We start from the raw sequence: 72,089 nt of genomic DNA, 5'->3' as shown, positions 1-72,089 counted from the left end.
TTGAGGTCCTAATTGGATAGACAGGGGTCGTTGCTAGGAAATTGAAATCGAATCAGTTCCGGTATTCCTGGTGCGCATATTAAATATATTCTTACATGCCAGATATGCCTTCAAACTGATCTTTTTGCTTCCACTGACACCCCAACAACATCTAAATCAGTTGGGGACCAATCAACTTAATACTACCTTTGCCGGATTGCAACTCACGTACTTAGCCTATGGATCCCAATTAGTACCCCGAAATTGGTGCCACCCCCACCATATGAATGGAGATGTTGCGCCCTTACATAATAAGAACACTTGTACTAACTCTAATAATGTGGTTCTTGGTAATGGTGACACACTGTAGATTGCCCAACTCAGTGTTCTCTGATAGATACATATATTAATATAAACTTGGAATATTAAGTTAGAGGTGATTAGGTGAATGTACCCATTACACAGCTCAGCTGAATTTTTCATCTATAAACGGTAAACATGTTAACTCATGTTTTGACCAGCTCTGTTTGAACTTGCTCGTATAAACAGAGTATCCTAAGTCCTAACTATCAATTTGCATTGGTTTAAGATTAGTCAGAAGTATCTCAACTCCAATCATTCAAATGAGACCACAACTGAATTTTCCAATAGTGTAGGAAAATGTAAAATCCCTGGCACCATGCCACCATCTGTGCCTGCACTTCACAGAGACTAAGCAGGTAGTGCCACTATCTGACCAACTGTGCTCCCTTAAAGTAAACATTTATGATTCCATAAGATGTCTTCTGAAGTATTCTTGATGCAGAAAAAAATGTTTGTGTTATGTTAAGGCCATGAAGAGTATCTCAAGTAATTACTGAACATAGAGAAACCATTTACACGTTGGATTCTTAATTCTATTGACTAAAGTCCATTCCCGTTTGGAATGGAATGGATATGTTGCCCATTGCTCCATGCGGTAGGGCACTATTGGTTTCAGGATCTAGCTATAGTTGCTCAGGCGTCTATGCGTCATTTTGGCCTTATGGGAAACTCGACACAACTCTCTTGATGAACTTGCTAACATAGTAACACTCACACTAAAATCAAATTCAAGGGTGCTGCTCTGTAGAGATTTCTTTTGATGTAATTTCTATTGTACGTCACCAGGTTTAACTGTAATCACGTAACTTATTAACCTGAGTATGTTCAAGTTATTAAACGACCATAGACTAACTATTAATTTAGGCAATCTTTTGATTTTGGTACTCTAACCAGCATCCAAAAGTAATTACATACATATAATATATGTGGAGTTATTTCATTTAGTCTAACAGAATCACAGTGACCTACACTTTCCTTCTTACCCAAATTTATAATAATTTGAATAAATAAATAGAATTCTAGGAGATTCAAGAGTCTAGCAATACCAACATTAGCATTACATGTAAAGAAACGGCGACAGAACTAATAATCACAACTCTAGCATGATCCAAACAAAAATAGCATACCAGCATTAACATTACATGTAAAGAAACAACGACGGAACTAATCACAACTTTAGCATAATCCAAACAAAAATAGCAAAAGAAAACTTTATCCATTTCACTTATGCTATGTTGGTGTAATCACTGCTCTAGATATTGGTCAGCAATCTATCCTTTAATTTTTCTTATTTTTTCCAATTCCATCACTATAACGACTCAAGCTTCCCGCTTCAAGTAATTACTCACCCTAATAAAAAAAAATCTATTGGGGTTTGGCATTTTTCTATATGAGACAATGGTAGCTTAACAAAATTATAATAAGCTATAAGACACCAATAAATAAGCATATATCTCAAAAGTAGAATCTCGATATTGGAAATCAGACATTGTGACTATAGGAAAGGGATGGACTCCACACTATGCTTCACTGCAAAGTGCAAACAAAGTCATACACTACACAAAGGTGCCGGCCTAAAGACTAACATAGTACAATACCCGTGCATATTGTTATCCATTTGACTAAGCAATATCATTGAGTTCAGTCAAATATTAATATCAGAAATGAACAAACGTGATAATAAGAGCAATATATAGAATAATGCTACTTTCTTATTCCTTTAAGTAATAACAGTGATATATTAATGTCTAACTCAAAACGCATCTTCATAAAACCAAATTGTGAAGTAAGTAAATAGATTCACATATAAGCCTATGATAAAATAGAATAAAGATAAATAGATGGTGCACCCTAATCATTTTAACAGCCTGAAAACCAAGTAGAATTTTTGTTGGTTAAAATAGAGCCCAATGTGTAGACAGACTTAGTTCACTAAAGCATTAATATAATAATAGCAAAGGATCTATTGATAGCCATGTGTGACCTCGGATCTTGACTTTAACAAAAAAACAAGAAATTAAGCATTAGTAGCTCCCGGTAAGACGACTGATTGTAGAGGTGGTAAAACACCCCAAACAAAATCACCCACAAATACAATGTCAACAGATTTCCAAAAGCTTGGATTGCTCTGTGATACCCTTCAACCCATTGAGACCCATTGACAAACACAGCCACCGGAAATAGATACAACAACAAAACTAAACTAATCTAACCATATAAATTCAGCCCATTCACTTCCTTAAATCCTGAATAGGGATAATTAATATATATTTACTTAATAAGGTAGTGGCATAGCATATAATTCACTGATGCAATATTTGCTCGAGTGAAAGATACCTACTCTACCTATCTCCTCATTGAATAGAATTTCACTCAGGCCTAACCGGTTTATGAAGCTACAGAAAGATCATTGAACACATGCATATAATTAACTCTATAAGCAACATACCTTTGTGAAACCAAATTTTAGATAAATGTGTCTTCTTTTTTCTTTTCTTTTTGGTATTCTTTTTTGTAACCAAACATATATGACTGCTAAACCACAAGTTAAAAGTATCAGAAAATTTCCATTCAATGTAACTATACTAAACTTTAAAAAAGACTCAAAAAAAAAGTTAAGTACCTTCATCCATCCATTTTGCTTCTCAATCGAATATTGAAATAGCTTCCTTAACCAACTACTCAAACTCAATGTGCTAAGCACTACAACATAAATCCATAGCTTCCCATGACTACTTTGCTACTCTGACTCCAAGTTCAATAGCTTGCTACATTCATGAGAATATGGATCCCCTATATCTGAAGACTTTAATTAGCTCCTTGCCTATGAATTACTAAATCTATGACAACTCATTAAAACTATCAGGAGGGTTTTCTTTAATTTTGTAAAACTTCGATAAGATACTTAATTGATAACAATATACACAATCACAAACAAACACACCATGCAACAATTGCTTCCAAGTATTATAATCAAACCAATATTTGAACACCAATATATGCCTATTATTTATTATTTCTAAAAAATAGGAGAAGAAATGAACACTTGAAGCAATTCCCTCCCATCAAATTTATTTTCCCATTTAATAAACACCGAAATACCAATATCCGAAGTTAAAAAAAATGAAATCGCAATCAATATTATCATATATAGTATAAACCTATGAACATTTCTGATCATATATAATTATTTGTTTTAAGGAATTATGATTATTTAAAAAATAAGATAAAATGAAATGGTATATTTCTACACACATGGAAGTTTAAACCCGTAATTCACAAATATACATAAGAAAGCAAAGACCATATATTGTTCCTATTATCATACTATAATACTATATAGTCCTCATACAGTTCACATTATGATTGTACCACCAACGGATATTTGAACAAAAATGCATGTTTATAACTAGCGTTTAAGAGAAACAAAAAGGAAGAGAACCAAGATCATTCACGAAATATATAAGGTTCAAACAGAAGCATATTGTTCCTGACTAAAATTAAAGTGGTTGATATGCATAATAGCAAACAATGGATAATGTAACTTCACATTCTCCTAAGAGAAGATCATTATTTGAAAAAGATCGAGGATAATGTATGGGTATTATTGTGGTAGAGAGGATCAATTTAAAAATGGTTAGAAATAGACCTATTGCAAGGAGCTCCAGTCTCAGTGTAATTTTGGTAGGTGCCTTTCCACCTTAATGGAATTGGTCCAATTCCATTAATGCTTGGTGATTCTAGCCATGCCCCTATGCATTACACATCGGTTAAAAGCAGAAAAAATGTCAAACATGATAATAGCATTGACAAAGAGACAAAATATTAAAAGATCAAAGAATAAGGCAAAAAATAGATTTCCTTGATACCAATGAGAAGCAAACCCTCATTTTTGGACTCTTATGAATACCATATATCTTCATTGTCAAAGATGACTACATATCATTCCATGCTGATCAATAAAGACATGCATACAATTATAACACAAAAAAAGCAGTCATGTTTTTTTGGAAACACAATGTGATACTCTTAAGTAGACAAAAATTAAAACTTAAATATGATTGGGTGCCTATGTTACTCAAAAGTGCCATCATATATTGAAACAACATTACACATAAAAAAAAACAGTGATCAGTCACTACCAAAAAATTTAAAACGAAAGAATAAAAAAGAAAAAGTAAATCACTAGTGTCAAGGATTCCAATGATTGTATCTTCATTGAATATCGTCTTCTTCCTTAGTGCATGAGCATGCACTTCTTCAGTCCATAAGTGCTTGAGTTATCTTTTACCCGACAAAAGAGAAAAAAAAAAGAAAAAGAATTGAGGAAGAAAACCATGTTTGTTTTAGTTCTTAACAAATTAGTTTGCCACTTATTCTAACTGATTGTAACAGGTGAACCACCTTTTTTACGTTTTTTTTTCCCCCAACTACTTATAAGTGGTTGACATTCAGTCCATAAGTGCTTGAGTTGTCTTTTACCTGACAAAAGAGAAAAAAAAAAAGAGTTGAAGAAGAAAACCATGTTTGTTTTAGTTCTTAACAAATTAGTTTGCCACTTATTCTAACTTGTAACTAGTGAACCACCTTTTTTGTGTTTCTTCTTTTTTTTTGCTTACTTATAAGTGGTTGACACTTATTTTGCTACTTATAATTACCAAAAGTGTGAGAAGAAAATCCGACCTTTCACCAAATTAGATGTAGCAAAACACATATAAGTACTAAAACACAAGCAGGCATGAAACTCAATCAATATGGAAATAACTTGGTACTAGTGTACTAATAGAAGGAAACTACCACAAAATTGCAGCTGTTTTTTAACAACTTCAAGAGAGAAGGCACGAATGATGAAACACATCATGCATCCACGCTATACTAACATAAATGAATATATAATTTTATCATATATGCATGTGAATGAAAAGAAATGGTCGTATAGACACGCACCTGCCATAGTCCAAGTTTAGTTGCAACCTTAAACTGTTTAAATCTTGTGTCCACGTAAAGCTGAGTAAGAACTTTCGCGTTTCATCCGACACACATAGTATACTAAATTAGTAATCATCTATTATACTTCAACAATCAAATGACAATGTTATGGTTTTTCATTTAATCCTTCTGACATACCATGTATCCATCTCTCCAAAATGAATTTTTTCCAAAAAAATAACTGGAAAGAAAAACTTAGTTATTGTGGAAAGGAGAAAGTCGACTCACCATGTGTCTTTGCTTGAAAGTACTTTTTCCCTTAACGTCATTCTCAATTGCCACATTGAATGGTATTGCAACTTGGTTTTAGAAACGTATTTGTTGTAGTTGAGATAAAATTGATCTTAGAATCACAAACTTCAATAGTCGAAGAGTTCTCAAGGACAGTAGTAACAAATGGCATTATTGATTGCTGCACCAACTAAATTTTCTCTACTACCCCTAATACCCAATCTTTTAATCACCATATATTCAAAGGGTTAGAGTTCAACAGAGAATCGATTCAAAGAAGAATGAAAAGAAATCCTTATTTAGAAAAATAATATAAAATAAACTTACATAAATATAGTCAAAATTGAAGATAACCTTGTCGAAGTTGAAGGTTATGAAGAAGAAAATGCTTACTTGATTGAATAGCCTACAAACAATAAAGTCAAATTGTGGGAAATTTTGTATTTGTACAATGAAGTAAGTAATCTTTTTCATTTGATGAAAGAAAGAAAAAAAATATGAAATAATGTTTTTAGTGTTGTGAAGCTAGTAAATTTATATAACCAATGCAACATGAAAAAGCTTTATTCTAATACAATTTGCCCCAACATGTTTCTACAGGCCGTCTCCCTAAAGACTTTATCACCCAATTTATACATCCATTCGAATCACAAAACATGCAATTCCCTGAAGTTAACATAACACGTTAGCTACTACATCTGACTATAACCCATCATATAATTTAACCTTCCATGATATTAGCTGCATCAGGGCCATAGCTAGTAATTCGCCGAATTATTCACGAATTATTCGCGAATTATAAGGTTTGGCGAATAAAACGAATAATTCGGCGAATTTTTGAATGATACGGTTTAATTCGCGAATTGGTTTGGTCGGGCTTATAATTGCGAATTATTCGCGAATTATTCACTTAATTATAAGGTTTGGCGAATAAAATGACATTTGTATTATTTTTCATGAATAAAATTGTAAAAATAAAAATAAAAACGTTATATATTTATATATCAAAATTTTAAATGTAAAATATATAGCCAAATTTTAAAGAAATATATTCGTATTATACCCGTTTAAAACACGTATATCGTATTTTTACCGTTAGCGTTTTATTGGACCGAATATTTAAAAGTATTATTGTTGAAAATTTCGAATCTTAGGCGAATAATTGACGTACCGAACTTTTGCCGTCTACGAATTTACTAGCTATGATCAGGGCCCATATTGATAAGGATGTCATTCATCAGTTTAGGTCAAAGGTGTATAGAGAAATACTTTAAGAAGATATGCAACCTACATAATCATCTTCTTGATCTCACATTCAACGTGTAATAGGGAAGCCTATTATTTTGTGGCAAAAACATCCAAGGTTCAGAAAGGTCGTCCAAGGAACTAACTCTAGCAGAAAAATAAATCACATTATCTACAATAATGTGGTAACTAAGTTTCCACTGCAACCATTCCCTTGACATTGGACAAATACAAATCAAGATCCAGAAACTCAAATATGAAAACATTTTAAGGTTTACAAATATCATTGAGGAAGAAAATATCTTGAAATACAACTGAATGGTGTTCAAACTCTTATCTCACCTTACAAATAAAATAACACTAACTATAGCGAGTAATAACAATTTCAAATTGTTTCTACAGGCCGACTCCCTAAAGACTTTATCATCTAATTTATACGTACAACCATTTGAATCACAAAACACACAATTCACTGAAGCTTACATATTGAGCTTTCTTACACCTTTTCAAATATCCGAGTTCAAGACAATTAGTTATTGCCTTTTTGAACTTGAATTGAACAACCCCTAGTAAATATTTAAGCACTCGATATTCATTCAGACCAAAAGAGTCTGTCACATTTTACACCCTACTATTTCCAATTTTATCTACGTTTAGCTAACTTGTAATGTCTCAAGTTTCTCAAAAAGGAAATGAACATTGACCAAAAGAAGCAACCACAATTTACACCATACGTTTCCTCTTACATTTAATATCTCCAGTACTTCGCACAATAAGTAAATGAGCAGACTTTAGAAAATAATTCAGTGAAAAGAATATTGGAAGAAATTTGATATTGGATGATTGAAAAATTGTAAATCTACTCATTCAGCATATGTGATTTGTATTAGTTAGAACTCACGATTCCATTACAACACAATATAGCCAATAACGCAAGTACACAAATGACCTTACCAATTTTCTGAGGTAAAGAGATCATATTAACTCCCACTGCCTTCAAAACCCACATCCGTCAAAAATATATAAAATTAGACCTATAACATTCATTTATGGTCCCTGTGGTAAATCTATATTCAATTCATTTTTTGCTCTATTTTCCTATCTCTCAATTCTAGAAGCTGTAGTGACCGAGACAATTAATGGTCAGCTTAGTTATCACTATAACACCGCTTACATTGGATTAACAAAATTTATAGTTTGGCAAAGAAGAGAAGGAGCTATACAAATGTAGGTACTCAGAGAAAGCGTCTAGTTGTGTCTTTCATGCTGTCACACACTTTTATAGTGAGTGAGTTATCATATAGGTCATCAAAAAGTGCCATGGCCATGGTCAGTAATCAAGTAGTAAAGATGCACAAGAAAACTGAACAAAGCCATGTGAATATTTTCATATTACCAAAGTCAATATACATAGAAAACATACTGAACAAACTAATTAGATGTACTTGAGAACTTACTAATAAACAACTAACTTCGAACACAACCACATAAGAAAAAAAAAACAATTGTTGTCATATAGAGAGACTTACCTTTAGTTTGCACAACTTGAGTTTTAGTTGACTTTGATCAGCTCCCAAATATGGGTTTTATTACCTCTTTATTAATGCATTACAGTCCCTCTTACGCTTAATGAAAAAACAACTCATAGCTTTTACTGCATTTTTCAAGTTAAAGAGTATTTTAGACCACTTATCATAAAAGTTGCGTCTTAGCACCAAAAGGAGCATTAATCACGCTTATTATGAAGACTAGTAGCTGCTATGGAAAAGTGCTAAAAAGGTCAAGTTAATCGGTCAAAGTCAACAGTCAAAGGACTCAAATTAGAAGACCAAAGATGGAGGCCCTTATCTCAAATTATGAAGACTTATCCCTAAACCAATCTTGGTTAAGAAAGCACCCATAAAGCAAAAACAAAAGCAAAAGTGAAAGGGGTGAGGTGTCTAGTTTAGAATGGATGAGGGCAAATTTGTAATTGGCAAAATGAGGGATATATAATCAAAAAGCAAAGGAGAGAGAACTCATCTATTGTATTGGGATCCAAACCATTTGGTTTGCTTTACTTTTCTAGTCTTGTTTTTCAATTTAAGTTTTACTTTATTGTTCTTTATTTTCTTATATTTCAATATTGTTATTTTATCTTATTTATTTCAATCAATCAATATTTCCTTGTTCTTCTTGTTTTAATCTTTTCTTTAATCATTTGCTTTCAATGTTTTGAGTCATTTCAATCTTCAACAACTTGCTTTTCAATGATTTCATTCACAACTAAACTAGCCAAGTCCTAAACTAAGAGTCTACTGATAGTTAGTAAATTGATTCTTAATTAACTATAGATGAATATAAACAACTAATGATCAACTACCTTATCAATATTATTCCTACTCTCAATTCATTATGCAATATAAAGAGTACGGATTTGTTATACTCTTAAACTATCAAGACTAAATAGAATCCAATTAATCAAATACAAATAAACAATGGTGAGAGCAATAATTATGGATGTGAATTTATACTATGAGATAATACTATCAATTTTAATCTTCACTACAAAAAAAAAGGTCTTAACGAGTCACTTTTAAAGTGTCTTAAAAAGTGGTTTGTGTCACTTTTTTGATTAATTTGAAAGCGTCTTATCTGCTGGCGTCACTAAAAGTTCCCAAAAGCATCTCAAAAAATACATTTTTTATGTCAGTTTTTGGTGTAAAAGTGACACAAACTTATGCTTATTTGTGTCGCTTTGGCAAAATAAACGACACTCAGATATCTTAAAAGTGACAGAAGAAGGTAATTATGTTGTGTCACTTTTTAGAAATATTTGAATGCTGCTTTGGCTTGAAAAGAGACACAAATAGTCTTCACTTGTGACGGTTTGGCTAAAACTGAGATAACAACTCTTTTTTTAAGAAAAAAAAATTAATAATGCTGAATATGGTTTATATTTGCCCTGAACCTAAAACCGCCACCTTGAATAACCTGTATGTATCATAATACCACTAAACATGCACTACAAATTTTCAGTAAAATAATGGCACCAACATCCAATAAGAACTCTTTCATTAAATTGGAATAACCGATAACCATTCACATAAAGTAACTTTCGTTTCGTTCATTAAAACAATTTACATGGTCATTCTTTAATAATACCAACCATAACAAATTCACAATAGTCATACCGAAACCAAAATCAACTAAGCCTAACTAGCTGCACTTGACAAAAGGCCTTCATATCTCTGTTTGAGTTCGTCACTGACCTATAAAATAATAAAAATCGGACTATCAATATGCAAGTGATAAGAGATACTCTAAAACAACTAATGGTATGTTTATATTTCCACACAAGTAAAAACATATATGCAGGTCACATCTCTATATGACACTGGAATACAAGTCCGATAACCATCATTAAAATTACCAATAACCATAATCCCCATTTAACAACCCCAACTTAGGAAGTGAAGTCTGAACCTAAGCAACCAAAGCGTAGTGCAGGGGGGGGGGAGCGTCTTAACCTCAAAATTCCCCATATTCAAAGCGTCTTCAGAGTGTATGCCATTCTATATTTACTTAAGTTTAATTTTAATTATTTTAACTTTTTTTTTCAAGAAATAGTGAAACTCACTTATTTTATTTTACAAACAGTTAGAGAAAAACATTAAAAACTTATTAGGTACTAAAGTGCTAGGCCATAACCCCACATAAGGCCTTTGACCACGTGAAGTAGAGAGATGGTTTTCCATTTGGGTACGTGTAACTGTGTAAGAAATAAATTGTTAGACAGAAGGCTTGGCCTACCAAACTGTGTTTTGTCAGGCCCAAGTCAAAGTTTCCAACATTTACTCTCACCTAATTGGTTATTTTCGTTGACGGAAAACGGCCTAAAAGAGAACTTAAACATAAAACATACTCACCAGTCACCATATCCTCCATGAGACCAGCATAGCCCTTTCAGCTTATTGTCATTTCCAGGAGCTTGAAATGGTACAGAATAGTGCCCTGCTTGCTGCCCCTTCCTAGACAAAAACCCAAAAATCCCATTTTAAGCATGTCAACTAGAATAAGTATTTCATGGATTATATTGAAAAGAGGTGGATCTAGGAAAATCATCTAACTTCTAGTAAATCACTCATTGTGAGACAGACATACAAAATCAATGATGAACAACATAGTTCAAAGTACAGAATGGGGCAAAATGAAGTATGAACAAATGTTTCAAATATATTTACCAAAAGACAAACAGGGTATATATACTTATTGCAGTTCAGAGAATCCAGCATCGTGCATAAAAAGAGAATCTTCCTTTGAGTCTAAGGTCATCTCCTCCTTGAAAAGCTTTGGTGGTGACAAGGCCCAATGGGTTGCCCATTCAAAGGTCGTGTGTAACAGATAGATCAATACTGCTCATTGGTATTCCAACTTTAAGGAGTTTGAAGAGCATACCTACAGAAAACTGCCCTTGAGACTGTCAGTTTCATAATGGCAGTTTTGAATAAAAAAATTGTCCAACCACAATCATCTTGTAAAACCAGAAAACAATATACAATTTTTCAGAGCTGTACTTTGAATATAAGTGGTAGTAGACAAATTCAAAACAGCAGTGTGGGTATTACGCTTCCGACTCTACATGTATGAGATAGGATCTGAAAATGATGCTATTGAATGTGGCATTAAGTAGCAAGTGAAAGCATTCGGCAGTGTCAAGGACCTCTTAATGACTTAAAAAAGTATACAAAAAGAGTGAGAAAAGAAGAAGGTATTAACAGTTTTGAGTTAGAAGAGAGAGGGAGAGATATTAGGGGAATAATGCAAAGATACTGTACAAAAGTAACTAGTAACCTATAGCTTCTGCTTCCTGCAACAGAGCATCCAGTAATCCCCAATACCGAACTGATGAGTGCTTACTCTTTTGTCATACTTTTCGGGCCACCACCTCGATGCCAACCAAACTTTAGTTAGTGAACTTGTCAATATAACGAGAGTAAGATATAGTTATTTTGAAGTAGAATAGCACAAACTTATGCACGCTTCCTTATCGTCACATGTTCTCAAAGAACTATAACCAACGTCGACTCCTATAGATACCACATATATACACGTAAGTTCATTATTATAATTTGTAGAAAACTAATGAACTAATCATTTCTTCTAACTTACGGCTAAAGAACTCGATAAGAACTTGTGTTTTGATTACTAAAACACGCGTAACTAACTACACGTGTAACTAGCTTACAAGGTTTCTATGGTTTCAGGTGATATTTCTTTATAAACTACTATTACAGGCCACACTACAGGACACTAACACGCTGTTACAGTACACTATCAGGCTACTACAGGATACTGCAAGGTTGCTACAGGGCATTGACAGGCCAATGCAGGCCATGGCCATCATCAAGCCACTAAAATTCAGCACATAAAACTCACAATATGCAACTATGCAACCTGTACTTCAGCACGCATAATGCATCTAATGATTAGGTCTATAGCTTAAAAAACCGGGCATCCGTGGGGAAAAGTCCATTTTCTTGTAGTATATAGAATCAAGAGCACAAGGTGTACAAAATAGAATACCTAATTGGACATAGCTGCATTTCACGTAAGACGTAATTAAGTTGAAAATCCATCCACCCTTGTTCAAACTCAACTACATAGAAGAGAAGGAAAGATCAAAAAGTTAGTGTACCAATGATTTTGCCACATTTCAATAACTAACGCATTTAAAGCTTTAAATGACTTTCCCATATCAACTTAAACTACAAAAAAAAAGATCAGAAGCCAAAACTGAATACAAAAGAGCACCTAATATAAAAAAACTATAAGAAAATGGAATATAAAAAAAAAAAAAAAGATCACTTAAACTATAAAAAAAACTCAAATCTAACCGTGGCTGAAATATAAGAAAATGGAAAATGCCTCGAAGTGTATGAATGACATAAGTTATATGATCAAAACAAATCTAAATTCATAGATAGTGTCAACCTGAATCAAAATATGACTAAATGGCATAAACAACAAGAAGAGAAGTTGAGAGATCTAGAATGGAAAGACCAAACACCCCACCCCCAAACAAACTTTTGAAAACATGGTCAGAAAATTTGTTTAAACACATGGGTCTTTTAAAATTAGATTCCTGAGACTTGCTAGATTACTATTTTTATGGTTTAATATATATATATAAGGTTTAATATAAAGAAAAACAATAAAGCAATAAAAACATAATTCACACTATAAAGAAACATGACTCAAAAACCGAGAAAACATGCAAGAGTGGAAAGCGTGATTTACGTTAACCGTGGACTTAGGATCCGGTACTTACAGCCACACACTCCAAAGGGAGGGCCCAGTTACCTGAATGGTGCACTCACCAATATATGGAAATGAAAGGAAGTACACCAAACAATAAAAGGAGTCATTTATAGTCAGATACTCGAGACTTTTATCTATATATATATATATATATATATATATATATATATATATATATATATATATATATATATGCAGTTTACCATATATCAACAACCAAAATAGTTGTGGATCTGTCCATAAATAATAATCACAGAAAACACACCCAAACACAATCAAGCACCATGATTTCCCATGACGTGGCCTAGCGGAATGAGAGTGAATACTGATGGATCTAGAACCTAACCTAGCATGCAAAGTCTTCTTTTTTCTCCAACGAAAGGGTGGCCAAGTGAATGATCGTGAAAAAATGGAAGGGTGTGGAAGATATGTGGGATATGGAAAAGTTTTAGAAGGAAGAAATGGAAAAAATGAGAATGTGGGTTTAGCACAAAACTCATTGGTGGCGTAGGTTGGTATAATCACACAACTGAAAATGAAATGGTCGGATGGCTTTTCCTTGGGTAGTATGGCCGTATCCGGAGTGTTTAAATAATCATGAAGCACAGGAAAAACAAGAAGGTCAAGTGCAAACCTAAGGTTCCTTTAGAAAGGTGGAAAATGAGGAACATTGGTGATGGAAGGTGAATAAGTGACATTAGGATGTGAGGTAGGCGAATGGAGCTCAACTAGTGTTCTCAGTTCTAGATCATTAGAAGCCTTGAGATATGCAAATTCCTCAATAGGTGGGTAAGAAAAATCAGTAGGATAGAGGTTGAAAAACTCGTCTTCTGCCATGGCGTCGAGGGATGAATGGATGTTGATAAGGTGGGACTCGCGAGGTGGCAAAGAAGAGTTGCAAAAGAGTTGAAGGAAATCTTCCTCGATTTCATCTACATCTAGGGAGTCATCGTCGAAGGTGGAACTTTCGAAGGAAATAAATTGGTGCATCTGATTCTCAGGAAACGTTTGGTTGAAATAATCTTGAGCTAAGCTCTCAATCATACTAACTTCTCCATCGATAGTCGTATCTGGTAATTGTTTCATCATTTTGAAAATATTCACCTCAACAGAAAGATGGCCAAAGGGCATGAACATCGAACCATCACAATAGTTTATGAGCGCGTTGGCAGTTGCCAAGAAGGGACGCCCTAAAATGATAGGAACAAAGTCATTAATGACTTCTGTGTCTATGATAACGAAGTCTACTGGATAGTAAAAATCTTGAACTTTAATCAGCACGTTTTCAACCACACCCTTAGGATACTTAATAGAACGATCCACTAATTGCAATGTCATTTTAGTTAGTTGCATCTCTTGTAGACATATTTGTTTATATAGATAATAAGGGAGTAAGTTAACACTCGCCCCCAGGTCTAATAACACGGTCGTCGTGTGGGTATCCCCTGAGGTGCATTGTATAGTAGGACGACTAAAGTCCTTATACTTAACGATTCTATTATGTTCAGAAAGAGTTGGAAACTATTCAGTTAAAAAGGTATTTTTTAGTATATTTGTTTTCCGCCTAGTAGTGCACAACTCTTTTAGAAACTTAACATGTTGTGGTAACTTTTTAATAGCGTCAAAAAAAGGTAGGTTTATCGTTAGATTTTTAAAAACTTCCCTAATCTCATCAAAATTGGTATCCTTGTGTAACATGGCTAGTCTCTGGAGAAACGGTGGTTTCTCTCTATATTTAGCATATGGATCAATAGGAGTTGTAACCTTGGTCGCTTTCCTCTTGGGTTGTGGTTTAACTAGTACCTTTACATGGGTAAGATCTTCAGTTTCTATTTTGGCATCTAGTAAATTTTCATTTTCATTGACCACTGGTGGTGTAGCAATGGGCATAGTTACGGCGTTATCAACCACTCTGCCAGAACGGAGAGTGGTGATGACATTTAACTCACCTACGTTTAAATCTTCATTACTAGTATTACCGGTTACTTCAAAAGTTGTGTTTGGCGTTCTAGGATTAGGTATAGCTTGACCTGGAAACACACCTTTGGATTGGTTTTTCTCTTGGGTTAACTGTTGTATGGAATGATTAATGGATTGTAAAATCTGTTGGTTAGCTTGCATGTAGGCTTCGAAATGATCCGGTTGTGGAGGTGTAGTGGCCACAGGTGGTGTGACTGGAACTATCTCACGTTGATTATTAACGGGTGGGTTGTGATAGTTATTATTAATCGGTACGATACCTCTATTGTTATTATAATTATTATAATTACCTTGTCCTTGTCCTTGTCGTGGTGGAGCTTGGTTATAGGTGTTCGCTAGCCTAACATTTTGATTATTAAACCCTGGAGGTGTAACTTGTTGATTATTTCTTCGACTAAAGTTGGGATTTTGTCTCCAAGGTGCGTTAGGTTCGCTATTAATGGAACAAACATTGTCCGGCTGTGCGGATGGTTGATCATAGACTAAAGGACAATAGAAGTCGGGGTGCTCTAGACTCAAATAGAAATTACATGGAATAGAGTTGACGTTCATGACAGGAGTAGGCTTTTGTTGAATAGAAATAGCTTCTACCTTTTTAGTGAGAGATTCGATTAAAGTTTTAAGTTCTGGATCAGATTTAACCTCAAACATACTAGCAACCTTAACTATGGAAGAAGAATTAGCGGAGCGGGGGATGTCATTACCCCCCGAGTTATTTTGACGCTTAGATTGGTAGGATTAAAAATACGAACGGAAACGAATCTAAAATTAACTAAGATGGCAGCGGCGCCATTTGATAAAACGTAAAACAATAATTTTACCTACTCTTAACTAGTTATGCTATGAATAAGTAAAACTAAAGCTATTTTACTACTATATGGTCAAAGTTATCTACTCTTGTTTATCATGCAATATGTTGAGTAGAGAATTCGTTCCACTCTTAGTTTATTTAGACTTAAGTTTCACTAGTTTAATCAATTCTAACAAAACTAATGATAGTAATGGATTGTAATTATACTAATATGGTGATTGAACTAATTAAGATATTTTAACTTATACAATGGCAATTAAATACTAAGATGTGAATATGGAGAAGGAATTATGAGGATTTATTTGATTCCACTTTGATTGATTCTTAATGTGCTAGTATAGATTATTGCAATCCTAACCAATAAAGATTAAGTAATTGATCCCTAATTATTCATGGCAATCTCTACCAACTAATAATTAGCATGTGAGGAAGTTCAACCCATTCTCATAGTGAATCAACTAACCTACTATAATGAAACTCTTGAAAAGGCAATAATCCTAACTAACATATCAAGTCTTCATCAAGCTTCATCAAACCCCTCTAATTGAGGTTTAGCTAGAAGTCATTAGACTATCATTAATAAATAAATAAGAAAAAGACATAACGAAGAACAATAACTTAGATTTTATTAATCTAATGGAATAGAGTTTAAGAATTAAAACTATATTAAATACTAAATATTGAATAATTAACTAAGTTAAAACTAATGAAAGAGTTATATAAATTAAATCCTAGGTAGCTAAGAGTTATTCCTTAGTCCTTTTTATAAGAGAGGGTTAGATTTACAATTTCATGCATGGGCTTTGGAGCCATGTTTTGGGCCCTTAAATCAAGCCCAAAACCTAATTACTTAAGTCCAAAAAGGGATTCTCTATTAGAAATTACTACAACAGACTTTTCATCCACTTTCGCTCCTCTAATTGGGTCAAGGTCTATACCATTAGAAAGCCCTTTTCAAGCCAGCCGTTTTGACATATAATAGGCCCAATTCTGAGATCTGCATCCAAAGATACGGCCTGCGGAAGTTCTGTTGACTTTTCTGCTCTATTTATGCCCGCGTTAACTTTGACTTTTCAGCCTTGACCGGGGTTTAAAAAGGATATTTCTCCTTGAATCTTGGCCTTTAATCACAGAACTTCTTAGCAACCAACCTTTGCTCCTTTATCTTGCAAAAGTGACATGTTTCTTCACATATTTTACTCCAAGATCTGAAATACACAAAAACACGTAAACAATACTAACTTTTATTTATTATACACATAATTGGTCTAAATGTAATATTATTAAGGAGTTAAAAGTACAATTTTGGGCTCTTATCACATATCGGTGCACGAGAAAGCAAAAATGTCTTTATTATCAGTGATAAGTTTTACAACTTGCTCCTGGAAAGCAAGTCCTAATTCTGTGCCAACATAGATGTGTTGGGGATTGGCATCGGTGCCAATGTTGACCTGGACTCTATGAAGATCTGTGTGTGACTAAGAAGCGGGAGGGGTAGGATTCTAACCTTGTTCGGGTGGTGGAGCTGTGGTGTAGGCCGGAGCAGCGTTGCTAGTGTTCATGGGTGGTGGTGGTGGGTGAACACCGTGTGGTACAGAGTGTCTGCTGGGGGTGTTCTGGAGTCGGTGTGGTTGCAGTGTTGTGGTTGGAGCTGATCGCCTCGGAGTTCCATGATGCCATTGAGACTAGGTAAGCAAATGATCATGACTTGGTGCAAAGTAGAAGGAACATCGCTCATGTTATGGATTAGTGTCGCCCTAAAATGGCGTTATAAGAGGAAGGGATATTGAGGACACTGAAGCAAGTGTGCATTGTGACTTCGTATCTAGTTTGTGAGAGGTACGCAGATAGCAGTTGTAGGTGTTTAGGTCTATCTAAGCTAGCATAGGGTGTAATAATGGTGTTCTCCGTAATGATGGTAGATGGCTGTAATGGTGCATGTATTACGGCGGAAAAGGGCTTAAGGATAAAGTTGGCAATAATGACAGCAGTATGTGATGATGTCACGAGATAGGGTCGAGTGACAAGTCACTGGACTGCTGAATTTCCGAGTGTTCTGATATAGCGAGTGTGATGGGCGTTCGTATGTCCGGGGGTCACATTATATTGGGGGAGTCGTTGCATGTGAACACAACGTGATTGGTAGGATGTCCCTTACAATAAGTAAAAGAAATTGCAGGTGCAATGTCCTGAGTCTCCTCCTTTGTAGAGGTTTCCAATCTTCTACTCCACTGTACACTTGCAATTTCCAACATATTCTCCTTTTGTGCATGTCCGTTCTCAAATTTGAATTGCTTGGTTCTACATAATTTGTAGCAGTGTGCAAGCATAGATCCTTTTCCCTACAATAATATACTCATCTTCATTTTGGCACCAACTCGGCAACTCATCAAACCCAAAATATTATGTCCCTCTCATTATGCACATCAACGTTTAAGTTTAATATTAAAGGGCTAGCTAACCAAAAGCTTCTAGTGCCATATATATATCTTGGCTTTCACTTTTATAAATAATGTGATCAAGATATAAATTCTTACATTTTCTATTATCAATCATCTGGCTCCTAAGATAGTATGTGCATCAAAAAAGTTAAATATAAGACCTTTATTGGTTACTTCATTGTATTTCTTAAGCTTAGTCGTACTTGTGGTGAAACCAATGCACTTAATTTAGTTGATGCAATTCTCAAGTTGTCTAGGTTATGAAGAGATTGGAAAACAACCCGTCAAGGATAGTAGAGGAATTGGCTTGAAGGCCTGAGAGTCTACTTCAAATCCCGACTCTCACAGTACATGCAAAGCTACTAAAAGTGACTGGGCGGGAGCTGGGAGCAATACACCATTTTCTAGGATTGTTTAAGAAAAGCCTGGGAGGTTAGCAAGGGTCCGTGGTACATTTTTTTTTTTTTTAAAAAAATATTTAGGGGTTAGGCCGACCCACCCTAAACCTGCATTCATTTAAACTCTCTCCTACATGGTGCCATTAGCATCCTCCACCATTATTGCATGTAGTTCTTCGTGAGTGGTGGCATGTTATAGGTGATAGGATTTGTTACATGAGAAGTTACATAATCTTCTATTCCTTTCTCGAGCTTATCCTAGCAAGTAGGCCATATGCTGCTCTATTCAGTTCTCTATAAACATGAGAAATCGTGATGGTTTCAAACAGTGCCATAATCCTTTTAATCGAGTTGAGGATGTCAAGGCCCATGGGTAGCACTAACTCCAATTGATAATGTAATCTGAACTGCTCTGAGTGAGTCAAATTCCACCATGGTACATACTTACAAATAAAGTATTATTTGAGAGATAAAAAATCACTTGACCATTTTAGAAAATTGGGGGAGTGTTTTGGTCATTTTACAAATTATCATGCCACTTGGTATTGTGTGATCGCAGCTATGTAGCCATGTTTTGGTCATTCATCCGGTACCCGACAACCAACTATGAGGTGACATGTGGAAAATAAGCCAACAGCGCAACAGATCAAGTCATAAGCTCAAGTATAAGGCATCACGCCTTATACCTGCCTTATACCTGACACCGCTCTACCAACTGAAGACACCTCACCCCACCTGGACTACAACTCACGTACTAACTAACACTCTATACTTCTAACCATCTCATCCCTTCTTACCGCATCCTCCCATCCAACCAACCAACCTAAAAACCTCAACTCCATCAGCGACACGCATCACGTACAGATTATCACCCACCACCACGTATGAACCATCAACCACTACCTCTTCATAAGCAGCTCCATTACCTCACCAACTACAGTCATCATCTTTTCTACAAACTACAGCAACCATACCTCTCCACCAACTACACCGTTCAGCCATACTCTCAGTCATGACCCATCCTTTGTCATCATGACTCAAACCCTCATACAATATCTATAAAAGCCAACCCTAGAACTACGTTAGCTTGATTCCGGATCCTTCCTTCTAACTGGATATGTAGGCATCTTCCACCAAGGAGAGCAGCCATTAGCAAACACCCAAAGTCTCCTTCATTTAACTTAGATTAGCCTAGTCCTAATCTCATTTGGTGTGATATTAGAGTGAGTCCTAAATAGACACATTTTAGTATTTATAGCCTTTAGTATTTTTTTTTATGCTAAGTGGACTTACAATCATATAATTTTGATGCCAAATGAAAGTAGGATCAGGAAATTATGAATGCCAAACTACATTGACATCTTATTTTGACACCTTAATTTGGCATCCACAACCTACACAATGAACTAAGAGCTGATTTTTTTGGAACATGTTCTCCATATAATGAAGATCATCTCCACAAAATATGAGCACATTTGAACATGCCTAACCTTATCAAACATTGTGTTACAGTTTGATATTTATCTAATGGTCCACAATTTTAATTTAGTTCTTTTTTTTATAAGGCCAAATATATATCCAATTGAGATGAATTTTGGTGGAGATGCTAACCATAGCGAGGAGAGCTTATCAACCAAAAATCAGCTCTTATAGTTCAATGCATGTGTAAGTCCACTTTTAAGTTTTGGATGTCAAAATAATAAGTCAATATAGCAAAACCCATATATATATTCCGTTTCATTACCAAAATACAAGGTCTTGAGTGAACGTCTCATTTCTATTAGAGTTTAGATAAATAATGTAGTGGGATGGGAGTCAAATCCATAGGTGGCAAAAAAGAAGCGAACGAGAATATATCGATCGACTTTTAATGAGATAGTTGTTGAAGTCATATACCAGCTGGTGAAACTATTCTGGTTGCCCAGTTAAGGGCAGAAGGTGGTTAAGTCAGCTCAATCAAGTATAGTACATCATTTGGTGATCAATTTCCATGGATTAAGCTTCATAATAGTATGATTTTGTTTTACGTTATTTATGCAGCTCTCACATCGACAGAAGAGGAAAATGCAAACTAGTGCTTCTTTCAGACACAAACATCAGAACACTGATTTCATTTTAATAAGCTTTGGCCCGAGATCGACCATCATGGACTTATGTGCCAAGGACTTTTGTGCCTGGGGTGGAGTTGGAAATATTTCAATACATGTCTTCTTTTAAACAGATTATCCGTTAACGGACATGGTGTCTTGAATAGCTTATTTAGTGTCTTGAACAGCTTATATAGTGTCTTGAACAACTTTTTCATTTACGCTTATTAACATGGTCGTGGCAAGACACTAAATAAGCTGTTCAAGACACTAAATAAGTTGCGTCAAGACACTATATAACATGTTCATAAATGGATAATCCATTTAAGAGAATTCCTATATTTCAATAATAGGAATACCATAGAGGGAACGCACGACCAGGAAGGTTTTTGAAGTAAAAATATGCCACACCTCCCTCTTATGTTGTGGCTTGGTTGGGAATGAGTTGGATGGAGGGGATGATAGGACAAATGGAGTAGAACATTGACGGAGAGGATGGAGTGACATACTGGGCATAAGAGGGAGTTCTTGGTCCTATTTAGAACCATAAGCTACTGGTGTGGCTTTACAAATGGCAAATCCAAACATCATCATATTCATCATAAGCAAGGGTTGAGTCCAACTAAGAAGATCGACCAGACAGATAGGTCGGCTAACTCAAAGTGCTTTAGCTTTAACACCTGGAGAGGTTTCATAAGTTGACACTGCCGAAGAAAAATAACTCGTAGCAAATTGTGTCTCTAGCCTTACGAACCTATTTTATTGAGACTCCTTCCATTGCCCATCCATCTCACTCCATCCTTTCATCGGATGAAGAAGAATAAGAAAATTATGGGGGCTCACACAAAGGCCTAATATAGTGAATCAGGTCTTGTCACAGAGTGTTTTCTATAGCCATCATAGGCGAACAACTCCAGGGGCTTAAACGATGAGAAAGTTGTAGGCGCAAAGCATCTTGGAGTCAATGGAGTCATGGATATTAGTCCGTGATGTAGGATGAGAAGGTCCACTTTTAGGTATTTCCATTAGTATAAATTATTAATTTGATTTAGTAGTTTCTTTTATTGAGTTTAATTAGATTTAGAAGTCTAGGCTTCTTAGTTATCAAGTTTGGTCTGTCTATATAAGGAGGCCAATGTTAGTTATTTCAGGTATTCAATTATTCAATCAATTCAATTATCAGATTATCTCATAACCTATTTTCCTTCTTCTTCAAAACTCATCTTTCTCTTCAATCTTTATTTCTTGTTCGTCTAATTCCTTAATCTCATTCATTCTTTTCTTCTATCATGGATTTCTGTATCATTTCTTCTAAATCTAAACCTTTCTTCCCCATCAGTCTGGGCAACAGGTAACGAGCAAAGTCTCAAAGCAAATGGCTGGTCTGGTCGAAGTCCCCATACTATGAGCTTCGTCACCAAGGTGATCAACGAGTAAGACAGACAAGAAATACTGGTAGGCTCGAGAGTCATAAATTGCTACTCGAACATAGTAATAGGAGGTTTCAGAAGAGGAGTAAGAGGACTAGTTGTTCTTTTGAAGACATCGTTTGTGCTAGTTCTTCTTATTATTCGATCACAGTACCCTTTTAGCTATGCTAGGGCTCAAAGGCTAGCAGGGAAAGCCCAAGAGAGGACGTTTTTTATCCATAAACCACCCTGCTAGCAGGGAAAGCCTAAGTATATAATATATTGTGGGGATTGCCGAAATACTTCATACCAACCAACAAATACTTGGTATATATTATGGGGATCGCCGGAAGACTCAGTGTATTGACTATGAACTCATACAGTGAGTGGCATAAAATCATGAGAATTTGCACCTCCAACACCTCAGTAATAGAGATATAACGTAGGTCCTTAATGGGCTTTGTGATAACTTAATGGGCTTTTAATTGGTTATAGTGTAGGTCATTTTTGCATAAAGTTTGGGTGGGAGATTAATCCAGATTGACCCATTGATCCAAGGTAATATAATCCCACAAAAGAGGTTAGAAGCACCTACACCCGACTCATTCTTTCTAGAATTCAATTTAATGGCGGTGGTGAGAGACCAGCTTGGAGAACCTTAGATAATCACATAAATTTTATTCCTTCCTTTCTCATCAAAGTTTATGATTAGTAGATTGGATTTTACACAGATTTGACACCCTTAAGTTATACAAATGATTTTTCTCCTCAAAAATCGGTTTTGAGCATGGTTTGTTCTTCTAGAAACAAGATACGTTGACCTTTCCAATCATGTATGGTGTAGTGTCTAATTCTTTCTAAGCTACCACTGAATTTCTGATCTTTTGGAGTTCAAAGTTTGATCAACTTGGCAGCATATTTTGTAGGGGGGAAGCTTGTATAGGTCGATAAGGCGACTTCATGACTTTTGATCAGTTTTGTAGACGTTTTCCTTACTGTTCTTCAGGATGAATAGTTGAGGCAAGTACATCTACATACTTTTCTTTTTATTTCAAATAAATTGATAATAATGTATGGTGGTTTTGAAGTCACTCCTAAATATTGTGTTTGATTATTTTAGGGTTTTTTAGACATTGGTCCTACTATTATTACGGAATTAGACTTTGGTTCAGAAATATTGAAATATTAGGTTTCGGTCCTACTTCTATTACTTGACCGTCAGTCAACTTAGTTGACTGTGGTCATGTCGTTTGCTCTTTTGAGCATGCGTCACACGCGCTTACAAGTAGGACTAAACTCTAATATCTAACTTACAAGTAGGACTATTCTTTACTTGAGAGTTCTAATTGACCATTCAGATGGAATTTGATTCCCATATTGAGGAAAGTATTTTTCACGTTCTACAATAAATTGCCTTGAAATTGGCTGATATGTTGCATAAACCAATTCTCTCAGTGGGGAATAAATTCAAATCACCGCCTTCAGTTGCATTGTTTGCGCTATAAATATTAATATGTATGATAGATAAGAAACTAAACAACATATAACCAACATCGGACACTATAATTATTTTAGGATCTATAGGATTTTCTATTAGAGTAAAGATTTTTCTTGTTGGTTTATTTTTAATCGTGCTAGGGTTCATATTTTCACGACACAATTTTTGATCGATGAATGTTTTACAAGTGTATTTATTGAATCTCTGTAGGTATCAAGAACGTGTATCCGAGGAAAAGATTGTGCGTATAATTCCAGAAAGTAGAATTGTCATTCAATGATCAAGCTAAGTAAAAACTTAATATGTTCCATCGTTCCACCTCATATATAATGGACCAAACATGTAAAGATTATATGAACATTTATGTCATTGATTTGGATAACATGTTCCAAGATCCTACTTGAAATTAAAGATGAATATTTATTTCTTTTGTGACTACTTACTTTGTAGTGAGATGCTCACGACACCATAGTGCTTATATGCATGTGTTTTCAAAACAATTTTTCTAGTTTCCTTCTTCTATGCATGTATTTTCAAAACAATTTTTCTAGTTTCATTCTTCTATGCATGTGTTTTCTAAACAATTCTTCTAGTTTCTTTTGATTTTTGATTCTCTACGAGGCATATAATATGGAACTGGAAGAAAAACTTACAAAACTTAAATAGCATAAGGAAGAGTTGCAAAAGATTGAAACAAGAGTATTGGAAGATACACATTGTCTAAACCATCGTCCTTTCTCACTCTTAAAGATAAGTTAGTATTTGACCCAGATAATAATGTCATTGTTAGGACATAGTCCTTATTATAAGTTAGATATTATAGTTTATTCCTACTTGTAAGCACATGTGACGACTTTTCAAAAGAGTAAAATGACATGACCCATACCAACTAAGTTGACCGGTCAACCAAGTAATGTATAGGACCAAAACCTAATATTTCAGCATTTTTGGACCAAAGTCTAATTACCATAGTAATAGTAGGACTAATGTCTAAAAAACCCATTATTTTAGTATCTTGTTAGTGATTGTTGTTTTGAATTAGAAGTTTATACTCTTAATATTTGAATCGTAATAGGTTAAACGCATGGCTAAGTTAATTCTTATGTGACGATTGATTGTTGAGAGTGAGCTGTCGAGTTGTTATGTTGGATTCCGAATTGGAATAGTCTGTCTTGTTTGTGACTATTTCATCTTTTGTTATTGATGGTTGGATTATTATGGTGATGCAAATATATTTACACGATAGTAATTACCCGCTAAATATTTTGTAATATATGTCATGTCTAAGAATATGGAATATGGTTGGCTTGCTGATTTGTTTTAACTAAATGTTAGGTTCGTCTGTTATGTGAAGTGATATGAAATATAAAGTTTTTATTATACTATGCTGTGTAATTCTTTTTATTTTGATGTAAAAGATTAGTGTGTAGGTGATACTTGTTGGGCACATGGTTTTTACGCCCTTACAGATCGATTTTGTAGATATTTGATACTTGATCACATGGAGAGACGAGTTGAAACATTATTTGGTTAGAGCTTGAACTCTTTGTTTTTATTTATTTGTTCGTTATCACCCGTAGTTGACTTATTGTAATAATGGTGTCATTTTGTAAACCGGTTAATTGACTACTCTGGCACTTGTCGAGATGGTTAAGTAGCTGGTTCTCCGACTCATTATATTTTAGGCTGGTCAGCTAGGATATAGTGGGTTTGGGGCGTTACATATATATTAAAAAAAATTGTTTGTGCAACCAGAGAAGATTTGAACACAAATCACAGCCATGGCAAGTGGTATGCACCTCTCTCATGAACACTATGAAGGTTTTTCTACATGGGTCGGGCTTCTAGCTAATGTATAGCTACCAAGATGTTTAGGCATTAAATTGAAGCTACTTAGAAACTAGTATATTGCATAGCAGTGGGAGCGTGAGCCGAGAATCGGAGAACTGGAGACGAAGGGTTGGAGAGAGAGAGGGAGAAGGAATCAGAGAACTGGAGACGAAAGGTTGGAGATGGAGAGCGAGAGGGAGAGGGAGGAGGGCATGGAGAGTAGAGAGTGGAGAGGGAGAGGAAGACGAAGAGAAGCAAAATGAGGACAGACATAAACCAACCAAATCACATTTTGGCCAAATATCCCCGCCGTAACGTTCGCTCCGCTTACTTGACTACGTTCTTCAACCAGTTGCATATATAGCCTAAACCTGAAGAAGACACAATCAATCTCAATTTTAATACATCTATGACTAATGACCAAACTAGAACTGAAGGCCTCATTATTAGAGGCTAGAGATGTTCTACTTGTATATACCGGTTCAGGAGGGGCAAGGTCACTATTATATCAAGAGTTCAAAGCAATTTTTGAAGGACTACAAGGTTGTGAACTACTTCAAAAAAGAAAGATCTTGCTTGCATCTGACTCTTGAATGCAATTCAAATCTTACTGGATGCGCAAGGAATTGGTACCATGTTGGAACACTCATGCAGCCATAAAAGAGGTACTATATAGGATGTTACGTGTTGATTTCATACATGTCTACAGAGAATATAATATAGATGCTGACCTTTTTGCTAGCACTAGAGATTTACAATGCTTGTAATTATTATCCTCTCCTCAAAAAAAAAAAAAAAGATGAGGACAAATCTTGTCATCAGTACTTAAAACTTTACGAGCATCTTTACGTGAGACACTATCCTAGCATCAAACACTAGATTTTTAATAATTTGGTGTTTTTTTATCTTCAGGAGAGACACATGTTGATGAAAACACCAAAAAAACACCCAAAAAAAAAAAATACCAAATTGGCTAAAATTTGGTGTTTGCTTTGGTGTTGTATCAAATCTCTCTCGCGGTTTTGGAAAAACCATGCGGTTTTTTGAACACCGCATGGGCTAGGGCTAGAGTGTGGGCTTCAATCACGCAGTTTTGCAAAAACTGTGCGAGAGATTTGAAAATAGAAGAAAGAAGAAAGTTGATGTGCAACACATCGCGCGGTTTCTAAAAAACCGCGTGGGCTTGGGCTTGAGATTTGAAAAAAGAAGAAAGTCTATGGCGCGGTTTTGGGAAAGCTGCATGGGCTATACAGCGTGGTTTATCCAAAACCGCGTCATTTGATGTCAACTATTTGATATCCCTTCTGAAATTGGTTGGTGTTTTTTTGGTTTGGTTCAAATATTTAGAGTTTTTTTGGTTTCTCTCCTAAAAATGCTCTAAATCTAATAAATAGAGGTCCGATCTTAATCTCAAGTTTTATTAATAAATAAATTTGCACCGAAGACATTTCCAAATAAAATTGCATATTAGAAAATGGATGGGTGATGTGAAAGCTATGTGCTCGGGTCAATGGGGGTGATGTGCACAAAAATTGTGTTATAAAAAGAAGGGGAATTTTGACTTAACCCCCCACAGATGAGTAGCGGTTTGACTAAACCCCCCATTTTTAAAATCATTTGAGTTTGCCCCCACTCCAATCAATTTTTGTGTGTAATGTGACGTTAGTATTTTAGCTATTGACCATTTTACCCTTATGAAATAGATGTTGCATTACCCCCCACATTAACACGTTAAACCTAACTTTGCGAAAACCCCCCAAACGTTGCCATTATTTAATTCTTGCACTCTCTCTCTTGTATTTTACCTATTGACCATTTTGCCCTTTCTGACAAATTAAGTTTTTTTTTTTCCTTCCTTTAGTTAAAACAAATTAAGAGGTTTACTATTAGTTAGTGTAAACCCCCCAAACGTCAATATGATATTTGTATAAACCCCCCAATTATTTAGTTAACAGTAAACAAGAAGAAGAAATCTCACGATTGGGACATAGTTGTTAAGTTTCCAAAGTTCTCACAATTGGAAGGGTACTGAGCTCTCATGAACATGATGAAGAAATATTTTCATGGCTTCATACGTGGACCAGCATATGGCAGCTGCAGCATACAAAGCAAGCCCTGTTCAACGCCTCTGCAGCCAGTCAGGTTCGGTCAGGTCTTTGTGGAAATTTATGTTCAACCACGCCGAAATATCTCCGAGGATCAAGGTAGCGATCGTCATCACAGACAATAATCAAATTGGATGTTCTAGTTGCCCTTCTTTTGTTAATGTTCTATTTTGCACTTTTGAGAATTCAACGTTTCCAGCTGCTTCACTTTATCCAGCAATTGTTGTATCGTATTCGACGCATCCTTCAAGAGAAACAAACAAGGATAAAATTCTGGTGAATAAACAACAACTGAATCAAAAACATGGAAGAGAACAATATTAATTGAGGCAGTACATTTACCTAGGAAAGTTTATGCAACAAGATCTTTTGCCATTCATCAGCAAAAAGTATATAAAATAAGCTAGCTATTTGTGCACTTCATACTTGGGTTGCATTTGTATCTTTCCCCTTAAGCATCTTAAATCAGCTGCTATTTATAGCTTATATATGTGAAAATTTGCAGAAATCCTACTATTATAGAGACTTCACATTGTGGCATTAGCAATGTAGTCATCAGAAAAAGCATCTTAAGAATTAAGGGATGCAAAACGGTTGGATGAATTAAACCAGTAAGTTGATCGTACTAGTTTCTTACCTTCAACTTCCTCCTGAGATTCTCCTCGTCGTCATCACGTCGCTTCCTCTCTTCTGAAAATATATCAATCAAAGCTTCCTGTTCTTTGTTCATCTCTTCAATCTTGTTTTCAAAATCTTTGAGCTGGTAAAGTGGGAAACAGAAATCAATATCAGGATTTCAACAAATATAATTATACACATATAACCAAACAAGTAAGAGGACATGGACAGGATTGCTCACAAAGAATAGGATAGACATGAGAGACAATCTTAACATTTCTAGGTGGAAGAGACAATCTTAACATTCCAAAGTTCTCACAAAGTTCTCACAAGAGTGTTATTTCATGCTCCTGCAGCTGCCATATGCTGGTCCACGTATGAAGCCATGAAAATATTTCTTCATCATGTTCATGAGAGCTCAGTACCCTTCCAATTGTGAGAACTTTGGAAACTTAACAACTATGTCCCAATCGTGAGATTTCTTCTTCTTGTTTACTGTTAACTAAAAAATTGGGGGGTTTATGCAAATATCATATTGACGTTTGGGGGGTTTACACTAACTAATAGTAAACCTCTTAATTTGTTTTAACTAAAGGAAGAAAAAAAAAAAAAAAAAAACCCTTAATTTGTCAGAAAGGGAAAAATGGTCAATAGGTAAAATACAAGAGAGAGAGTGCAAGAATTAAATAATGGCAACGTTTGGGGGGTTTTCGCAAAGTTAGGTTTAACGTGTTAATGTGGGGGGTAATGCAACATCTATTTCATAAGGGTAAAATGGTCAATAGCTAAAATACTAACGTCTGTTACACACAAAATTGACGGAGTGGGGGGCAAACTCAAATGATTTTAAAAATGGGGGGTTTAGTCAAACCGCTACTCATCTGTGGGGGGTTAAGTCAAAATTCCCCTAAAAAGAAAGAAAAAATGGTCCCTAATAGTGGCTAACAGACTAATAGTAATAGGCACCGGGCCTTAAGATGGAGTCCATGGTCAACCATATAATATGGATCACTCACTTACCTAGCACCAACGCTTTCTACAGAAAATTCCAAACCACAAAATCTTTAAGGACAATAACATAATGATCATGTCTTCAGTGCGCAGGTCGTATGGTGCGCAGGTTATATGGGCCGTTGGATCAGTACTTTTGCCATTAAATACACACACACTCCTTAGTATGAGTGGCCGAGATATCAGGGCGTACCCTACATCTCGCGCACCATAGATTTAGCCTAACATAATAGCCAAAGAAAATTTTCTAGTATTGCATTGTCTCATTGTTATACGAGAAAAGATTGTTCTATTAAAGAGTGCAAAAGAGAGAAAGTGTTCGGACATTCACAAATCTCGGCAAGATAAACTGTCAACATTAGTCCAAAATTAGCCACACCCCATCCTCTATATAAACAAGATTTTGCCATTATTTTCATTTCAAAGTAGCAAACAGAAACACTTACTGAGCTTGTTATTGTACTTGTTTTTTGTTGATTGATTTGAAATAAGAAAAAGAAAATGGCAAAAGCAGTGGTGATTCTGCTCTTCTCGTTGACATTGGCAATGTCGATTGAATCAATATATGCCCGTTTTGGTTTCTATCAAACAAAGGATCACGAATACAATCCTGGAAAAACCGTGAAGGATAAAGCGAATAATGTCGCAAGAACCGTAATGGACGGTTCAAACGACGCTGCAAGAACTATGAACGACAATGAAAATTATGCCGAAGGATATATGAGTGATGAGTCAAACGGCGCTATAGCAACACCTAAGCGTATGGCTAAAGAAATGCATGCACCAATAAAACACGCCTACGACGATATCACTGGTGATCTCACCACGTCGTTCGGACATGTAGCTGGGTAAGAAGCTCACTGACCATGAACCAGATCGATATACTTTGCATCATTGCGTGAGTATTTACTACGTATTACTTTTAAAAGTGTTCAACTCTTTCAATGGTTCAATTTGCAGGACTTATGGCAGTCCGCATGCTGCCCCACGTCCAGCCCCCCATAAATCTCACCATGCTCCAAGGACCGAGCATGGCAAATCACACAATGCGCCTAAAGGGAACCACGCCACAGGAAGCATGGGTCAACAGGGGAGCGGCACTATAAGACCCACAGAGCGTATGGCCATAGAAGTGGCTGGACCTGTAAAGAAATTCTACAGCGATGTCACCGGTGATCTCACCACATCTTTTGGAGATATGACTGGGTAAGAACTCACAGATAACGAACAGCTTTTTTTTTTTTTTTAATTAATGTTTTCATAGTACAAATATAGGTTTAAATCTTACATTGGGTGCACTGATTTATTAAATTTTGCTGTTTTCAGGTTTTATGGCAGTCCACATTCCGCACCACAGCCAGCCCCTCATAAATCTCACCACGCTCCAAGAACTATGCACGGTAAAGCAAACAATGCGGCAAGATCAGTAAAGGATAAAGTGAACCACGCGTCAGGAAGCACAAGTCATCATGCAAACGAAGCTATAAGAACCACAAAGCATACATTCGCAGGATTCGAAGGAATGGGTGGAATGCCGCATGGTGGTATGACAGGCAATCACGCATCGTTCGCAGATATGTACAAAAAATGGCTAGAGTAAGAGCTGCTCATTGACCAAGAATCAATTTTTTTTAATCATTTTGTACTATAAATTTATTTTCTTGTATTTATTCGTTTAATTTAATTACTTTCAGGTCTCATAGAATGTCGAATGCTTTTGGCCGGGCTCGTGGGAGTTCAAACGGAGGAATTTCCCGTGGGAGTCAAGACTCCTTATCTGGGTCTGGTGGGAGTTCAAACGGAGGTAGTTCGGGTGGGAGTCAAGACGCCTTTTCTGGGTCTGGTGAGAGTTCAGGTTCTCTTTCAGGGTCTGCTGGGGGTTCAGGCTCTGTTTCTGGGTCTGCAGGTGGAAGTTCAGACGCCTTTTCTGAGTCTGGTGGAACTCCGGACGTGTTTTCTGGATCGAGTGGGAGTCCCCCCCAAGCTACAGGTCTACCTCCTCCCTGAATTTTATGGAGCAAGCAATGAAGAAGTTCTTAGCTTTGTTTCATCAATAATTTTGGCATTACTGTGATCTCTTCTTCTTCCTACTGTGAAGATGAGCTTATGGTATTCTAGGAAAATGTACATGAATGTGGATGCACTCCCTGGGAATCCAGGCGTAGTGATTGTTGTATTTCTAAGTATTGAAGCAAAAAAATTCTTGTCACGTGTTCACCAAGATCTTCCTCAAATGTAGAGCACTACATATATAAGTATATAATGTATATGTCAAAAATGCAATAATGTGGTATTGATGAGCTAATGAGAAAAAATTCGCTCCTAGCTAGGGGTGGGCAATGGGCCGGGTCGGGCTAGCCCGGCCCTAAACATTTAAAGCCCTTCAGATATTAGGACCGGGTCGGGCCGGGTCACAAGTCTAAACCTCAAGCCCTGACCCTGACCCTAGCCCTTTTTAAGGGCTTTAGGGTCGGGCTTTAGAGCCGGGCTTTAGGGTAGCCTATATATTTTTTTTTTTACTACATCGTTTTAAAACTCATTTATATTACAAAAATGTATAATAATCTACAAACTCAAAGTCCAACCAATCTAAGTAATAATCTCAGATAAGTCCAAAATTTAAAATGCACATCCACAATCTAATGAATCAAGACATCGAGAGTTCGAATTTGTTCTTCCTCAGACTCAAACCTCACCGAAATTACATTTAACATTCAAATACATGTAATAAATAATTATATTATCATTTTAAAGGAAGAAGTAATAGATATAAAGTTAAACATAATAGTTTTGGTTAATGGTCATGGAAGTTGTTAAACTATTTGTAATATCATAAATTATTTCTATAATAGATTCAAATAAATATAATATTACCTTTCTTCTAATTTAAAAGTGATTCAAGCTTTCAGATATATGGAAATGAAAATATTGGCTTTTGAACAAGTGATGGAAAAGGTTTGAGATTACAAATGTCATTTTTCCGACAAAGGGTGTTTTTGGTTTCTATGTTACAAATGTCCGCCTCAGATTTTGCTTTAATGGTGTGGAAGGAAACTTTTTAGTTTTAGACTTGGCTTGGATGTGAATAAAAATATAATTTATAAGAAATAAGTCGGAGAAAAGAAATCGGAATAATAAGTTATGGACTTTGACTGATGATCAAAGGAATAAAGTCTAATTTTTATTAAATTTAGTGCTCATTGTTTCTTCATACCGCTTAAGTTGACAAAGTTTTGTTATATAAAACAAGTTATTAAAGTACCTTGGGTGTAAGTGATAAATTACAAAGACAATGTTATTTTAATTGAAAATATTTAATAAAAGAGTTGGACAATTACAGATGTGTATTTATAGTGAAAGTATGAAACAGGGGGCGGTTAGGGCTTGGTTAGAGTCGGCCTATGTTTTAGAATCTTAAATTAGCCCCGCCTGGAAGGCATTAGGGTCGGGGCCGGCCCTACCTAAACTCGTGGAGGGCTTTAGTTGTGAGGGCTTTATATGGCTTAGGGTCGGGTCGGTCAGGGCCGGGTTAGGGTCGTTAGGGCCAAATTCCCACCCCTACTCCTAGCCACTTAAGAGTGAAAAGTCTCCTCAGCACCCATCTACCACACATCCACTATTTTTTAACTATTGATTAACTCTAGTTAATTAAGATTTAACCAAATATTTATTTTATTCTCTCTCTAAATCATTCTATTTTTATATAATAAATAATAATAATAATAATAAACCTTATATAATAAATTGAAATGTATAGTAACATTTATGAAAAAAAATGTTAAATTTTATAATAATTCTTAAAGAAACGTAAATGTACTTACAAATTGCTACTTTATTACAACCCAAAATATTGACGATAATAGGTAATACAAAATAAAATTGAGAAATTCGCACTATAATTGAATGAAGGAAAACCCGTTGAAAAATTTGCAACAAAAAATTAAGAATTAATTTGCAAATTTTTAAAATTTTAATTTTAGTTAATATATATATATATATATATATATATATATATATGAAATACAAAGAAATAAAATGTTTGTGGAGAAAAAAAAATAGAATGATTTGGAGAGGGAATAAAATAAATATTTGTTTAGATTTTAATTGACTAGAGTTAATCACTAGTACGTTAAAAGAGATGGTGGATGTGTGGTGGATAAGTGCTTAGGAGACTTTTCGCTCCTAAGCGCCTATGAGCGAATTTTTTCTCTGCGCTCATTGAAACGATCAAACCATTAGAATGGTAACTTCATATGAGATTAATTAACAAGATAAAATACAAATACAAATACAAATACAAAATGTATTTAGATAAAATCCAATACAAAATATATTTAGAAATATTGGGTTTGCTATTCAAAAAAGACTTAGTAGTGCAATTTGTAGCACGCTTGTCCTCTCCCATTGTGTAATTTCTTTATATATATCAATCAATAAAATAAATAAATATATATATATATATATAGGGATGGTTATATGAACTCCATTTTATAGTGACTCCAAAATTACTCCACTCCTAAAAGTATGTCAATTCCGTATGTCATTTAAAATATATATATTAAAAGTTACTGATCAAACACATTACCAATACAACACGCGTAAGGCACACACTGTTTTTATTCTTCTTTATAGAATTCATGCTTTAATATTTATTGATGGCAACTAGAGTTTAGAATCTTGCATTAATATTTTAAAATTCTTGGTATTAAAAATTAAGAACTATGTATATCAATATTATTTCGAGAGTAGCGCATTTTCAAATTGTAAAAATTTGGCAATTAAAATTGAGGTTACAATTCCTTTGTACTGTCAACATTTTTGAACTTATTTACAAAATGACGCCCTTCTTTTAGTCCATTTGTAAAGATATGGATGAAAGGACAACAAGAAAACTAGCTAAGTAATGTGATAGGTTCGAATGTTGGATCAAAGACTTTATTTATTTTTTTGAAATATTTAGAGGGTTAAGGCAGACCCACACCGGTTGCATTAAAGCATAGTACAAAATATCGTGATATATCGCAATATTTATCCAGATTTGCTACATAAATATCTCGACATGTTTAGAGATATATAAGACTACAAATATCGGTGATATTTCAATGATATTAGCGATATTTGGAGATATTTGGTGATAGTTTGTGTATGTAACTATTTTATTTAATATTTACTATTATATTTCTAATAAATATAAATGATATATCGTGATATATCAAGAAATATCCACGATATTGTCAATATTTTAAATATATCTACGATATTTGCATATGAAACAATGTAAAATATCTCCAAAGAAGAGGATATATCCACGGTACATATCAAAAAATTGAATATCGATAAATACCCATATCCCAATAATTATACTATGCATTGAAGCATGGACCAAAATATCGCCGATATATCCGATATATATCGGTATTTTGGTACACCGACATTGATATTTCCGACATATATCCACCGAATATAGAACCCTTTTTTCCCGATATATATCGGAATTTCAGATATAAAACTTTATATCGCCGATATAATCGATATATCCGGTATTTACGATATATGTCGGTTGACTTTTTGACCATTTTTTAATATAAATCCGATATTTCTAATATATTTCCGATATTATATTTCCAATATATCTGATATTTCCGATATTTTAAATAGTTTGAACTGATCACCAAAAAAATGGATATATCCGATATTCTGATATATCCAATATATATCGGTTTTTTAGTACACCGATATATTCATCGATATCGATATTTTAGGCCTTGCATTGAAGGACCCTAGCTAGCCCGAAGGTTTACATTGCCCGAAGGCTCCTCAACCCGAAGGCTCACCAACCATAATGGAAAATTAGCCTGAAGGCTCTCGCCGATGCACTATTTGTTAGTAGACCCAACCGTCTCTACCTTGTCCATGAAGACTCTACCAAAAATACAACAAAAATACGACATACTACACACGGGGATTAAAGAAATATTCCTTGACGACTAGACGGATGTAATTTATAAACTAGTTCAGCTCATTCCTTCTTCTTTTCTTTTTTTTTATGTAGGCCGTTGGCTTGGGCTTCTACCCCATTTCTAGGTCCTTAAATCAAAACATATATTCCTGTTTCATGACTTCAATACTTGGTTTAAAAAATTTTGTTTAGGCTACAGTCAAAATCTCATGCTATAAAATCCAAATGGGTTTCGTCCCATTGGTGGTTAAGCTATGACAAACTCTCCTCAATCACTTCTAATCTTCTATGCTCGCTGTCAATGGGCTCCGATAACCGACCCAAACCAAACTGCTAAAAAGTGGTTTCAATTTTGGTATTGGTATTGGGTTTAACATTGAGTTCCGATAAGGTATTGGTTTGGTTTCGGATTTGCCATCTACAAAACCAATATAAACCTAAACCAATAAGATGACATTTTAGTAATATATCTACTATTATGCTCGTTATATGAACTCCACTTTTACGAACTCCAAAGAAACTCTACCATGAAAAATAATGAATTAGAAGCTGATTTTTGGTGGAGATGTTCTCCTCATAATATAAATCATCCTTAGGAAAAAAAAATATCAGCACATTTGAAGATGCCTAGACATATCAAAATTTGCTTACAATGTTATAAAATTATCCAACGGTCCAAAATTTTCAAATTTCAAAACAACTTTTGACAAGCTTGTAAACATTTTTCGTTTGGGCTGATTTTTTATAGGAAGATTCTCCATTATGAGAAAACTATCTTCACCAAAAATAAGCTCTCAATTCATCTTATAAATCCACTTTTGGTGGTGGAGTTCATATATTGGGCTCGATCTACTATTATAATATAGTTTTGGAGAATGCTCAGAGGAAGCCACGTTAGCATTTTAATCATTTTCCTCCCTACTCTCCAAATATTTACTTTCTCACTTAGGGCATCTCCAATGGAGAGTTAAAAATCCACCTCCACATAGGCTCCACATAGGCGCCATTAGGATTATACACTCTATCTAATTTTCAAATATATAAAGTATATATTTACTACTTGTAGCTCTTCCAATAGTAGGTGGAGGTAAATGTGTAAAAAAAGATAACAACGGACTTAAACTGGCACAGCCTATTCAAAATAATGAAAAATGACGGGTTTGGCCGTCGCAAAGGCTTAAAACAAATAGTGGTCCACTTTCGTCATTCAAAATAACGTCCGTGCTTTGCAATACTTATAAATCATTGAGCAACGGACTTATATTAGACTATCGCAAACAAAAAAATAAAGCTTCAAACATGAGTTGAAGTGACGTACGCGTCCGAGTTTTAAAGTTAAACAAACGTGACTATAAGTGGCGTCCGAGCTTTTTTATTAACTAATAGCAGGATGGGGAATTCCCCACCCCATCTATTGACTAATAACCTATTACCTACGATATACAACCCCTATTGGAAGGAATTTTTTGGCATTTGGAGTATAAACTTTACACTTTACACGGTTTACACCCCCCATTAGAGATGCCCTTACAAGTTTACCTTTTGAATTGGACTATTTTCCATATTCTTGTAATCATCTACTCCCATAGGTTATTCATGGGAGTAGTTCTTGACATGCTTTAAATATTGTAGGATGCATAATGATGGTCTTGTAAGGTTTTGTATAACCCCAATTGAGGCTTTTGCTTAAAAACAAATGGACTATTTTGCAATTTAGACAAAGTTTATTTTGTCTTTTCACGACTTTTATTTGGTAATAAAATAAAGCCAAACATACGCCCTTATTTCATCTGTTCGGTGTGGGTACTTAGGTAATTGACAACTCAAAAAAGAAATTGAACCCTTCGTTAACAAAGAATAAGCAAGAGAAGAAGGGATTTGGGATTTGGCAAATCCCACCCCCAAAACTCTTTATTTTAAATCATCGAGCCTTCAAATACACCTCTTAACCTATTGCACTCAAAAATATAGTTTATTGAATAAAAGGGATAAGAATAGATAAAGAAGAGTTCTTCTCAGTAAGCATTGAAGTTCAAATTGGAGTTACTAATTTATTGTTCTGACTTGAGTGTAATTTAATTCCACTTTGGTTTTGATTTGTTGGGATATTGTAGGAGGTGTGGATTAATGAAGTGTTGGTATATGTTTGAAGGAGCAGGTAAGGTAAGGTCTAAACTTTCAGTAGCTAGATTCTTGGTTTTATGGCTAGCAACATATGGTGTTTAATTTTTAGTACCATGGTTTTACAAATTGGGGTTTTTTCTCCCTATCTAGCAATGTGCATAATCAATTAATCTAGCTTATTTTGTTCCTTATAGTTTGCACACAGTATGAGGAGCTATGATGTACACAATGTTCCAACATTTACAAGCCAAAGGTAATCCATAAGTTGCATTGAAAGTACTAATAATTCATTTGGTTTAAGTCAGGCGTGCACCTAAAAAAAGTCGGACAAGTAGGTATTACATAAAGCTTAAGAGCCACAGTTTTTTGTATCTGAGATAGCTGAATAATGAAGTAGTCAACCCGGCATTTTTGTTAATAGTGACGTAGTTAACTACGCACCATTAGATGTTATTATTAAATTTCTTTCTTTGGGCTGTTTAGAGCTAGAAAGGTTTATACAGTGTAAATGCCAGCAGGAACCAGATAGAAAGGTTTTTATAGTGTAACTATGCATCATGTGCAAATCCATGCATTGGTAGGATCGACTTAAGACTTGCTTTGGTTGCTAAGATATCATTACTTCTATGCTATCATTCTTGACTAATTAATCAAAATCTGCAGATAATTTGTTAGACATTGCAATTTGTTTTTTTAAATGTATAGGAATGTTATGGAATAACTTTAATTGCAATGTTATGGAAGAACTGACAGTTGAAATATATCCTAATTGTATTCTCATTTCCACAGCAATATCTCTTAACCATCCTCCCATTCGTGGGAAATTGGAGCTTCCATATAGAATGCAATGAAGAGTGATGTACCCAAGAAATAAATTTTTCGGACACAGAGATGGAGCATAGTCTAAGTGCAGAAACTTTCCCCTGACAAACTGCTTCTTGTGAATAGTTGATTGTGAACACCTTTAAACAATAAGCATTGTCTTGGCTTTTTTGATTTTTTGGTATTTATGATTCTTACAGCTCTCAATCAAGTTCTTAGGAAACGGCAATAAGGATACATCGATTACATTGTTATAGTAGCACGATAGTCTCAAATATTTTTATACAAAATCATCTACGACTTGTGTGGACCCTCATAAATGGTCTGCATGGAATTATCTAATCCTCCTATTCTGGGGCTTCATTGGACCAATTGTGGGCAGTGAGACTTCCAACTCGATGGCATGCGCAGAGTCTCTATGGACCAACTGGGCATGTCCTCTAGACATGGCACCCAGACTGGACCTTTCATATCTGCAGGCTTTAGCCCAGGTTCGTAGCCAGGGCACATAATGCTCAGCAGCACAACGTCTCTATGGACCAGCTGGGCATGTTCTCTGAACATGGCACCCAGACTGGACCCTTCAAATCTACAGGCTTAGCCTAGGTTTGTAGCCAGGGCACATCATGGCATGTGGGCCAAGCCTCACTATAAGCCCGAAATTAGCTGAAAAACAAGGCCCAACCGGATCTCACAGAATCTAGAGGTTTTGACTCTATTCAATGTACCTGAAAACTAGGGATAAGGATCTATATCTAGATATTCTCTAGGTTTTCGGGTGGTTACACATTGAAGAGTTTTTCAGGAACATAACTACATTGAAAGCTCTATACTCCGTAGACTTTCAGAGACTTGATCCCTCTGGGGTATGTAGGCAGCCACCGAACTAAAAAGTGGTTCAGTCTCAAACATCCAATCAAACCATCCCATTTACTATCATTATCATTTAATTGTGTGTGTCATTCTATGGGTTGTGATATTCATAAGGTAGATTTCTAAGAGTGTCTGGGTAGCTCTGTTTTACTTCAATTTTTGCCCCGACATCTTTTGGCACCATCTGTGGGGAAAATACCTTCACCACGTTCTTCTGTTTTTATTGAATATCACGATCAATAGCTGTTGGTAGAACCAAAAGGAATAAAAAATTGGCTAACACCAGTAAGGCTCCAGAAATTGCACAAAACCTTCCTCCTAATGCTGAAATAGCACAACACACAATTGCCCATGAGGTTCATGCTCAGCATTAGCATGCGCGTCAAATTCCCCCATAGAATCTGGACGCTCAGCATGAAGAAGAAGCTTTGGTGGAAAACCTGCGAATTACTATTCCAGCAGGGGAACAAGATGCAACTATGGATACTTGAGTCATCACACACGGAGACGGATTTGTATCTACTAGGGTAAGACCTTCGATGTTGCATCAGCGTCTGCAGCAACACCTTGGGCTTAGGTCGGGTGTTATTTCCACCAGATCTGGACCATCCATACTGCCTAGACGTTTGCAAGGCGACTTGGGCCTGAATCGAGCCCTCAGGATCTGAGCTAAAGTGCTCACCCATTTGATGAAGAAACTCTGATGTCTATGCTGCTCAGGCTGACCAGAGAAAATGATCTGCTTAGGAGAAATGAAGGCAAAAGGCCTAGGGAAGAAAACTCTCAGCAGGAATCTTCCGAACCAAGGGAAAGCAGGTCTCCTAGAAGGAGGCATCATCCAAGGAGCCACGCTTCCAGCCGCACCCAAAACCACAGAACTCCAATTGTGGAACGTTTAGGTGGAGATGACGTTGTATTAGGATGGGTTCGTAGCCCACAGCGTCACCGAAGCAGATCAGTATCAAGACGTTCCTAGTACTCCAAGGAACGATTAGTGTCAGTTTCTGAATATTCCTCTTTTGATCAAATCGATCTAGAGCGTGACATGCAACGCTCTCGCAGTCTGGTACCACAGAGAGGACAATACAAACCAGCTCGAGGTAACAGAAGATTTGATCGTAGTCCTGGAGGTTCAGATTCTTCAGAATCTGGATACAATGGTTCGAGGAACACTCACCGGAGGACTAATAGAGGTTATTAGAGAGCTGGAGATAAAATAGGTAGACAACAGTGGGCCAGAGAGCTAAACCCAAGCAGGGCTGAAGCAAATTTCAAGCGATATAGGCACGGCTCTATTGAGCCAGACTGGAGCCCTAAAAGGAGAAACCATACCCACAGAGTCGGCACGAACAATGTCAGTCTATAGGAAAATAGTGACAACTTGAATGAGCAGCGAGTCCAAGAACTCGTTAAAAATGCCATGGATTCCAAAGCTACTCGGGAAGATAAGCGACATAAACTGGCAATCAAAGGACCTGAAGAATCTCCTTTTATAGATGAAATCAAAGATTACATTTCACCTAGTTCTTTCAAACAACCTTCAGTTCCAACCTACGATAATGTAGATGGTTGTCCAGGTGAGCACTTGATGAAGTACAGCTCGTCTATGGCTCTTTTTAACAACAATGATACGTTGATGTGCATAGTGTTCCAAGCTACCCTTAGCAGAGAAGCTTTGACATGGTTTAACGAGCTCCATCCTCGTTCAATCCATACATTTCCGCAGCTCGCTGATAAATTTTCAAAACATTATCGCTACAACAGGAAGACCATCAAAGGTTCTGGAACTCTTTTCAACCTCCACACGGAGAAAGGAGAAAGCATTCGAGACCTTGTCAGAAAACTCAGGGTGCTGCTCAAGGAGGTCAACAATGTCCCAGATGACGTTGTTGCACAAGCTTTCAAAAATGCTCTTCCTTTTGTTAAGTATGGTCTGTACAACTTACTAACTCTGAAGCCTCCAGAAATGGTTCAGGATTTGCTGGTGCGAGCAGATAGGTATGCTACTGTTGAAGAAGATTTAAAATTTCTAAAACTTTAACATCACTGGGGGAGACCTCAACAAAACTCTAAGGCTAGTTAACTGTATATGTCAAAGGTGTCATTCTAGCCAATACAAGACAATTACTTTACCTTATTCCTAGGAGTCATCTGGTGACATTGAATTATCTTTAGAGGTTCAAAACAAAGTCCTTTCAAAGATGCTCGTTTCGAGGGTTAAAGTCTAATAAGCTACTTTTGTCATTGATTTCAATTGTGATCCAATAAATAAATCCATCAAAATGGGTCTACAATTCACAGTTTACTTCGTTCTAGTAGACTGCATCTCTAGCTATAACGAATTACAGGCAGAGATCTAGTCTACAATTCATAGAGTTTTCTCAGATCATCCATAACATATCGTCAGGCTGGATATCACACAGCATACCGTCGGGCTGGATTTCTCATTAGACTTCTAAATTTCCCATACAGAGGGAACATTTAAGGTTCGATCCAAATCAAAGGTCAATATCTCTTCAGCACCATATCAATTACAATATTGTTAGTCCACCGCAATTCTGGGGGCGTCAACAATGCATCAGTCGCAACAATGCAAATCAATCCATGCAAATGGAGAAGCCAATTTAAGGCCCCTAATGAAGAGATCAACCTCAGTACAATTTCATCTGGGGGCGTGCAGGGACATATCGGAACCATAATATTTTTGATATATCATTCCAGCATATCAAAACCTATGATGAGGACGTCAAAGCCTCAACACTTGCAATAATTAATTCAGGAAAGTTTGGGCTGATTGATATGGATTCTCAGCCATAGTTGAACTACTATCTGAAGTGTTTCTGAGCTTTTGAATATCCACAAGGTTTTCACTGCAACACCGAAGTTTGCAAAGCAAAGCTCAAGCTGATCTTAGTAAATCATTTTTACATGCTCAATCTTTGAACTTAAACCCAGGTTCAAGTGCTCAGCTCGCCTGGTCAAGTTAGAATCAGTGAACTACCTCCTACTTACTACTACAAAATTCAGGCTCAAATGCTTAGCGCACCTGGTTAAAATGGGATTAGTAGCTAATCCCCTCCCATTTATTTTGTAATCCAAGTTTTGCCACTCAGTGCGCTTGGTCAGATTTAATGTGGTAATCAAACTCCCCCTATAAAAATCCAGGTTCCAATGTTTAGCATGCCTGGTCAAGTAAGGAGCCTCACCTTTCTTGTTATAATCCAAGTTCAAGCGCTCAACGTGCTTGGTTGAGTTTGGTGTTCTTGTAACTCAAATTCTATAATCCAGGTGAATGGCATTGACCCTCTGGCTTGGTACAGACTTGAGCGATCCTCCTATACATCAACTGGGGCCGGTGATAAGGCAAGTGCTGCGAGTGCGACAGGCTTGAAAAATGTCCCGTACAACTAAAGTATCGGGTCCAGGTATATGGCTTTGACCACCCTCTTGCCTGGCTTCGGCTTGAAATAGAAATCTCCGAATTTCAAAAAGGCAAAGTATAAAAGCGCAATGTACCTTGGTCCGAGTAAATGGCGTTGACCCTCTGGCTCAGTCCTATTTGTGAACTGGGTAACTCCGAACTTTTAGGACTTAAAAACCCAAGTGCTTGATGCAATCTATCCCTTGGAGGCACCGCCAAGTCTGGATAGAGAACATCACTTGGTACGGTTATATGGCATTGACCCTCTAAACCGAAGATAATATGTATAGAATCAAACTCTGTGCATTAATGTCATATCTGAGCTTCACAACAAAAAAACTCATCCCAGCTACGCTTCACGCTAACTGGGATAATCTTTTCCAAAAATGTCTATGATAACACCTTCAAGGGTTCAACTATATATACTTATTTTATCTGAGCATTCTTACAAAACTGCTCAATCCGATTACGCTTCAATGAGGTTATTCTTTAGCTACAGTTCACATTGTCATACAATATATATAATCTGAGTATGACAACATGCTTAACCCGGTTGCATCATTCAACCGAGTTATTTTGTGAACAGAACCTGCTGAACCTCGATTTGTTGTCGATTCTTATTCAACACTACATGCGAATGATATCCACGTGCAGTATTGGGGGGCGGTAATATATTACTTTGTTAATATTCTTGTTGTGCATTTTATATACTACTTTGCTAATATACATGCCAATACTCCTGCACAACACGACCTATATGCTCCTTACTTAGACGATAGTCACACTCCACAATTTGTACAATATTTTGGGACTCACTAAGCCTATCAGTTAAAGTAGTCATCTCTAACTTTTTAGACACTCATCTCATCATAGGTGGCTAATCTCTCTAAGTTGTCGGGCACCCTCCAACAAAGTGGCAACTTTGTCCCGTAAGCATTGAAGCTCTAACTCTGCTTCAACGCAAGCTTCACGGAAAAGACTGGAATACTTAGCCAAGACCTCCTCAGCATACTGAAATGACAATGAAAATGGTACTTAACTAGAACAAGGGTCCCTCCTAACTCTCTTATCAGGGTGGTTATCTCCAGAATTGTCTCTCATCTTGTGGCTCCTTGAGCAACCAAAGACATGGTTAGAGCTAGCACTACAAAAGAAGTCACTTTACCTGACTGACAGTGACTATCGCCAAAGGTATTACCCGACAAACCAAAACTGCCGCACGACCGTCGGAAAATGTTCGGTTGGCATAGGTTTTCGACAGTTATGAACAGTCATACCAGGCCATCGGGGTTGATGATCTTTGCCGACGGATATTCCCACTGCTTTGGACCGACGGGTATTACTGCTGCCAAGATCCGTCGGATATGGACTGTTGTTGTTAACCTTCGGATAAGCCTACGGTCACTAGCCATCGGATAGGACAACTGTTATAGGCCATTGGATATACCAATTGTCACTATCCATCGGATAGGACCAGTGCTATAGGCCGTCGGATAGGTCCGTCGAGGTAGTTTACTACTAGACAGTTGGTATCCGTTGGGTATTAGTTTTTTGTTTAAAAAAAAAATATTGGTTGTAATAATTCTTTCAGGTATCCCAATCACACTAGATAGCTGAAGAGCTGACTGAAAAGTTGAAACTCTAGACTCAATAATCTGATATAAAGAATTTAGTGCACATATGAAGAATCTTGGGACATAATAGCGCTTGCATGTTGAAGAAGCAGACTTTTCAACCATGGGAGCGCACAAACTAAGACTGCACCCCTTGACTGAACTATAGAAATCAAGAAATCCAAGAGCTTGAGAACGTCTGATGGAGTCAAAAGGGAGATTGAATTTGCAATAACCTTTTTGTCTCGCGTGTGCAAGCAATCCAACAATAATACACGGTCATCAGCATGTAGTGCCTGCTTAAGCAACACATGAACTGAATCTGCACTTGGTGGCTTAGTGCTGGGAGAAGTCATCACTATTTCGGGAGTTTTGACTTTATCATCTTCAAGTAACTCTAAACTTGCAAGTTTCTCACCAATGGTAGGTTCATTCAAATCATCTTCAACAGGCAGTACATCCGCGTTTTCCACAGCTCTCTTTTTCTTCTTCTTATTTTTCAGCTTTCTTTCTTCGTGGATTGAAGTATCATTTGTTGCTATCAAATCCTCCAAATTATCAACACCCATCTTTCTTTGCAAGCAAGAATAATGAATAAAAAGGATGCACACCTTTTCTCCTCAACAAAACGAGCCACTGCAAGAAGCTTGAATCCAGCAATGTTCTCTATTGAAAGGTTGATAAGGGTGCCAATAACCCCAGTTAGCAGGCTAATAAGGAAAGCCAATGTCCATTTTAAGAAAATAAGGAAAGCCAATTCTTGATCGACTCCTCCAATCATGTTTGAAGAGATCATTCTCATTGATCCAGCATCAAGAAGGACATTAGAAAAAATAATCATTTGAGCATGATAGTATTACAAGAAGGAATATTAGCATTGATTTATGGAATAAGATGACCATACTCATAGTCCAAGCTTTCCATATGAGAGACCTTAGACCCAAGCATGGCTAGTGGGTTGGAGGAGAGTGTTATGTTTATCTTAAGAAGTGACTGCTGTAGAGAGTTGCTTTCTGGGTCATTTTCTTATGCTTCTTCTCCTTCCATGTAATGAGCTTTTGTTGAGTCTTTACACAGGTTTGAATCATTATCCATTTAAGTAGGAATTAAAAAACATAAACAAAACTCATTTCTCCACTGAACCAAAAAAAAAAAAAAAACATGACACCCCTCATAATCTTTACTAAACTAGCTTGCATTCTTCAACCAGTACTCCCATCCATTTCTTCTCCATGCACCTTATCTAAATTTCATTACATATCCAACACACCAGATGACGTAAACGAAATATGTCGAGTGCTAAGTGACTATCGAAACCCGCACCACGACATAGAATCAGCTCTCAACTCCTTTTCTACTAAAATCTCAACAGATATAGTCGAGCAGGTTTTAAAGAGAAAAAGCACATTACATCACATACAAGGAATCACTTGGAAGAAAAAAGAAAAATTATCAATGAAGAGGTAAAACATACCTGATTCGCTCGCCTCCCTAAGCCCAACTTGGTTATCCATGAGGAAAAATTATCCATGAGGAAATTGTCTGGCTTGATATCTTGATGTAGAAAAGATTTAGTATGAACAAACTCAACTTGGTTAATCTGATGAAAGAATTGGGAACATATGTACATGAGAAATCTTGTATACCATTAATATAGAATAACATAGACCAAACGAGATATTGCACCTACCATTTGATCTGCCAGCATAAGAACAGTCTTTAAAGAAAGTTTTCTACTGCAGAAGTTAAATAAATCTTCAAGACTAGGTCCAAACAAATCCATCACAAGAACATTGTAATCTCCTTCAGCGCCAACCACCTCACACTCGGAATCCCAGCTGTCAAAGTTGAAGATAATGAGATGATATTGAACAAAGAAAACGTAGTGAGTCACATAACGGAAAATTAGACTATGTACACGTTCATCACCATAAAGAATAAAAAAGTGGAGACGCATACATATACCCCTAAAGAAATGGTGCAGAACTGACAAAAATGAACATGCACCGCATGTATATGATGCCAACGAGGAAGCACAAACAGAGAGGGAATGAGAAGAGACCGCACACTGTCCAACAGTGTCCTTGCTGTAAGAATTTAGAAGAAAAAAGGTCAAATATTAGGTCTGAAAATTAAAAGACCATAAAGTTAGTATGCATCTAGTGAACATACCTTCCAACAATCTCCTAGAATGTACTAGTGATGATGAAATCTGTATGGTTCATGGCATATAAATCAGCTGTGAGCTGGCATGAGAAGTGGTACTTCTCTTCAAAGTTTTTCCAATATATGTCAGAATCAGGATACTTTGTTTTCTCAAGAGCACGGGCAATGGTGCACTGCAGAAAAATACAGATAAAGAAAAATCAATTTCTTAGAGTGCATTAAACGGCAATGAGAAAATGGCTTTAAGCTACCAATAATTCTTCTCCAGTTACCTGTGTGACTGGATGAGATGAGCATAAAAGAAAGTTTAACCTCAGTGAATGTCTCCAAGTATGGCCATACTTCAATCCTTGAAATCCATTTGCGGAGAATTCCTTTCTCAGTTCTGAAAGGAACTCGGAGAATATGTGAATGCTCTGTACCGTAAACTTTCTCAAGACGCTGATTGCAAGTTGTCCTTACTGCATCAGGTAGAAGATGCTTCACCTGGATTCAAATGCACAAATGAGAATCAAAAAGAACAAAAAGGTACTAATTAGCATTATATCCAGATAAGTGTCTGAAATATTACAATGAGTATTCGGGGTACAATATCCAGTCTTTGCGGCTTAATGCGAAGAAGCATCTCACTCTCCAAGGCATGAACTTGATCCAAAATATAGATGACCTGAAGTTATTCCAAAAGCAGAATACGTATATAAAAAAACCAGAATCTAAGATGAGATCATACTGCAATCAAAGAAGAATATGGCCACCAGTGTCAGGATAGCCCAGAACATCCGCTTGAACAAAGTAGCCATGCGGAGATAGAATAAGAACGTTGAAAACCATTGGTACCCTCTCAAGGAACTTTTCCAAGGTACAGGGATCAGGTGCTTCAAGAAGATCCAAGAGCAAATGAATCATCTCCTGAACACGCTCAGCAGTATCACCCCACCCTTTCTCCAAACCAATCTCTTGGAATCTATATTCAAACGGTGAATACGGAGTATCCGGTTGGTGTACAGAGACCATTTCTAAAGAGAACCAAGACTCAGGCCAATGGTACGTACCACTTTATAATTAGAAGGTCAAAGAAATGCAATTTGCAACTTTGCCAGTAATTTGGTTCCCTCTGAATCTAGTTCCTGTTATCAGGAAATGTAATGCGTTCTAAAAATTCCTTCAGCACTAGAAGACCTTGATGTTGAGGCTTTTATTAATAGAACCTCTACAGAATATGGTTGACTTTTCCTTTACTATAAATGCAAAGGTGCTATAACAACTTTTTCCTATTTCCCTTTTAAGTAAATAACATTCTACGACTATGATACATAAACAATAATGAGACTACGGTTGACTTTCAATACATTTTGTTGTAAGTTTATTAATGCAAAGAGGTGTGCGGTAGAGTTCTCCAACAACCACCACCCCCAAGACATCAACGGAGATACGGTTAAGCCATCACAGTAAGTCTTGAAAATGCGGTAGGGTTCTCCAACCCCCCCCCCCAGACATCAACGGAGATACAGTTAAGCCATCACATTAAGTTATTACATATTTTAGCACAATAAATGAATCATTTCGTTGATTAAAAATACCAACTAAGAAACAAATTGCTTATTTTCTATTTTATTTTCTGGATCTAATGACAACAACTAAAACTGGTATTTCATTTAAGTTTGCACATACATGTGTAACAATGATAACTTGAAAAATAACATGTAAAGGAACAAGGTGTGGGCTGCTATTTATTGAATTTTATGATCACAAACCTGAATTTCGGATCAATTCTCTGTTTGACTTTAGCCATAGCCAACTTTGGGTGATCCTTATTTCGCTCGAAAAATATCATCTCTGCTGCAAATGGATGTGAACTATGGACAAACAGTAAATCCATACCAAAGCTGTTTCTACTCTTCTCTTCATCCTATATAGCGAGAAAAAAGATGGCCACTAACAAGTTAAGAAGAAACGAAGTAATAAAAAATTGAAATCGAGAATGACAAAGGAAGGATCATCGGAAGTAGGCACTACCGTCAAGGTATGTTCAACTTTTGCAATCTCTAGAAGAAGACGAGATTCTTCAATAAACGGTAATTTGCAGATAGCCTGTCAATTTCAACACAACATAAGGTCATAAAGCAAGATTTATTATCCAATTTGTAGTATGAAATTTTAAGAGAGGAAAGAATTAAATATTATTAACAACTTGAAAGTGTAATGCAGTTGAATCTTTCTATTTCGTCACAGTTAGAAGTATAGAATGTTAGAAAACTTAGCCCAAATTGTGTTTGTCCTCTTAGTATCTCTCTGTATAAAGAAACTTAAGAACTACTTATTGCAGTTATCTTAACATATTATGCCAATAATATTGCTAACAATGGTAATACCCACAATTAGGAGCCATGATTAGGTCTGACTAGGACTTTTCAAGTTTTAAGCGTACAATTCATAATACAAGGAAGAATCATCCAATATACTACACTGAGATCATGCTGGACGAGAAATTCAGCTCAAGCTTTATTGATTGAGTTCTTACTCACTTGACCAAATTGACTGCTCAATTTCACATGTGTATATTCTAGTACCTGTTTTTCTAGTTTTACTTATCAGTGCGTGAATATTCAAATTCAAAGCCAAAATACGAAGCATTACCTGCCATGCATGATGCTTTCCAAACATGTCAAGCTCAAAATTTACCATAAATACACCATAAATATACTACTATAAGCTTCTGATAAAAGAAATCATTACTAACTATAGTAAGAAAGGAAGTCGCAAGGTTGTATCTGAAAAACCAAATGAACCTTACCAGTGGGATAAAAATCTAAAATTGGCGATGAAGAATCAGTCATGAATTCCATGTAACACAAGGGAAGTGCATGCGCCCTAGAAACACAACTCTAATCACATATTGTGTTGACAACCAAGTACCAATAGCAAAAAGGATAGTCTTAAATGCAAACCTTGCAGCAGGCAATACACCCATTAACTGATCAAATGGCTTGAACGGTGTCCCAGGTGTGAAATGAATTTCACAATGCTCAATATTAAGAAAATCATAAGCAAATGGCACATAATGATATAGATAAAACCTGGAGAAAATAGAAATATGTGAAATTGATGCTGCAAATATGAAGGGCATTTTAGAAAAAACCACCAAAGTTTGTACCACTTTAGAACAAAACCCCCGTGATTTGGCAACTCACACTTAACTACACATTCCATCCTACTCCTCTAGCCAAACATTGAAATTCTCACTTACGCCAATTTTACCCTTGTCTTCTTCATCCCAATTTCTAATTCCTTCTTATGTAAACATACACCTCTTCTTTCTATCACCATCAGCCCACATAATGGTTTTGTTCTTGTTCTAGTTTTAAATACTAAAAGATCTGTTTGATTTGAGGAAACCATTCTGTGGTTTTAGTAAGTCTTTATTTCATGAGGCGAGAAAATGCTGGGTTATTTTGAAGTTGTAATGGGGACCTTTTTAGGTGCGACTTGAAGTGAAATTGCTTAAATTGCAACAGGATGATCTAGTGCTCCAATTCTTGCCTAGAATAGCAAACTTTTTTAGGTAGAGTTTTTCCTATCCGTCTTCTTTTCATGTTCATTTCCACTTTTGGTAAAATCCTTCATTGACAACAGTGGAAGTTCATCAGTGGAAGTAAATATGAATAGTTCTCTAGTAAACGATCAAGAGTTTCCCCCTCTCAGTACTACTGAAGTGAGAGTGCAGAGTGTTCCAATCTCAACTGAAATTCCACCAGAGAATCGAAAAGAAGCAGGTGAAGTTGAACCAAACCAACGAAATTCATGGAGTTCACTGTTCAACAAAGGTAAAGCAACTGCCTTTACCCCTCTGCAGCATTACACAACTGAGGTTATTAATGGAGTTACAATTATTCCAAAAGATATCATTTCCAGAGGCATTAGTATGTGGCAGGATTACTTAGTGGGTTTCTTTTTAGAAAATCGAATGTCTTTTCCGTTTGTGAAACAAGTATTAGCTAAGAAATGGAAAACAAAAGGGGAATTTGATATGATAGCAGACTCAGAATTATTCTACTTCAAGTTCACAAATGAGGAGGATAAACTTCATGTGATGGAATTAGGTCCCATTTACATGGCAGGAAACTGTTTTATAGTCACACCATGGTCACAGGATGTTGAGAAGAGGAGAAAAACAATCAAAGGCATACCAATATGGGTTAATCTTTATGATGTACCCAAAGAACTATGGTCAGAAGAGGGTCTTGGTGTTGTGGCCAGTCGATTGGGTAGACCATTGCTAATGGACGAGGCTACTGCATCAAAAAAGAGAATTAGTTTTGCAAGAGTCTGTATTGAAGTTGAAATATCCTCAGAGTTGCCTTTGTCCTTTGAGATTGAGATGGAAAAAGGGGATAATAGAACAGTACGGGTGGAGTACTCTTGGGTTCCCAAGAAGTGTGATATTTGTAAGGCTTTTGGCCATCTCACAGACAAGTGTTTCAGAGTTCCAAGTTCTACAGAGCCTGCAACACACAATGCCAGGGCTCCACGAAGGATATGGGTGCAACGACAACAGGAAGAGACTGGTGAGCAAGAACCAGAATCCATATCAGAAAATCCTGGTAACAGCACAAATGAAGGAATGGTTAACACTGCAATTCTAGAGGTAAACCAGTTACTGTGGTGGTGGGTGGGGGTAGAGGAGGAAAGCAATGGTATAGAGAAAAAATGGTCCTATTGGCGGAGATGTATGTAATGAGATAATGATACTGAGCCAAAATCAAGCTCAACCGGATATGGAGCTGCTGCGAGACAATGATGTCGAACTCTACTTGAGAACCTATCTGTGGTGCCTTATGTGGACAGGTTAGAGCACTTTGTCAATCCAGAAGATTCTGTTGCTATGGAGGAGTTTGAGGAAGAAATGGTGGATTTTATAAGAAGAACAGAAGGAATTGGGGATGGTGAAATGTCAGAGGATGTTTTGTCAGTGGAGGAGACCCCGTACTTCAGTGATAAAGTCACTGAGCCGCTGGCTATTCTGGATACACCTATACAACATAAGAATGATGCGAACCGAAGAGTTGAGATTGGACATATGATGAGAGAAGGAAGGAAGTATTTGAAAGAAACGTGAGAATCCTAGTAGCAAAAAGAATGGTCATGGCAAGCGGAGTAGGGGTAGGCCCAAGGGTTCCAAAAACAAAAAACACTAAATGATAGCCCCAATAAGTGTGTGGAACGTTCGAGGAACAAATTATGTACATAAAGCAAAGGAGATAAACAAGGTTAGAATAGAAAAGAAGATTTGTATTTTTGGTTTGTTGGAAACAAAGGTCAAGGAACAGAAGTTTGACGCTATTAGAAACATATGTTGTCCTCAATGGAGTAGTGTCAGTAATTATTCCTCTAGTGATGCTGGTAGAATATGGGTATGCTGGGATCCATTCTTAGTGAATGTCCAGAAGTTATCTGAGACAGCTCAATATATTCATTGTAAGGTCAGATTCAAGCCTTGCAACGAAGAGTATTTTCTCACAGTGGTGTACGCAAGTAATAGATTCAGCGAGAGATTGGGTCTATGGAAAGATATTATGAATGTAAGTGCTTCAGTGTAGGGTCCATGGTGTGTGGCAGGAGACTTCAACAATATTTTATGTGCTAATGAGAGAATAGGAGGAGATTCCATGCACCCGAGAAGCGGGGACTTCATCCTATGCCTTCAAAATCACGGGACTCCGATGATTTAAATTCCATTGGATTTTTCTTTACATGGTGGAATAAATCGGTTGGTATAGGAAGTATTATGTCTAGGATCGACGGATGTTTGGTGAATAAAGAATGGATTACTTCATTTCCGTACACATTTGCCGAAAAGTACCTACCTTATGGGGTTTTCGATCATTCACCAATGCTCTTGAGTTGGAGTGATTATACAAGAAAAGCTCCTCCCCTTTCGGTTCAGTAACTTCGGGTGTATCAACTAGAATTCAAAGACATCTTGGGGCGGAAGTGTGGACTATGGCTATATACAATAATCCAATGTATGTGCCGATCCGTAAACCGAAACCGCTAAAAGCGAAGCTTAAACCATGGGCGAGCAAATTTCTCTCATCTTCATGAAAGGGTAGAAACAAACTAAGCGGGAGCTACAAGATGTGCAGATATTACTACTGAGGGACTCGGAAATATGTTTCGGGAGAAAGGGGAAAGGGTTTGCTTCGAAAGCAGATACAACACTCTAGCAAGAGCAGAGGTGATGGATATCGTGAGAAAAGTGAAGGAATGTGGATGAAAGATGGGGACAAGTGCACAGCGTATTTCTTCAGCTGCATAAAGGAGAAAACAGCAAGAAAAGGAATATGGGCATTATCAAATGACCAAGGAGTCACAGTCAAAGGTCAGAATGAAGTTGCAAAGACAATAGTTGAGTACTATACCCAACTATTGGGTACAAGTGCACTGCCAGTGAAGGAGGAATCTTTTTTTATGAGTTTGAAGGTAAGAAATATTATTCCTGAACCATTGGCTAGGCAACTAGAAGACGAAATCACAGATGAAGAAGTCAAAAGTGCATTGTTTGAAATGGAGGATAATAAAGTGCCGGGACACGATGGCTTTAATCCATTCTTCTTCAAGGCTTGCTTTCGGAGGCGTGGGTAAGGATTTCACAAGTGCAATAAAGAATGTTTCGTGAGTTATCATCTCCCAAGAGCAAGAACGCTTACCTTTCTCTCGCCTTATACCTAAAGCAACTACTCCTACTAAGGTAGAGGATTTCGGACCGATAGCTCAATGCGGCAACACCATATATAAATCGTCACTAAGATCATCACCAACGGACTCAAGATATGTATTAATGATTTAGTGCATTTGAACCAATCGGCATTCATCCCCCGATAGATACATTCAAGACAATATTCTCTTATCACATGAGCTTCGAGGGGTATGAAAGAAAACATGGAACGCCAAGGTGCTTTCGGTGAAGATTGATATCCAAAAGGCGTATGACATGATCAATTTGGGATCTGATAGAGTTAATGATGAGGAGATTTCAGTTCCCCGTGAAGCTAAGGAAGTGGATCAAATTATGTATATGTTCTCCCACCTACTCGGTTCTTGTGAATGGTGCTCCAAAAGGTTTTTTTCAAGGTAAACGAGGATTGAGGCAGGCGACCCTATTTCTCCATATTTGTTTGTCTTGGTCATGGAGGTGTTGGAAAGCATAGTAAAAGGAGAAGATTGATGCAAAACAGATCAAATTTCATTCCAAGTGTAAGAAAACCAACTGTCACACCTCGCCATGAGATGATGTCCGTTTCTTTTGTAGAGGGGAAGAGGAGTCTATCGAGGACTTAAGGATTGTTTACATCTATTTGGTCAAGCAACTGGGCTACATATCAACAATCATAAAACTACTCTCATGACGGGATCCATTAGTGGTTATGAGGCTCGAGAACCAAGGCCGATTTTGGGAGTAGAGTTGGTTAGACCTCCCAAGAAAGTATTTGGGCTTACCTCTCTTTGCCTGCGCAGACTTGGGATTAAAGAGTGCCAACCATTGGTGGGTGAGCCACAGACTAAACTTAAGGACTGGAAAGCTAGAATGTTGTGCATGCGGGTAGACTTGACTTATCTTATCTTATTTCTCACCGCAATGCCTATTTATTGGTATAGAACATTTATAATACCAAAAACTGTGATAGAACAGATAGAGAAGGTTTGTGCACATTTCTTATGGAGTGGTGTAGAACTTAAGAAATGTCATCATCAGGCCAGCATATCTACCATTTGCAAGACAAAGGAGGAAGGGGGTTTGGGTATTATGAATATGTCACTTTGGAATAGAGGGGCATACTGTGGTCTTGTGTATAGAATAGCAGCTAAGGAAGAAAGTGTTTTGGGTTGAATGGGTGCGGAATAATTTGTTGCATAATAAGTTTTTCCTGGACTATGGAAGTCCCAAATGACGCGGTTTTGGTCATGGAGGAGTATCTTGAAGAGCGGGGATGAGGTAAAGAAGTTTGTCATATACAAAGATCGCGAATCGGTGATTCTATTACGCTATGGCACGATATTTGGTGCGGTCGAGTCCTCTCATTCACAACCCGCATGCGATTCTTTGAGATTCAATTCAATCACCGGATGCAAAGGTTAGCCATTGATCGTGGGGAGAGAAAATGGAGCAACACGGTAGAGGACTTGAATAACACCGCACTCGAGAAGACATCTTGAATACTTCCCATTAACTCTCATCCGATGGTGGATAGAGTTATATGGAAGCCAAATCCTAATGGGAAGTTCTCGCCGCCAGCCAAGATATAAAGTTCGTCTCCAAGTCGTCCTCGAGTAAGATGGCGAGAATGGTATGGGGTAAGTTAGTAATGCCAAGGCACTTTCGTTCACATGTTGGCAAATTTGTTTTCTAATAGCCTACCACTCGGGATAGGCTTGTGCAAAAGAAGATCATCACCACTCGTCTTCTCGCTTGTGCAACCAAAGTCGAGAATATTCAAACCATTTATTCTTTGAATGCAGCTACTCCAAGGAAATTATGAGAGGTATCAAATCTGTCTTGGGCATTGAGTCTGATACAAGGTCCTCCAATAGGGAGTGGTCATCACTTCTGAGAGTATGTAGAAAGGGGGATAAGACAGGCGATGTTTATTCAGCACTCATATGTGCTTCAGTGGATGCAATATGGAAGGAGAGAAACGCAAGAAGGTTCAAAAATATTGCAAAGCCTGCGGCAGTGGTGTTGAGTAGAATACTCAGAGAAATGAGAGTGTATCTACAAACTCAGATCAGTGAACTTCGAGAAACACCGGAGAACAGAAGTTTGTGTCAGTCGATCGGTATCCAGGTACAGTTCAAAACAAAAGTAAGTAAATGGAACCAGTGGAACCCCCCGACTGAACAAAGGTATAAATTGAATGCCGATGGGGCGTTAAACGATCTAGGCACAGGACATGGAGGCGTGATGCGAGATGGGCAGGGAACAGTGATTGAAGCTTACTCAGGGTCTGGGGGGATGAAATCGGTAATATTTCAAGAACTCAAGGCCATTGAGTTAGGACTGATCAGATGTCAGGCGCTGAGTATACAAGATATTGAAGTGGAATCAGACTCACTATGGGCAACACAGATTCTTACGAATGTGGTGGATAGCCCTTGGTACTGTTTGGACATAGTCCTGCATATCAAAGAATTAGCTAATTCTTTTGCATTTTGTTCTTTTGCTCATGTTTATAGAGAGTGTAACAAACCAGCGGATTGGCTTGCTGGGTTAACCATCTCTAATTGTAATAGTTGTACTTTTCAAGGTCCCCCGTTAAGTCGAGAACTATATAGATTAGTAGAGGATGATGCAATAGGAACATTGTATGAGCGTCTTTGAGATTAATGCAGGTGGGGGTCTGCCTAACCCTAGCTTATTTTATTAAAAAAAAAATGGTACACCCATTAACAATACAATCATTCAACAATATATCTGAGAAAATCAGAGAAATGAGAATTAGTTTTGCACAGATCAAAGCCAATCAAAGTTTCTCTTACCATTGTCGAGTATATACCCGCCGTAGAATAGTAGTGCATAACCAAAGACATTCCTTCAATATATTTTAAGACCTACCGTAAATAGAAAAACATGACATAAGAAACTCAAGAAGTTTGTATTTAACGAGGGGAAAAGTGGGCGAAACGGATAAATTTGTTTAACAAGGAAGATGCCAACAAACCTTAGTTCTGATGATTCGAAAAAGTACTACTAATACAAGCATTTAAAACCAATATAACATAGGAACCTTAAGAAATGTAAAACTGTAGGCATCCATTCACTCGGTCGTAAAGCGAAAGCGTACTACTAAGAACAATGCCTTGAATCATTGGAGGGAGTTGCCTTAATTGATCAACCATCAAAGCTAAAACCTGGACTCACAACCAAAGTTATTCCCTCCAAAACAAAGAGTCGGTAAATCGATAACACAACGACTTCCCGGCACCGATGGGATGGTCAATGATCAAGACCGAAAGCAATCAGCTTTGAGAGGTTCAGCGATCATGCTCGGATAAAGTCACAATGTCCAAGAGCATCAATGACGGTCTTGATGAGTACTTCGTTGTCTCGAACTTCCACAAGGCAATATAATAGCACCAAAGACCATATAAAAACAATATAAGGATGGAGTAAAAGATGAGTTTCGCCATGAATAGAAACAAAGCGAAATCGTAGAAGTAAGAAAAGAATTACTTACATCTATAATAGGACCCGGTAGCTTAACGTAGGTGAATCTAGCAAAACAAAACATCTGCCATCCTTCTCCCTCCTCATTTATCTGGGCTTGGGACTAGCAATGCAAACTTATCATAAGTTTGCACAGGCGGAGTTACAAGGGGGGTTGGTAGAACATAACTCAATTATTGCTTTCCTAAGAACCATATTACATAGTGATAAAAAATATACATCACAACCACGAAACCCAAAAGGAAATAGCAAAAAGCCAGTAGTTTACTTAGTACTTGGCACTGGTAAAAGCCAATAAAAACATTTAAGAACACAAGCAATGTTTCAAGAAGGTGACCCAATGATTACAACATTAGCAGTTCTTTGGGCCAGATAACACTCCCTTGAGCGACCTCGCCAAGCTTTGATCTCCAATCATCATGAGGCAATGGTAGTACAGCACCTCCGTCATAAACCACATTTACATGAACTTTGAAGTTCCCCTCTTCCAATCTCCTATTACCAAACTCGGTATTAGGATCTATATCTTGCACGATACCTCTCGCCACGACTCTAAGTGGCCAACCACCACGCAGATCACATTCTTTACCAATATATTCATTGATAACCTACAAAATTAAATTGTGTTATCAGTCTTTCCTTATAAGAGTGGATCATATATGTTTTTCAAATAATAACTCGAATAATTACTGGGGAAGCGTGACTTGAACGTGGCAATTCAACATCTGCCATAGACATTCTTCCTTGGCTCATAAATTCTCTCAACAAAGCTATATTCTCCAACATTGCATTCTGAAGCACATCTACCCTCTTCTCAAGGTTCGTGTTCACCTCTTTCAAAGCCAAATTCTGTTGCGCCACAACTTTCATCTTCTTCACTGATGTTTTGCATACTCCTTCACCCAAGCCTCGAAAACGACCCCTACTATCTGTCCCAAGAACCTATACTTAATGGACAATCAATTTAGTACCCTTAAAATCATATCAAACAACAATTAATTACAACAACTATGATTCAATATGAGACCTTTGTGAGGGCATCATTCACCGACGTCTCTCGTGACTCCGGGTGCAAAGCAGTGTAGTCATTAAGTTTTTCCTAGTAAATCAGATAAACAAAAATATATCAAATTACTATCTTAAAAATAATTTAGTATCTCAATTCTTATTAAGTCAGTACACTAACAACTAGCTCCGGGTCTTGGTGTTCCCCATTCTTTCTTTTATGATTGTGCATATATTGGTCCAATCTAGTGATAGATGACACAGGGACCCCTTTCTCCTTTGCCATTTCAACTTTAGCTACAGTTGCAGATTTCCTCCCAAGACACGAAGAGTTTTTTTGTTGCTTACGATTTTCTGTGTTCCTCAAACTAGAAGCCTGCACATGTTAAAGTTAATAATATTGCACTTTAATTTATATCAAAACACATACACCTAATCACCATGAAATAGAACAGAAAACCCATTAACCTTGAATTTCTCGGAATTGCAATTATCCACAAATTGTCGCCAATCTTGTAGAGGAATTCCTTGTTTGGGAAGTTCCCTTACAAAGGAAGGAGGTTGATCTTTGACGTATTTTTTGAACAACTCATACTTGTACTCCTTCCACGCTTTCTGGAATTTGCTTATTGTCCAATCCGTGTCAATAGTATCGATGTTTTCAAACACATACATTCTTCCTAAAGTGTTAATAACTTTAGGTATGATGCTCTCATGCAAACAAACTAGTTTCCAGCTATCATAGCGAATTGGGATGTCACGGCGAGCAATGTGACCAAGCTTGGTGATGAAATGGTCAACCTCTTCTTTGGGCTCATCTGGTTGAGCCCACTCATTAAGCTTAATGATTACCTTCTCATAGCCTTTGGGCAGTTCCTCCGAAACACCTATCGAAGGACCTCTTGTTTCCTTAGAAGAGGAATTTGATGCACCAGAAATGTGTGTCTCACCTGCATATATCAACTAAATTTGTTAGTAAGATCAAAACAATGGTACGGAAAACTGAAAACTAAAAGTCATCTCTGTTGCCTAAGTCATCACCAAGGCTGTCACTTAGTGAATGTGAGCTGCTATGTGTTTGTCCCTCGTCCATGTGCAGAGAGTTGTAATACAATACAACAAGTATGCATGTCCATGGTGCAAAGATCAAGATAAGTTAATTTTTAATTTAAATTTCTATATAACTAGCTAGAGAAAGCATTCCATAAAAGGCCTATTATGCACACATGAAAAATACAGCCGAAAAAGAAAAAGATTCAAGTACAGACATACCCTGTTCAAACAAAAAGTTGCACTTGATCAAAGAACTACCAAAATTTTAATACCACAAAACTCACACCACTAAGTCAACACAAAATATAAATGGACTATGTTCTAGATCTCTTTCTTTTTCTGCTACTCTCAACAACTTCAAACATGTCGTCTAGGTCGTTGAATATCAGTTCATCCACCATAGAAATGTCGAGGTTGTTAGGCCCTATATCTAAATCATTCACCACTCTTTCATCTGAGAGACACGGTCCACCTTCATCAAAATACACTTTTCTTGGAACCTCCAACACTACATGCCATTCAAGATTCTTGGGGTCTTTCGAATGGAAAACATGAGCAGCCTTCTCTGCAAGAATAAATGGTTCATCACATATATGGTCCGAACTGAGTTGATTGGATAAGTTGACCAACCTCAACTTTGCTTCCTCATCCACTTTCACACCAAGTTGTGTGCACTTAGCCCAATCACACTTGAACAAAACAGTCTTGTAGCCTTCACGATAATTTAGTTAAACAATGTTTGTTAGAACGCCATAGTAATATGCATCTTCATCAATTGGATTTTTATCCTTAGAACTAGAACGGAAAGTTGTATGGCAACTTGTGGTAACACCGCTGTTTTGGTTCCTTTTATTTTTCTGATAGTCTTTGGTGATGAAGAGAAACCCATTGACACAATACTTATGGTACTTTGTAGCAAAGCGTGTAGATCCCCTAACTAAATCCTTGAAGTGATCATCAGTGGATTCGAGGAACTCCTGCTGTTTTGTCAACCATGAGATGAAATCATCAGAACACAATGCCACCCTAGTGTGCCCAGTCTTCCTCCTTGCACTTGTTCTATTGTCCTCAATGAAGCTAGTGTACTTCCTACATGATTTTTGAAGTAATAAAGTCAATTAGGATTATGTATATAATTTAGATTGTGTTAAGTTTCTAACAACTTTAATACGACATGATATACTTACGTGTGCCATCTATCATAATTGGGATGACTTCTTAGTACCCATTGTCGTGCTTGTTCATACTCCACACCTTCAAATAAATACTTTGCACTTGCGCCAAGTGGCCCACCCTCATTAGCAGTGTGGTTGTCGTCTACACTATCCAAAAAAATCTGGTAAAACATCAGGTTCATTTTCAGCCATCCTATCAAGTTTATCTAAAATACCACCTCCTCCTTTATATCCAACACAATATATTAGTGTCTCCTCCTTCAAGTAACGCTATGCAATACACCCTTCCGGGCGCCCTTTGTTGGTAACATAATCTTTGAAATATTTCATGTACCTTAAAAAAGTATTTTAGAAGCAATAGAATCTTAAAAATGAGAAAATAAATAAATAAAATAAGTAACAAAAATCAGGCTACGTACCTTTCAAAACAATACATCCACCTAAAGAAACACAGGCCCACAAAGGCGAGCCTTATGAGCTAAGTGAATAGGAAGATGCATCATAGTAACAAACAATGGTGGTGGGCAGATTCTCTCCAGCGCGCACAATGCCTTGACCATACCCATTTCCAGTACATCAAGTGTTTCAATCTCTACTTTCTTCGAACACAAAGCACTAAAGAAAGTACAAATAGTAGTAATAATTGTTCGAGCTTCTTTTCTGTTGCCATCTTTATAAGCATGTTGTATTAATACCGGCAGCAAATGTTGTATTAGAATATGATAGTCATGTGACTTCATTTGTCTCAAATCCATTGAATCTCCTTTGACAATATTAGACCAGTTACCACTAAACCCAATAGGTACACTAAGATTGCGCAAGGTTTGGATGAACAACTTCTTCTCTTCTTTTCGATGCCAAAAGATACCTTGAGGCATAATCTGTTTCCCGCCAAGCTTAGTCACCTAATATTTCTTCTTTCTCTTCATACGCTTTAAATCTTTGTGTGCATTGACATCATCTTTAGTTTTCCCTTTCGTATTCAACATCAAAGCAAGAAGAATTTCACATACATTTTTTTCAATATGAATGACATCAAGGTTATGACGAACGAGAATGTGTTTCCAATACTTAAGCTTAAAGAAGATAAATCGCTTTGAAAACCACAAATTTCCTTTATTCCCTTCCTTATTCTTGCCGAGTTTTCCAAATTGATGATTTTTCAAACTCTTAGTCATTCTCTTAACTTCAACTCCAGTCAACCTTATTGGTTGCTCACCTTCTTCCTTTGTCTTATCATAGGTGCTTTCTCTTGTATCATTTCTAGTCTCGGATCTCAATGGAAGTCACCGTCTACTTCTCATATACACATGCTTACTTCCATGGTGAAGTCTTATAGAAGCAGTTTTCGGACCACAAGGAGGGCAATCGAATTTTCTCTTAGTTCTACAGCCAGAGATATTCCCATAAGCTGGAAAATCATGGATTGTCCACAATAAAATGGCACGCATATGGAACTCTTCACCTTTGAATGCATCTTTAACCATCACCCCATCACGCCATAATTCTTGGAGTTCTTTAACCAACAGCTGCAAATAAACGTCAATATCATTACCTGGTTGCTTTGGACCCTCAATGAGAGTTGAAAGCATGGTGAATTGAGACTTCATGCATAGCCAAGGCGGGAGGTTATAGTTCACAAGCATAACAAGCTATGAACTGTGTTGCGCTCCAAAGTTGCCATAAGGAGTAAAACCATCAGTGGCTAGTCCCAAGCGAACATTCCGTGGCTTTACAAAGAAGTCTGGATATTTTAAATTGACTTGCTTCCACACTGCCGAGTCAATAGGATGCCTAATCGTGCCAGGCTTTGATTCTCCAGTAGAATGCCACCGCATCTCCTTTGCCACCCAAGGCACACTATACAATCGCTTCAACCTTTCCGTAAGTGGAAAGTATCGCAAGACCTTAGCAGGCACTCTGGTTCGCTTCCTCAAATCCTCAATGGTTGGAGTTTTGTATCTAGAAACACCACAAGTAGGACAGGTAACCTTAAATTCATTCTTTTCCCAATACAAGATGCAGTTGTTTCTACATGCATCAATCTTCTTGCATTTCAGTTTCAAGTCTTTAATCATCTTATATGCCCTGTAGTTATTCTCTGGTATCTTGTTACTAGTAGGCAACACCATGCGGAGTAGTTGAAGCAATACGGTAAAACTCTTATCACTCCACCCATTTGTGTACTTCAGGTTAAGGAGTTTCACAACAAATCTAAGAACACTGAAGTCACATCCAGGATATAATTCAGTCATTGCTTCACGCAAGTTAGCATTAAAAGCAACACCGTCTACGACTTCTTCCCCTTCTGTACACCCTCCTGGATCATCTCCAAGAAAAGTGTCCAAGTTGTCAAGACTAAACTCTTGAGCAATGGTGTAGAAAGCAGCATTCATGTCAACCACATGCACGTTCTCTTGAAATCCCGGCCCTCTTTCATTGTGTTGTTCTTCCACTTCTTTCTCACCATGCAAGAACCACATTTTATATGTCTTGTCAAACCCATAGCTAAAACAGTGTAGGGCAACATTATCGTGACTCATTGCTGCGCCTTGGTTTTGACACTTTCGACAAGAACATGGTATGACATTCTTGTTAACGTGGTGTTCCGAGGCAAAGGTTACAAACTCTGTAACACCTCTTATAAAACGCGGATGCCGAAAATCATCTAGATCAATCCAACTCTTATCTATCAAGCACGTTGACTCCATGATGTACTTCTAAGAGATAAAAAAGAATGAATGAAACTCAGAACAAGAAAAATAGCTAAATAGTTATGTAAATACACTAACTAGGCTAAGGAGTTACAATACTAACTCTAGGCATACATTGACTTCAAGCTAACTCTACGCATACATACAGCGACCTAATATTCAGTACCAAAGTGAGTACAAAATTAGATGAAACTAGAGTCAAACACATATATTCATGCATCTTATAATCACCAATTCATAGTATAGTATTGTGACCATTTCTGCCAAAGACAAAGCTACAGGAAAATAACAGCATATTACAATTAAGTCGTCAGGAGGACTGTCTGAGGATGAAATTTAGAAAATGGTCAAGGAGGCCGAATTGCATACTCAAAAGGACCAAGAAAAGAAAGAACTTATAGAATTGAGGAATATTGTTGACACAACCAGTTATAGCATAGAGAAGAGTTTGAATAAGTACAGGGACAAGATTCCTGGTGAGGTTGCAACAGAAATTGAAACTGCAGTTTTAGAACTTACGAACGCACTCGGTGCAAATGACTTAGAGGGCAACAAGGCAAAACTTGATGCTTCCAACAAGGTTGTTTCAAAGATTGGACAACACATGTCATTAAATTTCATTCACATGTCAATAAATTCCTACGTAGTAATTAAATTTTGTTTATGACAACTTTGAGAAGTACAATGACATTAGATTCAACTTGCTCACCAGTCACTACTATATAAATGTACAAGAACGTATGAATCAAATATAGGCCTACCTTTACATGAATTTTAAATAAAAATGTTGGTTGGGTCATATTTATTAATTAACAATGATGTTATTATTTGTAGGAAGGGCATGCACCTATAATCAATATTATTCTCGTTATTCATTTTGACTTTTAACATCAAAACAGAGATTATAAAGTTAGATATTATCTCAAAGTTCTTTTGGAAATGAGATTATTGGTCAATTTATAATCTCAGTTTTGGGAACTCTATTATCTCAGTAGATGTTACCTCAGTTTGTTGTGTACTGAAAGCCCGAGATAACATTTAGAAGACATATATATCCGCATGGAAAAAAAGGTGACAAATGAGAGCACTATGGAACAAAATAACAACAAACAAACAAATAACGAATAACAATACCAAACCAAACTATTAACCACCACCACAACAACAACAACAACAACAATTCATGATTCATGACTAGGACACTAATTAAAACATAGAATACACACTTACATATTAAGCAACAGTATAACCGAACTTTCACCAACACACCGTAGGAAGAACAAAAGAGGAGCCAAGAAACCTGCAGCTTCTCATCCAAATCAATTTAAACAAATCAATCAACCACAATGAGAAACACAAATACCAAACTAAACTAAATTTGTACATTAAATTCACTCTCCACTAATATCAATCTATTATATAAAGCTAAGAAGTGATTTTATAAGTACCAATAGGGATATGACCAAGTGCTTAAGAATATCAACACCGTCTCTCGCCTGAATAGTGGTAGTTGAAATCAACTACAAAAAAAAATCATATTTATTAGAAAATAATTTTGTTAAACTATAATCACCAACAAAAAGTATATTCACCCTTACCTTAACGCGAGCTAAGTTCCGTACTTTTTAACTCTAAATATTTAAACTTAATGAAACAACCGAAAAAATCACTGAAACAAACGAAAAAGATCTTTTATTTGGGAGAGAGTGTGAGAATGAGAGAGAGTGAGAGAGAAAGAGAGAGTGCACGTTACCTTTTAGAGTGGGAAGGAGAGTTGAAGCGGCAGCAACTGTGAGGGAGAGAGGAAAAATAGATTTTAGGTTTTTTTTTTCCTTATTATTATTTTATTTTTCCAAATAAATTTAGTGGGAACGAAATTAACGAAATTAGTTTGGCGCCTGATAATTAGGAAAGGTATGCTGACAATTGAAATTGGTTAGAAGATATCCCGCGGCTACAAAATATTAAACAACAGTTGGGAAATTTATTAAATCCATCAGAACTCACCAACTAGTGAAAATCGTCGCCCTATCCAAGGTTTAGTAACTCTCGTAACACTGTCGGCCACATCTAAAACCCATAGAATACTCAAAGAGTTTACCCGATAGACTTTCATATTTTACCCGACAGACGAAATACGTAGGTAACTTCCCACAGACAGAAACTGTCGGCTATTCTTTATAGCGTCTGTTGGGTAAACTCATTTTTTTGGTAGTGTAGCAGAATGCACATCATATCTACAGCATCAGAAATTGGTTCAGAAGTACCTTCTCCTTCCACATTGGCATGAGCATGGTCTCGTTATTTAGGCCACACTACATCGAGCGACTCCCAAAAGCTTACTTGTCAGACTCTTCAGTATTCAACACCTCTCATGCTCACTGATCCAGCAACAACATCACGATCTTCATGGTGAATCATCACAGAAGATGGTACAAAGTCAAAGTAAAGAGGCATCAACCCTCAACTCCCACAACATCAAGTGGTACAGAAGACAGAGTGGAACACAACAGTGCGCGCTAAACATATTACTAGGAGTGACCTTAGCGTCACTAGGCAGATCTCAATTTTTAAGCATCTCCAAGATTTCTCCAGGTCCAAAACCCTACAAATTGAATAAAAATATTTTCTCTCTACATTGATGAGCTTAAGATTATACATCCTCAAGCTAGACTATAAGTGCTCCATGCTCTCAAGATAGAGAATTAGAAAACATTTATGTGGCATAATTAAGCTTGCGAACGTCTTTCCGCAAGACTCATATATGCTGCCAAAACACTGGGCCTAACCAGAGACACTTGTGCGGACACACATGAGATTTTGCAATACGAGTCACTTATGTTCTTAAGCATCAGACTCAGTTTCTATGCATTCAGCGCTCTGAGACATCAATGACGAAGGATGCTGAAGAGACACCATGACATCTTATGTCTACATAATTCAAATACAAATATTAAGAATATTCTCTTTCTTCTCTCGCCGCGTGGGCTGCTCCGGCGTGATGAGGAGGGGCTATGTGGACCCTCATAAATAGTCTGTATGGAATTATCTGATCCTCCTATTCTGGGGCTTCGTTGGACCAATTGTGGGCAGTGAGACTTCCAACTCTATGGCATGCTCAGCAGCACATCGTCTCTATAGACCAGCTGGGCATGTCTTCTGGACATGGCACCCAGACTGGACCCTTTATATCTGCAGGCTTTAGCCCAGGTTCATAGCCGGGCAACGTAATGCTTCAAAGAAGACAACGCCTTTTTATGGACCGGTGGGCATGTTCTCGGACATGGCACCCGTGATCGACCCTTCAAATCTGCAGGCTTAGCCCGGTTTCGTAGCCAGGGCACAGCATGACATGTGGGCCAAGCCTCACAATAAGCCCGTAATTAGCTGAAAATAAGGCCCAGTCGAATCTCACAGAATCCGAAGGTTTTGACTCTATTCAATGTACCTGAAAACTAGGGATAAGGATCCATATCCAGATATTCTTTAGGTTTTCGGGTGGTTACATATTGAAAAGTTTTTCAGCAACAGAACTACATTGAAAGCTCTATACTCCTAAAATTTATAGAGACTTGATCCCTCTGGGGTATGTAGGAAACCACCGAACTAAAAAGTGGTTCAGTCTCAAACATCCAAACAAACCATCCCATTTACTATCATTATCATTTAATTGTGTGTGTCATTCTATAGGTTGTGATATTCATAAGGTAGATTTCTAAAAGTGTCTGGGTAGATCTGTTTTGCTTTAGTTTTTGCCCCGACCCGACCCATTCTTGGTTCTTATTAAACCTCAAAAGAAATGTTTGATACATATTGGCACTTAAAAAGGACCTTGACTACGTAAGAGCTTTGGTTCTTCTAAAGGAGGCTCTACTGCAACTGGAGACGCTAACGGAGGCTACCGTATATCTTGAGCGTGTAGTTACTAAGGACAGTTATTTTCAACCGTCTATGAGTTTTTTGCAATATATATATATCTAGATGGTGAGTTTGTGCTAGATGTTTGGTTGAGGCCTTGTGGTGCTGAGTCTGGGGAGATCGAGTTGAAGCTAAAGTGGGTCAACAATGCTTCTCCTTTCTATATGCAGACCCTAAAAAGTATATGCTATCTAAGAATAGGATTTAGAAGTAGTGTAGATGGTGAGTATGTATTATGTTTGGGTTCTTGGGTCGGTGTGATACCGAGTTGCATGCACAATACATGGTCTGTTTATGTAATCGTAATTGGATATTTATTTATGTAGTAAGTATGACACAAATTGGATATTTCTTAACTTTGTTACAATAGTCACGACAGATGAATGAACCTGACACATTCATTCCTGAATTATTTTAGTGGAGCTAACGATGTAGTTCTAATAAGCAAATACATGGATTACATTGATTCAGTTCGCCATTTGTTGGACCTGTCATGATTACGTACTTTGAAGAATTTGGAAGGAAACAATGAAGCAATACCATGTTCTAGCCATAACGCAGAGCTGACCCTGCTGGTGGAAGTTGCGACAGGTTGCAAACTGATTGACCTTTTGAATGTTGTTTATGCCATTTGCAAGATCAACGGGTATATGGACGTGGATTCAGTCCAGGCCTCCACATTCAAATATTTTGAACGAGTTGAACAGAGTTGCAGATTGATTAGTAAATATTTGTATAAATGCATGTAACGTTAACTTGTTCTATAAGTATTTGTATAAACGTACATAACATTAGCTATTTAATGTTTTGTTTTCTTTTTGTAAGCCTTTCAGTTTAGGGCCCTTCAGTTTAGAACTCCAATGCATCACACAGAGCTTCAAATGCAAAGATGTATCATATATGCAAGAATTTGTTTTTATTTTTATTATATAATATATTCTTTTGTTACTTGCCGAATATTGATATTCGAAAGTTAGTTGTTTATAGAAATGGTTTCTTCTTTCTGGGTTAACCATAAAAGCATAAAGAGATCTACAAATTTAAAAAGCTCATACTACGTCAGAATTTAGTCAGCTCCACCATTAAATTCAGATCGTCTTTACTTGATTGATTTCATCATTTATGCTTCTTTTTGGTAGGCACCTCTAAATGTTTATACTTGAGGAATCTCAATTTTATCTCTTCTTTGATATGTGACAATTGTTTTTTATAGTGTATAACCTCGTGTTAAATTCTGTGTTAGTGGTGATGCTAGGAGAGTTGTGATATTGATATATTAAAGACACCAAGAAGAAGACCAAAGAAGACTAGAGATTTATTAGGGTTAAAGAGGTTGAGAGAGTCTGAGAGAGATTGTTTTCTACCCAGAGTTACATACTTATACTAACCTAAAACATAATAATAGAAACTACTAGATATGGATGTCCACACTTATAGAAACATGGGACTTTCCATATTGGACATATTATAATACTGACATATTCTAATACTGATATATTCTAACACCTCGCAATCTATGTTTTTAATCTACTGGTCACTCTTGCATTATTGGAAAAAAGGGTAACGATAATAGTCATAATTGATGGCATACAACTCAAGTTGAGACTGAAGAATACAGTAAGAAGTGAAAACACCCATCATCATAACATACAAATCAATCATATGACAACATTAGAAGGACCCAAATTAATTGGCCCAGCCATACAATGTAAACAAAAGCCCAATCAAATTTTAACTAAGTTAAAAGGACCAAATTAACATGCCTTAAATTTTGCATGCCCGGACATAGGACGGGCAGAATGGCTTGGATTTATGATTAACTAGTATGTGGCACATGCTCATGCACGTGTTCCAAAGACTTGAAAAAGAAAAAAAATGGTGGGGCAGTAAAGCTATTATTGTTCACTAAAATTTAATATAGAATATTTTATAATTACATTTTTATCTTCAAAAATTTAGATATTTACTCATCTATGAAGTAATGTGCTGGTTGGAGTTTAACTTTTTAATGGGGTAAAACCGTCTTGCTAAAAAAGTGACTAAAAGATTTAGAAATACATAAAAAAAAAATGTTTTTTCACTGTTGTGGGACTGTAGATGAGGATCACGATTATTAAAGTAGTCGAGATATTGTGTAGGTTTCATAAATTGTGTTAATGAAATTAATTGATTCAATTTAGGACTAGAAAAGTAGGCTGGTGCATATACGCACCGGCTCTATTGAAAACTTGCTCAATAACATATATAATTTTTGTGACAAATCATTGGAAAAAAAAAAAGATCTCATTTTAGTTGAAAATCTATTTTAATTTTCTAACAAGTTTTTTTAATCATGCTTTAAAAACCCATTTATTATTGGGGATGGACCCCATTTTGAATATTTAACTTCATTTAGAAGTGTGATTCTTGTTTTGGTAGAAGAAGAATTTTTGTTTTTATTTAGAAAATAAAAATGCTAAAATTTTCATTTTCAATAGGGAAAGAATTCATGTTTTAATAGGAGATGTCGTGGATTTTTAATAAAGCTTAAAAAATACATTGGGTACGAGCTTTAATACATAAAATTCATGACAAATTGCACGTTTTAATTGGGATTATATCTCATTTTGTTTTAATTTCCTAACAATCATTTCATTGATCTTTAAAACCCCATTTTTAATTGGGGTGAGAGATCCTGTTAGGGGTAGGACCCATTAGTAGGGATAGGACCCATATGACTTCATATGGAAGTATGATATAGAAATTTAATTGGTGAGAAATTTGTGTTTAAATAGATTACTTAATAATAGAACTGTGATTCTCGTTTTAGTAGGATAAGGATTCCCGTTTTAATTTAAAAATACTAGAATTTCCCTTTTCAATACGACGAGGGATTCCCGTTTTAATAGGAGATAATGATGTGGAATTTTATTAAAGCTTGAAATGTATATTGGTGCGAGCTTTAATATTAAGACTAGAAATTAGGCTCGTGCGTAGCACCAACTTTTTTGAAAACTTGTTCAATAATGTTTATTATATATACGTATACGTATATAATTTTCCTAGCAAATCATTTATACATATATAAATTTTCTAACAAATCGTAATAATTAGGAAAAAAGATTCTAGTTTTAGTTGCTAGCCCATTTTAATTTATTAACAAATTATTTTAATTAAGTTTTAAAAACCCATTTTTTAATTAGGAAAAGGATCCCGTTTTAATAGTTGACTTAATTTAGAAGTGTGATTCTCGTTTTAATAGGGAAAAAATTCTTGTTTTAATTAGAAATACTAGAGTTTTCTTTTTCAATAAGGGAATATATACTTTCCGTTTTAATTAGAAGTGTTAGAATTTTTCTTTTCAATAGGAGAATAATTCCCGTTTTAATAGGAGAATGATTTCCGTTTTAATTAGAAGTGCTAGAATTTCCCTTTTCAATAGGAGAGAAATTCCCGTTTTAATAGAATATGACTTGGTATTTTAATAGAACTCGAAAAACACACATTTTGTGTGGGCTTTAATATATTAAGACTAGAAAGTAGGCATGTGCATACGCACCAACTTTTTTGAAAACTTACTCAAAAACTTCAAATTTCCCGATTAATCATATGTTTTAATTGGGAAAAGGATTCCATTTTAATTATGCTTTAAAAAACCTGTTTACAATTGTGGAGGGATCTCGTCTTAATAGTTTATTTAATTTAGAAGTGTGATTCTTGGTTTAGTAGGAAATGGACTTCCATTTTAGTTTAGGAGATGGTGTGAAATTTTAATAGAGTTCGAAAAATACATTTTGTGCGAACTTTAATATTAAGACTAGAATATATGCTCGTGCAGATGCACCGGCTGTTTTGAAAACTAGCTTGTTCAATAACGTACACAAAATTCGTGAGAAATTGCATGTTTTAATTGGACTAGATCCTATTTTGGTCTAAATTTTCTAACAAAATGTTTAATTGAGCTTTAAAACCGAGTTGACTTAATTTAGAAGTGTGATATCTATTCTAATCGGTGAGAAATTCCCATTTAAATAGATTGTTTAATAATAGAAGTGTGATTCCCATTTTAGTAAGAGAAAGAAAGACTCTTGTTATAAGTGCTAGAATTTCTTTTTTTCGTACATACAACGACATACTATTTCGAAAACTTGCTCAATAAGCATAACTATATATACATAAATTTTCTAACAAATCATTTTAATTAGGGGAAAGATTCTCGTTTTAGTTGCTATTCCATTTTAACAAATTATTTTAATTAAGTTTTAAAAACCCGTTTTTCAATTAGGGGAGAGATTCTGTTTCAATAGTTGAATTAATTTAGAAATGTGATTCCTCTTTTAATTAAATACTAGAATTTCCATTTTTTTCAATAGAAGAGGAATTTTCATTTTAATAGGAGAATAATTTATGTGTTTAATTAGAAGTGTTAGAATTATATTTTCAATAAGAAGGAAATTCCCATTTTAATAGAAGTTTAAGTGAAATTTAATAGAGTTCGAAAAATACCTTTAGTGCTAGCTTTAATATTAAAATATAGGTAGATATAGGTATAGGTAGATATAGATAAATTTGATTGATTTCATAATCTTCTGTTCGGATCGGTTCGGTTTCGATTTGCAATATATCTTATCGGTTCAGTTCAGTTTTAGATACCCACTATAATATTATCGGTTTGGATTGGTTTCAAATATCCTATTTTCTTATCGGTTCCTTAATGGATTTTCCGAAATCCAACCCAAACCAATCCATTGACAACCCCTAAACGCAAGTGCGTGAACGTGTGACTACATTCAATATACTAGTCATTTTGTGTGATCCGAATTCTTCAAAGTTGCACAAGGAACCGGCAGAAGACTATGGTCTGTACAACATATGGCACCATATTTAGCCAACCACTATCAAATACCAAAAATTAAGGCATCATAAAATACCACGTTAGCAAATTAAGGATTGTATAATTTCTCTTCTCATCTCAATTTCTCTACCATCTCTCCTATCACATTTCTAATCACACTAGAAATAAAACTTTTGGCTCATTACTTGGAAAGAAAAATTTAAAGTTAAAGAAGACAAAAGGCATGGCAAGTTCAATGGCAATGGTGTTAGTGATGTTATTATGTCTAAGCACAAATATTTGTTGGGGTCATAGTGAATCTTCGTCAACAGAGAAGGCAAAGGAAACAATGAACGTCGTTGGTGAAAAAGCCAAGGTCAAAGCAGAGGAAATGAAGCAAACAACGGCCGAAGCCATGGAAGATGCCAAGGATAAAACCCAATCATGGTCCGGTTGGGTCTCAAATAAGTTATCCGAGTGAGACTACTTAATTACAGAAAATTTATTTAGTACTGAGCAATGAGTCCCCATTGACTCAGTGCAGATAACTTGATGATATATATGTGCGTAATGTGTGGACCATCAAATTCTAACGATTTTCAAGATACGAAACAAAATTGTTTCTCTATTTATTAGGCCGAGTCCAATGGTGGATCACCCTCTATCTCCATTCCACCAAAAAACAGTGTTTTGAAGATGGGGAGTCAATTTTGGTGTCCAATGGTTCAGATCATTCTACGCCACTTCGATCGGCGCAGAATTTAAAAAAAAAAATGCATTTCACGCCATTTCAAGTGGCGCCGTTTGGGATTTTACAAACCACGCCACTTCAAATGGCGCGGTATGAAATTGAAAAATGCATTCCACGCTGTTTCAAGTGGCGCTATTTGGGTTTTTACAAACTACGCCATTTCAA

The 72,089-nt window shown here is 36.5% G+C and overlaps 5 protein-coding genes, 2 long non-coding RNA genes and 1 pseudogene across 9 annotated transcripts in view; 3 read left to right on the top strand and 5 right to left on the bottom strand.

Moving 5' to 3' along the window:
- Nucleotides 1–9,844: 9,844 nt before the first annotated feature.
- On the bottom strand, nucleotides 9,845–12,122 carry LOC147514837 (uncharacterized). Its single transcript, XR_015213299.1, has 2 exons — nucleotides 10,716–12,122; nucleotides 9,845–10,058 (listed from the first exon to the last, which is right to left on the bottom strand). It is a non-coding gene; the product is annotated as an uncharacterized LOC147514837 (long non-coding RNA).
- A 17,587-nt stretch (nucleotides 12,123–29,709) lies between these two features.
- LOC147514836 (uncharacterized) lies at nucleotides 29,710–31,510 on the top strand. Its single transcript, XM_086594416.1, has 4 exons — nucleotides 29,710–30,143; nucleotides 30,256–30,501; nucleotides 30,622–30,891; nucleotides 30,990–31,510. The coding sequence occupies exons 1-4, from the start codon at nucleotides 29,797–29,799 to the stop codon at nucleotides 31,300–31,302; spliced, it is 1,176 nt and encodes a 391-aa protein (XP_086450542.1). The 5' UTR covers nucleotides 29,710–29,796; the 3' UTR covers nucleotides 31,303–31,510.
- Nucleotides 31,511–36,989: 5,479 nt separating this feature from the next.
- LOC147514835 (uncharacterized) lies at nucleotides 36,990–41,230 on the top strand. The gene is made up of 4 exons (XR_015213298.1): nucleotides 36,990–37,272; nucleotides 37,369–37,417; nucleotides 37,573–37,631; nucleotides 38,168–41,230. It is a non-coding gene; the product is annotated as an uncharacterized LOC147514835 (long non-coding RNA).
- Nucleotides 41,231–44,163: 2,933 nt separating this feature from the next.
- LOC147514834 (uncharacterized) lies at nucleotides 44,164–44,676 on the bottom strand. Its single transcript, XM_086592703.1, has one exon. The coding sequence runs from the start codon at nucleotides 44,674–44,676 to the stop codon at nucleotides 44,164–44,166; it is 513 nt and encodes a 170-aa protein (XP_086448829.1).
- Nucleotides 44,677–44,887: 211 nt separating this feature from the next.
- On the bottom strand, nucleotides 44,888–49,672 carry LOC147514833 (sucrose synthase-like). Of its 2 annotated transcripts, none has more exons than XM_086585284.1 (7): nucleotides 47,025–47,539; nucleotides 46,845–46,944; nucleotides 46,586–46,759; nucleotides 46,280–46,446; nucleotides 46,067–46,194; nucleotides 45,798–45,945; nucleotides 44,888–45,707 (listed from the first exon to the last, which is right to left on the bottom strand). In XM_086585284.1, exons 1-4 carry the CDS (start codon nucleotides 47,285–47,287, stop codon nucleotides 46,294–46,296), a joined length of 690 nt encoding a protein of 229 aa, XP_086441410.1. In that variant the 5' UTR covers nucleotides 47,288–47,539; the 3' UTR covers nucleotides 44,888–45,707; nucleotides 45,798–45,945; nucleotides 46,067–46,194; nucleotides 46,280–46,293. The 2 variants fall into 2 exon arrangements, 1 of the variants encoding a protein (XP_086441410.1); XR_015209698.1 differs by lacking the exons at nucleotides 44,888–45,707; nucleotides 45,798–45,945; nucleotides 46,067–46,194; nucleotides 46,280–46,446; nucleotides 47,025–47,539 and adding exons at nucleotides 48,028–48,182; nucleotides 48,290–48,364; nucleotides 49,068–49,144; nucleotides 49,222–49,350; nucleotides 49,465–49,672 and having other exon boundaries at nucleotides 46,719–46,759; nucleotides 46,845–46,940.
- Nucleotides 49,673–56,649: 6,977 nt separating this feature from the next.
- LOC147514832 (uncharacterized) lies at nucleotides 56,650–58,237 on the bottom strand. The gene is made up of 5 exons (XM_086594415.1): nucleotides 57,969–58,237; nucleotides 57,682–57,876; nucleotides 57,523–57,594; nucleotides 57,186–57,437; nucleotides 56,650–57,103 (listed from the first exon to the last, which is right to left on the bottom strand). Exons 1-5 carry the CDS (start codon nucleotides 58,173–58,175, stop codon nucleotides 56,840–56,842), a joined length of 990 nt encoding a protein of 329 aa, XP_086450541.1. The 5' UTR covers nucleotides 58,176–58,237; the 3' UTR covers nucleotides 56,650–56,839.
- Nucleotides 58,238–61,380: 3,143 nt separating this feature from the next.
- On the bottom strand, nucleotides 61,381–62,271 carry LOC147514831 (uncharacterized). The gene has a single exon (XM_086592702.1). It carries the CDS (start codon nucleotides 62,269–62,271, stop codon nucleotides 61,381–61,383), a length of 891 nt encoding a protein of 296 aa, XP_086448828.1.
- Nucleotides 62,272–71,331: 9,060 nt separating this feature from the next.
- LOC147514830 (uncharacterized) overlaps nucleotides 71,332–72,089 on the top strand; it is a 2,355-nt pseudogene continuing 1,597 nt past the window's right edge. The window contains exon 1 of the transcript XR_015212954.1: nucleotides 71,332–71,650. The product of XR_015212954.1 is annotated as an uncharacterized LOC147514830 (transcript). The remainder of the gene's footprint in view (nucleotides 71,651–72,089) is intronic.

Source organism: Coptis chinensis, chromosome 2, assembly GCF_015680905.1.
Source record: "Coptis chinensis isolate HL-2020 chromosome 2, ASM1568090v1, whole genome shotgun sequence".
Classification (NCBI taxonomy): Eukaryota; Viridiplantae; Streptophyta; class Magnoliopsida; order Ranunculales; family Ranunculaceae; genus Coptis; species Coptis chinensis.
Note: the sequence above shows the minus strand (reverse complement) of the source record. Positions and strands in the feature narration are given on the sequence as shown.

Coding starts and splice junctions, on each gene's coding strand:
- LOC147514834 (XM_086592703.1), bottom strand. CDS start 44,676: ATGGGTGTTGATAATTTGGAGGATTTGATAGCAACAAATGATACTTCA.
- LOC147514832 (XM_086594415.1), bottom strand. CDS start 58,175: ATGTATGTGTTTGAAAACATCGATACTATTGACACGGATTGGACAATA. Junction 57,438..57,522: donor TGAATGATGCCCTCACAAAG/GTCTCATATTGA, acceptor CATTAAGTATAG/GTTCTTGGGACAGATAGTAG. Junction 57,104..57,185: donor GTTCAAGTCACGCTTCCCCA/GTAATTATTCGA, acceptor TTAATTTTGTAG/GTTATCAATGAATATATTGG.
- LOC147514833 (XM_086585284.1), bottom strand. CDS start 47,287: ATGGTCTCTGTACACCAACCGGATACTCCGTATTCACCGTTTGAATAT. Junction 46,945..47,024: donor GGCTATCCTGACACTGGTGG/CCATATTCTTCT, acceptor TTTGGAATAACT/TCAGGTCATCTATATTTTGG. Junction 46,447..46,585: donor ACTTGGAGACATTCACTGAG/GTTAAACTTTCT, acceptor ATTTTTCTGCAG/TGCACCATTGCCCGTGCTCT.
- LOC147514831 (XM_086592702.1), bottom strand. CDS start 62,271: ATGAGTCACGATAATGTTGCCCTACACTGTTTTAGCTATGGGTTTGAC.
- LOC147514836 (XM_086594416.1), top strand. CDS start 29,797: ATGGCAAAAGCAGTGGTGATTCTGCTCTTCTCGTTGACATTGGCAATG. Junction 30,144..30,255: donor TCGTTCGGACATGTAGCTGG/GTAAGAAGCTCA, acceptor TTCAATTTGCAG/GACTTATGGCAGTCCGCATG. Junction 30,502..30,621: donor TCTTTTGGAGATATGACTGG/GTAAGAACTCAC, acceptor TGCTGTTTTCAG/GTTTTATGGCAGTCCACATT.